The sequence below is a fragment of the Haliotis rubra genome, unplaced genomic scaffold, assembly GCF_003918875.1.
Source record: "Haliotis rubra isolate DU_JTF1 unplaced genomic scaffold, ASM391887v1 Scf464, whole genome shotgun sequence".
Lineage (NCBI taxonomy): Eukaryota > Metazoa > Mollusca > Gastropoda > Lepetellida > Haliotidae > Haliotis > Haliotis rubra.
The window spans coordinates 480,830-547,915 of record NW_025767151.1 but is presented as its reverse complement, the minus strand read 5'-3'; the positions used below and the strand labels follow the sequence as shown (position 1 = coordinate 547,915).

The window sequence follows — 67,086 nt, the reverse complement described above, 5'->3', positions numbered from 1 at the left end:
ATTGTAGTAGACTTTTAGTTTACCTGACCAATAAAGGGAATAAAATATTGCAGTGTCTTCATTATGTTGCCTTTCCAGATGCTGTGCATGAGAACTTTGAGAGAGAGTATGGTTTTATGCTGCTTTTAGCAATATTCCAGCATATCATGGCGGGGGACACCAGAAATGGTCTTCACACATTGTACTCATGTGGGGAATTGAACCCGGGTCTTCAGCGTGATGAGCGGACACTTTAACCACAAGGCTACCCCACCACCCCATGAAAACTTTGAAGTCTTATAGGGAGGAGCCTAGCACAGTTGGTAAATTGTTTGCTTGTCAGACTGAAGACCCGTGTTTGATTCTAAACATGGGTGCAGTGTGCTTTATTCCCCTACCTGATATTGATGGGATATTGCTAAAAGTGGTGTGTAACCATATAAATCGCTGAAAGGAAAGTAGACATGCATTGATGGCGGTGCTAGCTTGGTGGCTTCAAGTCCCAGAACATACTCAAACAACTCTTACCCTCTGGGTCAGAATAGACCCTCGTGAAGGGGCTTGTAAGTGCCAACTTGGGGATCACATAAGATTCAATATTATTATGCTAATATTTGTATAGTACCAATATCCAGGTCAGCTGCTTAAAGGGGCTTCGTTTTTCCCTCGTCACTGGATAACAATCTCAAACGCACATGGTATTTATCAATCTCAACTCCCTGGGGTTGATACAACTCTTGCAGCCACTAGGTGGGCCGAGTTAATATGGCTTTCCCATCCTTAGGAGCTAATGTCATGGCTGATGATGCAAAATCGTCCGCCTATCGACCGCTGGTTAGTTGGGCTCAGACTTTATCATCTTGTTGTATCCCAGGTGTTAGATCTAATGGCTGTGGAGTAAACAAACAAACGCCTATTTGTGTTCTAGATGAAGTTCTGGATCTTGTTGATTACACAGGAAATATGAAATTGGCGCAATGATAACAATGTATCATTTTCTTCTTTAACTAAAAAAATCCCCACATTTATTCAAGACTTCGTATGCACATCAAAATTGATTTCCTCTTTCCATACCTAATTCTCACGTCAAAACTGGCTTCAGTAAAACTGATGTTTATAAGCATGTAATCGACACAATCTAATGTTCACAAGTTTTCACGACATAGTATACATTCTTGAAATAACGTAAACAATTTTTGCATCTCTTCTAACTGCTTAATTAAATATAGAAACAGTGTCAGTGAGTATACAATGGGTGCTTGGCCGTGGAGGAATGCATTCTGAACGATCAATGAAACGAAGTACTGGATACCCCTTGTTTGTTTGTTTTACACAGCCCTCAGCAATATTCCATCTATATGGCGACGGTCTGTAAATAATCGAGTCTGGACCAGACAATAATGTGATCAAAAGCATGAGATACTACGCAATTGGGATGCGATGACATGTGTCAACCAAGTCAGCAAGCTTGACCAGCAAACCCCGTTAGTCAAACGTATATACTAGACAAAATAAGTTAGGGATATTGGTATTTTTATGATTGATATTTTATCAGTGTGAATGAATAAAAATATCATTATTCATGATTTCAAAATTTACATATATCCCTAACTATGATGGTAAATAGTTTGGCAACACCCATATTTTGATAAATGACACATACGGGATTTATTGTACCTGGATGGAGACTTGGCATGCTTGGTTTTTGTATCTTACACGAAGGAAATGACAATAAAATGAGACAAGAGACAACATTTACTAGCGTGATGGTGTTTATTTAGAGCAAAACAATGTCAGTGAAAAACAACACTTTACATGTTTGGAATCGATGTGAAGGAAAAATTTACGTTAGAAAGGAAAAAAGAGAGATGGTGCAAGAAACAAACAGTTGAATGTCTCTAGCACTGTTTTAGTGTGCAGGAAGCAATCAGTATTCAGTGTATCCTCCTCTGTGTTTGATGACAGATGAACACATATTGGTCATTTACCGAACCAAATTTTTAAGAAATTGCATTGGCAAATTGTTCCATTCATGGACTATGGCGTTTCTGAGCTGATTCAAGCTGTCAACAGGATTGTCACGTCTGATAATAATGCGGCCAATCTCATCCCAAACATGTTCTATGGGGTTTAGGTCTGGACTGACACTGGGCCATTCCAAACATTCAATTCCAAGTTGATTTTTGGCGTCCTGTACAATACCTGCGCGGTGAGGACGTGCATTGTCGTCATGGAGGATGAAGTGTCTGTTTGGATTGACATGAATGAATGGCTTAATTGTATTGTTAATGACGTCATTGAGGTACTTTTGACCTGTCATTGATCCCTGAACAACTTTGATGTCAACTTTATGGTCATACGTGAAGCCAGCCCAAACCATTACAGATCCCCCACCACCAGCAACAGTTGGCAGAACACATCTCGGGTTCAATCTGTCCCCAACAGTCCTTCTGACGCGCAAGCAACCATCAGCAACGTGAAGATTGAATCGGGATTCGTCCGTCCATATGATACGACGCCACCTTTGCAGGTTCCAACGACGTCGTTGACGGGCCCAGTCCAAACGAGCTTGTTTGTGGTGAAGGAGTAAACGAGGATCCTTGAGGGGTCGTCATGCCTTCAAACCACCGGAAACGAGACGTTTGTTCACCGTTTCCAGAGAAATGTTTCCACCAATCACTTGTTCCCATTGTTGACGGAGTTGATTTGCTGACTTGAAGGGAATTCTTCGAGCCAAGTCCAGTAGATAACGATCTTCCCTGACAGTGGTCTTCCTTGGACGACCAGATCTGGGTCTATCCTCAACATCACCAGTGTTTCTGTACTTTGAAAGTAGTCTGCTCACCACACTGTAATGGAGGTTAACAGCAACTCCAATTTGACGTAAGGACATACCAGCATGGCGCATGCCAACAATTTGGAAATCTCCTGCATGACCTCTGCCGTCTGTTTGTGAAGCTGTTTGAAGGTGCTGGGTCTCGTTGTACAAAGCGATCTTAGTGCTACGACTGTCGCAAGCCTATGTTGTGTATGGGAGTTACAACTATCGCAGTGCTAAGACAGCTTTGTGCAATTGGGCCCTGATTGCTGACTCTAAGCGAACCACAGCTCCATTATGGCTGACTGACTGACTGAGTTTAGTTTTACGCCGCTTTTAGCAATATTCCAGCAATATCACGGCGGGGGACACCAGAAATGGGCTTAACACATTGTGCCCATGTGGGGAATCGAACCCGGGTCTTCGGCGTGACGAGCCAACGCTTTAACCACTAGGCTACCCCACCGCCCCGCTCCATTATGGGCTAGGTGAGCATAAATTTCACTCAAGTTAAAGTCAGTTTGTTCATGTTCATTCAAATGAAACTGTAGAATATTCATTGCAGGTATTACCCAATCAGGATGCAACATGTTACGTTTTGACGTCAACCAGGGGTGTCCTACTTCCGTTAATGTAAAACTATCATCGTGTATACTACTCACACTTTGCTAAGGGTCATGAAAATTCGCAACTTTACTTAAACATAGATTCATATTTTGAAATCGTATCCATTTAAAACTGGATAAATAATAATATGGTAACCCCTCTTTAGTCAAACAGTCACTTTAATCTGACCTTATGCACTTGATACAAGAGTAACCATAAAAATGTTTTTCATGGCACCAATCAACCATTTTGCAAATCATGGAACGAGTCACTGACAAGTACACAACACCTGTCAATAGCAGGTATGGGATCCACAAGATGAAATGACACACGCTTACAATAAGCTTAGATATTTAAATCCAATTTGACCCCACGTCATAGTTTCCTGTTGAATCCATGATTTGATCCTTAGGAAAGTGTGAATAGTATATAAAACTGTATGCTTGTACTTGTACTGCATGCTGGTATTGGGGACAGTATAGACTTACGGTATTGGGTGCTCTGATAGTGTATCGATAATGATATACCAAGGTTGAATGTAAACCAAAATTACTAATTTAGCCAGAGGTTTCATAAAACAGATCCACAACTATTGTCGACTGCTCTGGAAAATGTGTTTACCAAAGTCGATAATTCGATTGTAGATGTAAGCATGATTTTTTAAAATGAAAGTATGTTCGTCGTAGATGAAACATCATCTAATTAGAGCATAACTTCTTGGAGTGGACATTTCTGGTGTCCCTGGCCGTGATATTGCTGGAATATTGCTAAAAGCGGCGTAAAACCATACTCACTCACTCTTGGAGTGGTAGTTAGTTGTGATGAACACAGCTTTTCTTGTTATATAATATCAGCGTAGATGCTAACACTGTTATCAAGTGAGTAATACAAAGTATAGTATGTAAAGTATTTATATACACGAGCAATGTTCTGTTTATACAGGCTGATAATGTTGATGATAAGACAAAATATTATGGATGTCAACTTCTTCTTTATTGTATACACAACGTTTCTGGGCTATTCCTTGCCCCTTCGTCAGGTGAATAATTCATCAGGTTACTATAGACTGGAAACAGTCGAAGATCAAGGGAAAGTACTTAATTTAAGATAGGATACGTTTAAACATTTGATGTTGTGGTTCAAGATCCAGACGTTGGGAATGGTGCATGAAAACCCACAGATGTAAAATGTATCAGTTGTCTGATCGCTGGTGTGGTGTTATAACCTCTGAACCTTGTAGGACTGTGTTGTCAAGTCCAAGATGTGGTGTGAAAACGGCTAAATAGGTCATTGAATCATTACACCCAGATCCTTCTGGAAGTTAACTGACTAGAAGTCCAGTTATGTAGTAAGTTACCCCCTGTGGTCTAGAAGCCCCCAAAATGGTGAAAATGTGGTGCAGTTCTGGTGACAGAATGAGATGTGATTTTTCACAATCAGGTATGATTAAGCTTTGATTTAAAGCCGGTTGTATGTAATCAGCTACCGTGCGTGACTGGTCTGGCTTCTAGACCACTGCCTCCGGAAGACGTTGCACCTCACGCTGGTAGTAATCAGGAGAATCAACATGTTCTGTTAGTTCAGCAAGCTAAACGTCGTGTTCCTACCAGGGCATACACTGACTTGGTAGGAGCACGACGTTTAGCATGCTGAACTACATGTTCTAACAAAGAACTGAGTGGTGGGTGACCTTGTAGTCAAACAAGCTGTTGATCATCATGAAGAAAAAGGTTTGTTTACCGACTTGGGTACAGTGGAGTGATTTCTGGTGTACACCTCTGTCATCTTTTCGAAATGCTCTCAAATCAATGATCTTGCTGGAATTTTGTAAAAAGCAGCATTAAGCCCAATTCGATAATGTTCCCCACTAAAACGCTGAAAGCCCATTTCTGTGATCTTGCAGGAATGTTGCTGACTTGAGCTGAAACCCCAATACCTGAAAGCAGAAATCTACTTACACTTCAATCCAATGATCTTGCCAGAATACTGCTGAAAGCATTTACTTCAATTAACTAACAAAGAACAAAAGACAATGTAAACTGGTATAAATATTTAATAACAGAATCATATATACATATAAAAGTCTTGTAAGAAAATTACATACAACGTCAAGACGCTTTATGGCAAACGTAATATAGCCAGGAGCACAAGGTCCATAAGCTGAGGAACAAAACGATAACAATATGACCATGCGATGCAAGCACTAAAACAGGTTGCCACCTCTCTGAAACATGTACAGACAGGCGAGACTATACCAACATTACCATACTAATATCCAGACAACTTATTGCTCTGAAATCACGACTTGAAAACAACAACATTCCGTACTCAAAATGGAAAGGGGAATATTTTAAAACATGAATAAAATATGGTGCACTTGTGAAAGCTTGTGAGCATCAAACTTGGGATTGGAGTAACAGCTGTTTTATGTTATGCTACCATAGTTAACAAGAATATAATAGATGTACTTTGTTGAGAGATAAAAGGTCAACTCCCATTAAGTTGGTTAACAAGTTGAGAGCTGAAAGTTTCTACTTATCCTGTGTGCCACTTATCCGACAACTTTCACCAGTTACTATAACTTACATCTACCACCGGGCAGTTTTCAGATCAATTTCCTTTGTCAATACAAATATTGATTGAGGAAATGTAATACTTATTTGTATTTTGCAATTACACGATTTTAGCTATGTGGTTTTGGATCGAGATAACAGGGGATACAATGAGCACAAAACAGAAAACCCATATCTTTTCTAGTTATCTGATTTCTCTACAAGATCTGACTGTATATGAGATCCGAGTAGTGTAAACGACTCATTTGAACCCTCTCCAGCCTCCTTGTACATGGTTGTACTATACTACCCAATACAACTGAAGGACCACCTGATTCCGACGTCATACACTAGTTATCAACCATGACAGATTGACTGAAGTGATATGCAAGGCCATAACTGAGTAGTTCATCTAACTTTAACAGGTTATATTTAGGAGATAAACATCATGTGTTGACGAATTTCCGGGTGTTATTGAGTATTTGAAGCACAGGAATTCATTTGGAACCGACGGCGTCAGCCAGAGGTTTCAAATGAAATATTCCCGTGCTTCAAATACTCAATAACACCCGGAAATTTGTCAACACATGATGTTTATCGACATTGTAAACACAAAAGTAAACCGAAAGGTCCCCACACGTTTTTTGTGTCTGCTCTCATTGACATCGAGTACGGGTAACAGCAGTGAAATGTCATCAGTCAGCCGTTTCGGCTGTCTCCCATGGTAGCATCTGGAACTGCTCATTTGTGACGTCATTCGGACTTTAGGTCACAATATGATTTTAATGACGTCATCACAGCTGACGACGTAACAATACAATGGTGTGAACGATGTTTGTATGTATTAATACGCAGAGAATTTCCGGGAATCAAATACCATTTGATCACGTTTTTCAACCAATCAGATAAAAGAACACAGTGACTTTTGGTTTACAATCAGGATTACACTTTCTCAGTTAAGTACAGATTCTAGTACTGTCGTTGGGTTGAGTCCCATCCTGGATTCGAACCCACACTCTCAAAGTCAGACTCCTAATAGCTAGCATACAAAACCTCATGCAGTAGTTATCTCAAGACAAGCCTCTTAAATTAAACATCATATGTACATATGGCCAACTATGACAGTCATTGTGGCCATAGTAATTACCAGTAATGCCATCTGTAGAGTACCAGAGAGACTTTACATGCTGAAATAACAATGAATAAATAGGATTCAGTCGAATTAATTCAATTAGTTTCCATGGTTTCACCATCAAAGTAATCACCAGCACACAAAGTCAGCCATCTAACCCACTCTGCCACCTCAGCCTCTATTAACCCCAAAAATATTCAATGGCTGGTTCTTAAATAATCCCAGAAGCAGGAACCAACATATATTGACTGGTAAACATCAACAGAAAGACCATGTTCAGCACAAAAAACACCACTTTCAGACAATAATCATCATCTTGCCATGAAATAATGATGAATACAGCATCATCTCCTCTCATGAGTAATATGTCTCCATACAGAGGATAATGTTATTATTCCTGTAACAGGACCATCAGTCTCGAACTGTTCAACTAGGGCATTTCCAACACTGTCCTCAGCGAAAGGTTCAACATGGACAATTTGTTTATAGTTAGGTTAAAAATATCATGTTTCAAAATAGTTACAAGCAATTCTTGTATAACAAGGGTTGGTTCCCACGGTAAAACATCAAATACAAATATATCATGTTTATCACTGTATTCCAATGGATTAGGATATTGTGTACATGACTGAGATTGATGGTGAAGTCAAACATGCGACTGACACCCAAGTTGTTATAAAAAGTGTTCCCTTCACTCTCCAGATCCAGTATGCACATGGTCACTTCCTGAAGGAGGAAGTTTCACAGAAAGACAGACTTTCCACATTAACAGGGTTTCAGTGTATGCAGGGTCTAGATCTGTAAATATGTAATTTCTTTTTATGAGTCATACAACCAGATCTGTAACAAAATATATTACAAATATATCACAGTACAATGTGCCTAACATCACATCTCCCTTGGTATTGATGATCATTAAATCAGGGGAACTTGAACATACAAAGCTGTCTCTACTGTCACTAACTTTTCTGATTATATGCATATTAAAAACACTCCCACCTGTCACTGTTGCAACTTTATCAGATCATGAACTGTCTGACCGGATATTTCTTTGTCATAAAAAAACCTGACCATTTGAATTCAAAACATGATTTTTTAAACAAAAGGTATTGTATTCCTCTGTTACATGAACTCAAGAATACATTCATAGGATGCGACTATGGAATCATACACTACATCAACGATGTATTCAGCAACGTCATTACGTCATGACTTAAGTCCAAAATTGTCAAACCATCTACATCATACCAAATAAAACAAGCACAGGATCATATATACTTTGGGACAAATCTTTGCGCACACTATTTCATATAAATGTCCCCTAAAAATTAATGTTCCCCAACATTTTTTGTACATTATTTAATGGCTAGCACAATCAAAGCCACAGATCATCCCAATAAACATAACCATCAAACAACAAACATCTGTTAAATATGCAAATGAGGTTTCTTAGCAAGTACTTCACTAAGCTCCGTACACTGATACCTACTAGCTCGGTACACCACTGTACAAGGAGATCTGAGAAGAGGCTTCGCTTCTGTTTCAACATGGTGAACACACAACATCAGTTGGCACCACAGAATATATTGTGCGTTCACTCCAGCATTGTACTTGTTTTCTAAACAAGTACGGTGAATGTAATTACACGTTAAACATTGATTATTTTAAGAATATAATTATTTGATACAGAGATTATTCAACTGTTTCTGCATCATTAATGTAACGTGTTACAAATACTAAAATGATAAAACAAGCCCTTGCCAATATCACAAGCCATGTATTAGCATCTACTGTGTAAACTATTCATACTATGTGTTGGAACTAGGCCAGCAGGTGGTGTCTCACACAACACACAATAGGGCTGTACCAGTCCATATACACTGCCTGGTACCTGCCATTAACAGGTCTTTACAATTACATCTGTCAATTTCATTAATCATGTTCAGTTAATGATAAACACAGGAATAATGCATGCTTTCTCTTAAAAATATCCCACAACCATGTATTGCGGGAAATAACCATTTTGTATATTGTTACTGCCATTGTACAATATCTTCTGTAGCTTCCTGAGGCAGGGGAGGTAACTGTGAGAGTCTGGTTTCCACCCTTGCTGAAGGTGGGTGGAATTTCCTTGCTCTGCCATCAAGCCACAAGTGGTTATTTAGAGATCTGCTCTCCTATTGACCAATCAGTTTCCAAAGTCAAGACTATCTCATTGTTAATCAAGATGACTATTGCACTTTACTTCACAGAGAGCACCACATCACTTGAGCACCCTGATAAAAAACATGAAAAGGTTTGGAAAATACCTGTTGATGCACAATTGCTAGTACACATGCCAGACACTGCACTGGAATATTGTTTAGGAACCAAATGTTGATTTCACTACATGATTTTGATTGGACTATGGACAGACTTATTAGTCTAGCCAAACTATAGCTCTCAAATACCAGCATGGGTTACAGGATTTTAAACGTGAGTTACCTCCCTTGCCTAGGGAAGATGTATCTGATGTGATTAACCAGCCAGAGATACCCGCCCCAGACCTCATGCACAATTTACTAACACAAATAGGTGTATGTTTTGATGATGATTTGAACAGGTTGTCCACAGTGCTGGTTGCATATATCTTCTATCATATAATACAGAAAAGTATTACATGGAATACTGTGTAATTCTAACATTGGCCATCTCAACATCACTGCTGCATGATGGAAGTACTGCTGCCAGTTGGTGTGTCAGCCATTTCTAGTGTACATGAACAACTGTGTATTGAATCATTGGTGTATTGGTTGTTTTGTGTTACACGTTTGTGTACTGGATGTGTATGTATGTGGTGGTTTTGTGTATTGGATGTACATATAATGTATGCTTGCAGTGATGAATGCATGCATGTGTCTGTCCGTATTGATGGATGAATATGTGTCTGTCTGTAGTGATGGATGAATGTATGTGTCTGTCTGTAGTGATGGATGAATGTATGTGTCTGTCTGTAGTGATGGATGAATGTATGTGTCTGTCTGTAGTGATGGATGAATGTATGTGTCTGTAGTGATGGATGAATGTATGTGTCTGTCTGTAGTGATGGATGAATGTATGTGTCTGTCTGTAGCGATGGATGAATGTATGTGTCTGTAGTGATGGATGAATGTATGTGTCTGTCTGTAGTGATGGATGAATGTATGTGTCCGTCTGTAGCGATGGATGAATGTATGTGTCTGTTCATCCTTCCAGATACAGCTCCTCCAGCAGATCGTCAATCAGCTTCAGCCTCTCATTAGCCTCCTGCATCTCGCTGTACGTCCGTATGAAGTTGGTGATGTAGAAGCGCACCTCATCGATGATGTCGATGGTGTCCGTCTCGTGGCGCTCCTGGAGGTTGGCTGCATCCTCCTTCACTAGTTTGATGAAGTCGTCCTGGGCAATCACCTGGGAGACACAAGGGTGGAGCATTATCATACCTTGCCTTGTGGAAGGTATAGGTCTCTTTTACACTAGCTACATTGGGTTGGGAATGATAGTCTAGTTCTTAGAGTGGCCACCATATAGTGATGGTCTCAGCTGTCAATGGCTGCAACTTCTAAATGGCTTTGGGGCGGTGGGGTAGCCTAATGGTTAAAGCGTTGGCTCGTCACGCCGAAGACCCGGGTTCGAATCCCCACATGGGCACAATGTGTGAAGCCCATTTCTGGTGTCCCCCGCCGTGATGTTGCTGGAACATTGCTAAAAGCGGCGTAAAACCAAACTCAGTCAGTCAGTCTAAATGGTTTTACTCTGTATACTTTCTAAAAATGTGCACCTTATGATACAATAACATGCCAGATTGATAAATACTAAAATATAATTATTTAACATTTCTGTTATTACTTCACGTCAATTAAGTACAAATATACGCATTGTAAATGAATTGTTTGTACTTTATATACATATTCTGTTATCTGGAACCAGAAGTCTGTTAAGGGGTCTGACATAAGTTTGAAGTCCAGTTATGAAACACATACGATAGAAATTGCTTGGCTAGCTAATCAAATGAAGCTAACTCATTTGCAATTTATTTGCTGATTTGCAGCAGCATAATAACAGTTTTTGAAAATGTAACAGTACCATCACACAAATATGAAATAATGATTTATCATTTCTTGTGAAAAGATTCTTTCAGTTCAATCGGAAATTTCTTTGTTTGTAGTTTAACACAACACACAGCAGTATTCCAGGTATATGGCATCGGTCTGTGAATAGTCAGGTGTGGACAAGACATTCCAGTGATTGACTCACAACAGATACGATGTATCAACTAAGTCAGTGAACCTGACCACCCGATCACCTCTAACAACAAGCATTGGTTGTTGAACGACATTGGTTGCTGAACACCAAACACAGGGGAGTCCAAAAATGATCAAAAACCCCAATTTTTAGTTTTGCCAGTTCACTTTTGGAAGACCACAGGTACAACTTGTCACTGAATTCAGTATCACACAAAACCCATTTCTAGCTCATAATTATGACTATGTAAATTAGGAAGTACTTGATAGTTGTCATAACCAGTAACCAACTTTGGATGTGTGATCAGGGTGTGGTTGCAAGGAGACTTGTAAGACATTTTGCAGAAATTCTGCTAAAATACACACAATGAGCAATTGTCTGGTCAAATATGAAATATTTCAAAACACAAAACCATGGCAGTGTGTGGTCCTGTGAGTAGAGCTCAGGTCACAATCAGTTGAAGTTAAGCAACGTTGGTCGCGGACAGTCCTCAGATGGGTGACCGTGTTTGGCAGCTTGACTGCTGAAAGTTTCTAAGACTTCAGTCCTGCCCCACAACGAAGCACATGTGACACATGTGGTCTCACCTTAGGCAAGTGAGTTTGTTCAAAATTGCCTCTGTCCACCCAGCAGTAAAATTAGGTACCTGGTATGATACGATGGTAGTCTGAATTTGAACCTTGAGCGCCTGACAGGCAACCGGTTGTATTCTCCACATGGAGTGTTCTGTACTCGTTGGCCAGGGGTAATATGCCAGCTCTTTGAGCATGCATTGTGCATGGACAAACGCTCAATATAAATGGACTATTATTATTATTATTATTATAAACACAAAAACACTCAAAATCCAACTGAACTCACCTCTTCTAAATTTTCTGCTATAAACTCTGCACACTCATTTTCTAGCTTCCGTAAACTGAAGAGCCTGGAGGTCCTGAGAATTGTGATTATGTTGTTGATGTCGATGTAATCGCTCATGCAGTTGGCACAGAGTCTCTTCAGCCCGGGTAACATGTAGAGATCAGCTACACACAGGATTTCGTACACGTTCTCCGCTGACAGCTGGAACAGGGAGGGAGGGACTATTCAGGATACCACAGATACACTTTACCACGAGACACTTAACACAGCTACTGAGACATGAAGATGGTGAAACATTAAGAAATATGTGTTGTATCAAATGTCATTGAAGGAGTTGTAGCTGTAGAAGTATTAGTCATGACGTAGTTCTAGCAGCTGTGTAGTGTCTCTACTGGTACATAATTACATTGACCTCATGCCTGGCGTTTACCTCACAGACATCCTGGTACACGTACTGCACCACTCGGTCGAACACTTCCGGCGTGATGTCGTGCAATGTCACTACTGGTATGTCAGTGTTCCCATGGAGAGTTGTCTCCCCAAAGTGATCCTCTATCAGGGCCTTGAAGTAGTCGCTGCGTCCACTCAGAAACACCTGCATCACATACATCACATTAAATCATGGGACTTAATATCTTTAAAATACACAACTCAAGGTTACCATGGTTACTGGGGACCTCCTCTACCCTTTTCCTCCTCCATGTTAAGAAAGCTACCCACCTTGTGACACATAAACATCAGACCCTCCACTGAGAAGCAGACGTCAGGGTAGATCTGGGAAAGGTCAGGGTCAAACGGCAGCTCTCCTACAACCTACAGACAAAATGTAGCTTTGATTTATTTCGGCAAACATTGTATTGTGAGTGTGAGTGAGTGGGAGGATATTTATTGAATTCGGGAATTTAAACTGTTGTCTGCTGTAGACTTGGAGCAGGTGTGGATCAGTCCCTGTATGCGTACCAGTTTGTTGAGTTGCACCGGTAGAGCCCTGTCCCCCAGAATGCCGAGGTCCATCTGGAGTTCCATGGAGTCCAGGGACGGCTCGATCACCAGCGACGTCACCTTCAGGCCGGGCTTCATGGACACTGGAAGTACATACAGCACAATGTCATACACTCAACAACCAACATGGAGAAAGGAGAAGTTCACAAACATTGCAATAAATCCTCTCTTACAACTGCAAGTCACAGACGTCATGTATAAAAGGAGATGGGTCCAACTCAGCAAAACAAATGTAAAGACTGTACTGATACAAACTGACAGACACTGCTAAACTGTATTTTTCTGCTCAGTACTACTGCCACCTTACATTCCTGCCATGGGACAAGTAACACATCACATGATCACATTGTCTAACTACATACTGATCCGCAACAGTCATGAATCACAATACATATCAGAGAGAGTCATTGCCACAAGCTTGTCAGTCTAAAACCTGTACGATCTAAATAAACAACAAGCTATTTTACATAAACACTTGCTGTGGACTACTGTGACCAATGTTGTCTGCCCCTGCATAAAGTACTGTGAATCAAATATCACATGTATAATTACGAAAGTTTGAAATATTACAGCCATGGTAAGATCTTTAATGTTTAACTATATATCATGCAAAGCAATCAGTCAGGGCATTATAGATGTAATGACAGACATTGACAAAATGGTCATGCATACTCACAAAATGATGCATCTTTCTCCATCCTGTCTTCAATCTGTTCAATGAGGCAGTTTAGGTGACACTGTTTGGCTACCATCACACACTCGTGTATCATGTCGACATGGGCCTGTAGTCGACCTGCAGACAACAACACGTACCATGAAACACATGAAGGGTGGCTGGGATTTCTTACCTTAACTATCAAGGACACATGGAACATCCTTAACACTCAGGATTTTGGGGACCAAATATGCAAGCAGGCACACATTTCTACATGCATCAAAGTGACTCGGTATTCTCTGTTGATGAAAACAGACAAAAATGGCTACTGCGCTGTCATCAAGTAGCACCAGGGATGAGTGAGTGAGTGCTTTTTGGTTTTATGCCGCTTTATTCCCAATATTAGCAATATTCAAGCACCAGACAATATCACCAGCAATATTACAGCACCAGACACTAGCAATATCACAGCACCAGACACCAGCAATATCACAGCACCAGACACCAGCAATATCACAGCACCAGACACCAGTAATGGGCTTCACACATTGCACCCAGGTAGGGAATCAAACACGGGTCTTCGGCGTGACGAGCGAACGCTTTAACCATTAGGCTAGCTCACCACGAATCAAGTAACACTAAATAACAAGGCAACTGTAGCAGTCATCAGAGGTGTCAGTGCCCTTTTCCTTTTATTTAAAGGATTGCAGCAAAGTTCAAGAGGGGAAGAAACAGCCTTGAGGATGTTCAAACACTGGGAACAAATTGATAAATATGTATGACTGATGATTGATCACTCAACAGAGAGTTGAGAACATTCTGATGAATGACAAAGGGAACAGTAGGCTGGGTTGCCATAGTTGTGAATCCTGATCAGAAACACTTCAGGTTAATCACCTCCAGTAAGAACTTACATTGCTTTGAAGGTGACTTAACTGATTTTCTTCAGTGATTTCTTCTGTGGGTGAATCTTAGGTTCATCATTATCAGCCACAGAATGAAAAACAGATGACATCAAATGTTTCCTCATGAGGAGAAGGCAAAATCTTTTCATTCTCCTGGTAAGGTGATGGCTTTTGCTTTTTTGAATTCCAAAGAAATCCTACTCATGTTCAAAAAGTGTGTTGTTCAACCAGGAAAATGCACCCTTGTAAAAGGCGATTGTCACCATGGCTGCAATACATTGCTGTGAGTAAAACTCAAAGAGCTCCATATTGAATGGTTTTGGTACTGACAGATTTCCACGTCAGCTAAACTTGAAGAAAGAGTGTATGGCAAGCAATATGAAAATGATGATGAAGTTGCTTCTGGTGTAGAGGACTTCTTAAAGTTACACCTCCTTGAACAGCCTTCCACCCCAGCGTGATCTAGGCACTCCAACATGGTTGACAGTGTCACAGACTCACAAATGTACACCAATTGTTTATATACCATATCCAGCAGTTAACATGATTGTGATGACAACTTGAAATTATTTCATTTTATATGTGAATTGAAATCTGAACCATTACAGCATGTTCTGGGATAAGTTCTGGTCAAGAGGAAGCCCAAACAGGAGAAGACCACCTATAATACAGCAGTGGTTCCTTACCGAGTATTTCTTTACAAACAAACCATTGTAATCTTACCATAATAGATGTAGTCCAGGACAGCTCCAAATGCAGCAGGGGACACCTGCAATGCAATGCAAGTAATATCAGACAGTGGTCCATAGAAGTATCCCTCAGTTGTAGACAACATCATAGTATATAGTACATAGCCCTGTAGGTCTCAGTGAGTGGGTGAAGCAGGGCAGGATGGAGTACCTTGTGTAGAGTGGAGTGGAGGGAGGGAGCAGTTGAGAGTGGAGTGGAGTGGAGCGGAATTTGGTGTAGTTTTGAGTAGTTTGCTGGAGTGGAGAGGAGAGTACCTTGGTAGAGAGGAGTGGAGTGAATTATATTGAGATATCTCAGAGGATCTTTTCTCACCAAGATAGTCAGCATGGTCATCTGCTGTATTTAGCAACATACTGGCATAATCACTGAGGGGGCAATGGGCTTCACACATTGTACTCATGAGTGGAATCAAACCTAGGTCTTTGGTGGGACGAGCAACCAAATTAACCATGTTAACCACTAAGCTTCTCGAAGCTTGTTTAAATCAAGCTACTCGAAGCTGGCACAATCTTAATTGTGCAATTTTATTTCTTTCATCATAAAACCCATACTTCTATGATCCTAGTGATTTACTGACACATGAGTAGACACTATTCACATTATTCTGATTGTCAAATATAACTCAGAATGATAAGACTGAATAAATAATCAATTATGAAATATACATAAATACATTTATATTTGTGCCCCACTATCACAAACCCTGCCTCACATTATCTTTCTATAGCCACGTATCTACAAATGACGAAAATAGCTACGTGTGTTCCGGTCTTTCGTTACTAAAAATGCACCATAACCATACTCTACAATATGTAAAAAACATTCATGCTCCCTGTGGGGTCGGTGGGGTAGCCTTGAGGTTAAAGTGTTTGTTTGTCATGCCGAAGACCTGGGTTTGATTCCCCACATGGGTACAATGTGTGAAGACCATGTCTGGTGTCACTGTCGTGATATTCCTGAAATATTGCTAAAAGTGGCGTAAAACTAAACTCACTCACTCATTCTCCCTGTGGTCCGAATAAGTAAATAAGTAAGTAAGTAGGTAGGTAGGTAAGATACGAACGAACCAACGAACGAACCAACGAACGAACCGAACGAATGTATAACTGATCAGTCTGAGATTCAGACTGGAATACAAACCAGGCTATGCTTCAGCTCCACTTCTTGACGATCTCGCCATCGTGTTTTGAACAACTCGGCAAAGTAGCTACATCGAACACTGAGTATACATCGATGTACAGGAAACTTCACACCGTCCACCACAAACACCACATCATGGTAGGCAGCCCCCTCTCGAATCCTGCAGCACACAACCAGTCAATCAATCAATCTTTATTTCATACTGAAAGGCCACAGGCCTGTAGTACATTGTTTAATCATGTGCGGGTAGTAGAACATTCTTTCGGAGAATAAAAGCTTTATGGATATATATGGACAATCTTTCTATATGTGTTTTACTGGAATTATTCATCAATGATATAAACTTATGCATTTCAGGATGTACATAATAATATTTCTTTATTTATCTATTTCTTAACGCTAAGTATGCTGGGCAAACACATAAAAAGTGAAACTCATCTTCGACCTCGTGTAAGTTGCACATTTGGCAGATTCTCCTTTCTTTCTCAATACCTTGGTATCTCCCAGTTTCAACATATAAATCATGCTGAGCAGCGGAATCTCGCTAATGAAGATTTATATTTCCTTATGGTCAAGACTGAAAGATAATGTTCTGCATATATGGAATCTTTTATCATTTTGTAGTAAAACATTTATTAGATAATGAGAGACTAGTTAACCAATTTTGAAGGAATATATCTTTAAGTCTTTGTTTAACTGTACAGACAAAGTGAGAATGAGATTCTACAAATTGTTCATGCCAGGCATTGCCGAAGCCGATAGATGATAATAACTGTTTTATGTCTGTTACCCAATTACGTTTCCCATGGCTATCATATAGTATCATCATTTCATAACATTTTCTTGGCAATCTGTGTGAGGGCATTGTTAATAATTTCAACCAATATCTAATAATTTTTACATTTGATTCTATGTACAATGGATATCTTCCACATTCTCCGTAGACCATACAAGTTGACGTGGCTGTTTTACCAGAAATTTCTTGCATGCATACAAATTGACTTTTTCTATGACATCAAAAGTTTTAAAACCCCCATACTTCTGCACCATATAACAAAATTGGGTATATTTTGGCATCAAATATTTTGAAAAAAAGACTTGTAAGACAAGTCACCTAAAATATGTATATATTTTATTATACCTATTAATATTTTCTTTGCTTGTATAGCTGCCTGTGATGTGTGTACTGCCCATGAAAGATGATTGGTAAAATGCACTTCTAAGTATTTATACTGAAGTGGTTGTTTCCAGTCTATTTCCCTTGAAGAACCATTTTTCATTATTGGTTAGCTTACCTCCATTTTAAAACAACTATCTTTGTTTTAGCCTGGTTTACAGTTAGTTTCCATTTATCACAATAATTCTCTAGTTCAATAATTTCTCTTTGTAGGCCTTTAATTGTGCTGGGAAACAATATGATGTCATCGGCAAATAGTAACAGGAATATTTGCATTATATCTGGATGTAATTGGATACCGTTTGAACAGTTTTCTTGGATTTGGGTTGCTAGTTCATTTATGAAAAATGTAAATAGAAAAGGGCTTAATATACAGCCTTGTCTGACTCCAAATTGGCTCGGAAATGTATCTGATAATTCATTATTACTCCTTACACAAATTTTCACATTTGCATATATGCTCCGCAGTAATTTTCCCATTTTGCGACTGACACCATGCATGGGTTGTTAGGGATGTCCTCTGTAGGCTGGGTAGTCAACTTTTCCCAAGATGGGTATATATATTCTAGAAAGTTTAAATCTTACTGTCCAATTAAAAAAAATGAGGTATTGAGTGAATATCTAACTTACATGACTATTGCAACATAAAGGGAACACATTGGCCTGAACCCGTGAAGGGTTAGAATGAGCCTTCAGTAACCCATGCTTGTCGTAAGAGGCGACTAACAGGATTGGGTGGTCAGGCTCGCTGGCACATGTCATCTGTTCCCAATTGCGCAGATCGATGCTCATGCTGTTGATCACTGGATTGCCTGGTCCAGACTCGATTATTTACAGACTGCCTCCATATAGCTGGAATATTGCTGAGTGTGGCGTAAAACTAAACTCACTCACTTTAAATCAAAGGAAAAGGGCATTGACACCTCTGATGACTGTTACAGTTGCCTTGTTATTTAGTGTTACTTGATGCGTGGTGAGCTAGCCTAATGGTTAAAGTGATTGCTCGTCACGCTGAGTGCGGCGTAAAACTAAACTCACTCACTCACTCACTCATTGGCCTGAAATCATATACACTGAATACTCTGTAAGTCATCAGCAAGTCATCACATGTCGTTGGATACTGACTGAGGTCTGGCAACAAAGAGTCCTGTTTTGGTAGACTGCAGCACTCCAGGTGATCGTGAAGGACAGTTCAGGAGGAGGTACAGATGGATACTTACTTTCGTAGACATTCCTCGTACATATCTCGCCGTATAGTTCTGGAGGAGGTACAGATGGATACTTTCTTTCGTAGACATTCCTCGTACATATCTCGCCGTATAGTTCAGGAGGAGGTACAGATGGATACTTACTTTCGTAGACATTCCTCGTACATGTCTCGCCGTATAGTTCAGGAGGAGGTACAGATGGATACTTACTTTCGTAGACATTCCTCGTACATATCTCGCCGTATAGTTCTGGAGGAGGTACAGATGGATACTTACTTATTATATATCTGAGACATTCCTCGCATATCATATCTCACGTGATAGTTCAGGAGGAGGTACAGATGGATACTTACTTTGAGACATTCCTCGCATATCTCACAGATATAGTTCAGGAGGAGGTACAGATGGATACTTACTTTTTTCTCGTGAGACATTCCTCGCATATATCATCACGCCCGATAGTTCAGGAGGAGGTACAGATGGATACTTTACTTTCTCAGAGACATTCCTCGTACATATCTCGCACAGATAGTTCAGGAGGAGGTACAGATGGATACTTACTGTGAGACATTCCTCGCATATCCTCACCAGATAGTTCTGGAGGAGGTACAGATGGATACTTACTGTGAGACATTCCTCGCATATATCTCACCAGATAGTTCAGGAGGAGGTACAGATGGATACTTACTGTCAGAGACATTCCTCGCATATATCTCACAGATAGTTCTGAGGAGGTACAGATGGATACTTACTTTCGTGAGACATTCCTCGCATATCTCACCAGATAGTTCAGGAGGAGGTACAGATGGATACTTACTGTAGACATTCCTCGCATATATCTCACGTATATAGTTCTGGAGGAGGTACAGATGGATACTTACTTTCGTAGACATTCCTCGTACATATCTCGCCGTATAGTTCAGGAGGAGGTACAGATGGATACTTACTTTCGTAGACATTCCTCGTACATATCTCGCCGTATAGTTCAGGAGGAGGTACAGATGGATACTTACTTTCAGAGACATTCCTCGCATATATCTCACGATAGTTCAGGAGGAGGTACAGATGGATACTTACTGTGAGACATTCCTCGCATATATATCTCACAGATAGTTCTGGAGGAGGTACAGATGGATACTTACTTTCAGTAGACATTCCTCGCATATATCTCACAGATAGTTCAGGAGGAGGTACAGATGGATACTTACTTTCTCAGAGACATTCCTCGCATATATCTCACAGATAGTTCAGGAGGAGGTACAGATGGATACTTACTTTCAGACATTCCTCGCACATATCTCACCGTGATAGTTCAGGAGGAGGTACAGATGGATACTTACTTTCAGAGACATTCCTCGCATATATCTCACAGATAGTTCAGGAGGAGGTACAGATGGATACTTACTTTCAGAGACATTCCTCATTACATATCTCACAGATAGTTCAGGAGGAGGTACAGATGGATACTTACTGTAGACATTCCTCGCATTATCTCACCAGTATAGTTCAGGAGGAGGTACAGATGGATACTTATTTTAAATCAGACATTCCTCGCATTATATATATCTCACAGATAGTTCTGGAGGAGGTACAGATGGATACTTACTTTCGTAGACATTCCTCGCATATCCTCAGTATAGTTCTGGAGGAGGTACAGATGGATACTTTACTGTGAGACATTCCTCGCATACATATCTCGCCCAGTATAGTTCTGGAGGAGGTACAGATGGATACTTACTTTCAGAGACATTCCTCGCATATCCTCACGTGATAGATCAGGAGGAGGTACAGATGGATACTTACTTTTACTGTGAGACATTCCTCGCATATATCTCACAGATAGATCAGGAGGAGGTACAGATGGATACTTACTTTCTCAGTAGACATTCCTCGCACATATCTCACAGATAGTTCTGAGGAGGTACAGATGGATACTTACTGTGACATTCCTCGCGTACATATCTCACCCATGATAGTTCTGGAGGAGGTACAGATGGATACTTACTTTGTGAGACATTCCTGCATTACATATCTCACCAGATAGATCAGGAGGAGGTACAGATGGATATTTACTGTAGACATTCCTCATTACATATCTCACCCAGATAGTTCAGGAGGAGGTACAGATGGATACTTACTTCTGAGACATTCCTCGCATATATCTCACAGATAGATCAGGAGGAGGTACAGATGGATACTTACTTTCGTAGACATTCCTCGTACATATCTCGCCGTATAGTTCTGGAGGAGGTACAGATGGATATTTACTGTCGTAGACATTCCTCGTATATATCTCGCCGTGTATAGTTCAGGAGGAGGTACAGATGGATACTTACTTTCGTAGACATTCCTCGTACATATCTCGCCGTATAGTTCTGGAGGAGATGACTCTGAACTTCTTGAGGATGGACCTGATCTCATCAGTCAGGGCGTCATAAAGACAACGCTCTCCATCAAATGTGTTAGCTTCACACTTGGCACCTGTAAACCGATACAACATTAGCTTGTATATAAAAGTACATACTCTACACGTGAAGCATAAAGTTGTGTCATTCTGTATCCAACTAATAATGTCAATGCTACAACAAAAGGCAATGATCAGATGCATTACCCAAACATATCTAAAAGTAGCACCATACAATGACATGCGTAATATATCAGAAAAGTAGCAGTGTGCATGTTCCACATGGGAAACTATAGACGCAGGGAAGTCTCAGTTGACAAAATCACCTGTAGTGGTTAGAACACCTACCCGCCGAGAGGAAAGTCGCGGGTTCGATGCCCGGCCACGTCATACCAAAAGATGTTAAAATATGGCACATTTTGGTCCTTGCCTGGTGCTCGGCATTAATGGGTATAACAAGGACTTGAGTATCAGACTTGGTATCAGTATTGTCTGTACGTCACATGTTATGACTGCCTAGGGTGGCTGAGCCATTTGATGCAAATATGTAGAACCGCAGCAATTCCAGGATTGCAAAAGATATACAGTGTATATGAGCAGATAACAGTGTATGAAATAAGGACTGTCCGACTGCCCAAGACGGGCTAGATTTCTGACGGATGTTCTAAATTTACACCTAGTCAGCCCGGTGGTCTGGTAAAATTGTTAGATAACATGTTCCATACATCTGAGTAAATTCACTATATCTTAATATCTATTTTTCAAATTGAGCATTACATTTAGACTTGACAATTACTGGTTAAACTATCATATCACAAGCTCAAAGCTCTGCATTGACATATATTATCACTAAAACAGTAACTAAACAATAACTAAAAATGCCAACTGTTGTGATTTTAACTTCTAAACTTTAAAGGTTTGTGCAGTGACAATGTCACCTGAGGTTGAAAATGTCCCTCGGTATGTAAAGGTATGTAAAGGTATTCCAAGTATTATGGTGTCATCTGCCATTGTTGTACCATACCAGATGTAGGCAGACTGCATCATTCATTCGCATGCCTTAATACAGATTTTGCTGACAAGTTCTAAAAGTGCTTAACTATATCAATTTGCTATCTTCCAGCACCAAAGTGGGTCTGGGAAATTTTCAAAATTAATTACATGTTTTTATGACAAATCTATTTTGCAATTAAACCGTTTGTAATGAGTACTCTCAGTAATTTAATAATCTGTTACCACACCTAGTTGCAAAATGACATATGGAAAATGCCAAAGGTCCTTGTTAGTTTGGCCAGTTTTTATGTACTGGAGAAAATTTTAAGAGATGTTGATTTAAATGCTACACAAGCAGTTACCTGAAAAGAAATACATACATTCATACTAATATCAACAGCGATGTAAATCTGATTTTAAATTAACATTTGATGATGTCATAAGTGACTTATTCAGCTATAGCTAACAACCAATCAAATAATTTTAATCTCAATCTGTCCTTACTGTGAATAGTATACTAAGCAGGAAACGAAACAACAGTTTGGAATTTTCCTCTGCAGAAATGGATAACTGTAAAGTCATAAATGTTTTGATTGTATAGTTTTGACATTCCTTCCCAAACTCAGAATGGAACCCAGCAAATGGTCTCAAAAACGCAACCTGATCTCAGAGATGGTACGGTGTTCTCCATGTTTTTCGTGCAACTCATGCTGCACGTGCTGTTCACAAGGACCAGCCCTATAAAATGCACCCCCAAACCTGGTTGAAACATTCACATTACAACGTCAGCAGGATGCCGTGACTAACGACAGTTCAGAGGAACCACTGCACAAGCCGTTGCCAATCACTTTCAGGTCAACGTTCGGACCATCTACAGGCTGCAACAACGTTTCCGGGCCACCAACACCACAAATGATCGCCCCCGTACTGGCAGACCATGGGTGACCACAAGATGACAAGACCGCCATGTTGTGCAAAAGCATGTACAGAATCCCTTCATGCAGGCATCCGAAACAGCACGCCACACAGTGGGAACACACGGAAGTCCAATCAGTACTGATACAGTACGCTGGCGTCTTAACAGCGGGACCCTCCATTGCTGTAGACCTTACCGTGGACCTATCCTCACCCCTCGTCATCGGCGTGAACGTCTACAGTTTGCCCTACAACACCAAAACTGGCGATACAGGCAATGGAGAACTGTTCTGTTCACAGATGAGCGTCTGTACTGCGTATCAACTGCAGATGGCAGAACAAGAATATGGCGACGACGTGGACAGCTTTACTCAGACCAATGTGTTATGGAAAGAGACTCATGGGGAGGTGTAAGCATCATGGTATGGGGTGGAATAGGCCTGAACCAGAGAGTGGGTCCTGTGGTGTTCCAGAACCTTGGTCCAGTGAGAGGAGGTGGCATCACAGCAGTGCGCTACATCGACCAAGCTCTCAGACCCCACGTCATACCGAATTTCGCACGTCACCGGAACAACATTTTCCAGCATGATAACACCCGGGACCATACTGCCAGAGCTACACGGGACTTCCTACAGCAGAACGGTGTCAACATTATGCAGTGGCCAGCCTAGAGTCCTGATTTAAACCCAATTGAACATCGTTGGGATGAAATTCAGAAGAGACTGAATAATGTCATACCAAGGCCGAACACAGCCGATTTATTGCGCCAGAGTGTGGTTCCAGGTGCCAATGGCCTTCCTCAATCAATTGGTGCACTCCTACATAGACTCTGTTGCAGTTATTGCCGCTCGTTGTGGTCACACTAGATACTGAAGTCAAGAGTCTGAATGGACTGCAAACGTTCATGTAATGTCTTGAAATTGTGCTGAGTTATTCATTGATGTGTCAAGATATTGTACACAAAAAATGTGTTTGATCCGCTTATTATGTCTATTTCTGTAATGATTTGATTACAGTGCCTATCTCATTTTGAATTCGTACTGACGTTGTTTTTGCTGCTGAGTTACTGCGGCAATTTCTCATCTAACAATATCAACCACTGACATCTTATTTCATTGCATTAGCTAAAACACTAAAAATACTTTTGAAATAAATGAGTAAAATTTCACAATCATTAATTTCATATACCACAAGGAATTCAGTGCAAGAGTTTTGATGATATTACCAGTATTTCTAACAGAAGGTGATAGCTATTCATGATAAATTTGCAAAAGGTCAGGTCGATTTTTGCTATCAATATGGATCTTTATACTTTGTTGTTTAGGTTAAAACAAGGAATCATGTCATCCATTATTATCTACCAATACATGTAAAGTTTGAGAGGTTTTGCTGTTCAGTCTTATCCCCTATCTCATACAATACTGGCCTGGTGTAAATACAAGAACCTAAGACAGCGGTTGAGTGGTGATCATGTGAAGTTTGTTTTGAATTTACTTCCGTGTTTGTCTTCAAGTGTCTCTACAAACATTCATTCAGTGGCATGTGACATTATTATTAGTCTGTAACATATAGAGTCGGCCTTGGGTAACCCAGATTGTTGACATTATTGAAGTGATATCGGGACACATCGTTGTTTGTGGCAATACATCAATGTATAGTCTACCTATATCATACAAATATAGGGATACAGTCAAAATAAATTTTGTATTGATGCATCGTATCACTTGAGAGGTGATGAAGATCTCGATACTGTCCATGAATTGTTTCGCCCTGACTAAACCTATATATACTCATGGAAACAAATAAGGAACACATGAAAATGTTCCTCTATATATTTCCATAATTTCACTAAGCCTATATATACTCATGGAAACAAATAAGGGAACACATGAAAATGTTCCTCTATTTATTTCCAGAATTTCACTAAGCCTATATATACTCATGGAAACAAATAAGGGAACACATGAAAATGTTCCTCTATTTATTTCCAGAATTTCACTCACAGTGCAATACATACATTATGAAGAAACCTGGAAAAGAATAAAGGAACACTTGTACTTTCATGTGTTACCTGATTTGTTTCCATGAGTGTAGGTCTAGGTTAGTGGGATGGTGGTTAAACTGTCGCTTGTCTTGTCACCGCCGAAGACCCAGGTTTGATTCCCCAAATGGGTACAATGTGTGAAGCTCATTTCTGGTGTCCTCTGCCATGATATAGCTGTAATATTGCTAAGAGCAGCGTAAAACTTAACTCACTCACTCACTCTAGAATAGTACAACCATATGCCATAACCTTGAACAAGAAATAAAGTTAAATTTCACCGCATCTAAACATTAACAAACAAGGCTAACTACAAAATGTAAATTACCCCAATACAATACAATGCAGCTCAAGTCAAAGGAACCTCTTTAACATCAGATAATTTAGCTACGCTGATGCTTATATCAGCATAAAACTCATCTTAACTGATGTCAAGATAATAGAGTGCTCAATCTGCACCATCATCAGGCTTATTAATAATATATAGTTAGAGTAATTATCCACAAAAGCTAGCTTTACACTTGATGACTCAGTCACTCATGGGCAGTCAAGAATGAATTCATTCATGTTGTCTGGCCACCTGTTTCAGTGTGTACGAGCGTGTCCTGTTGCCATGGCGATATCCACTGAGGTATGGAAACTACAAGAAAGCTGACATGGAGAGTTATTTACTTGTATGTCATTAAAAATGAGACAACTACTCATGACAAAATGAAAAGACAGAACAGCCTTGACGCTCAAGCAAACCATCTCATTTGAAATTTTGTTTCCCTCTTTCAAAGACAAATACTAGACACAAAAGGTGTTGTAGTTCACCTTTATCATGATTCCAACTTGAGCTGATAAATATGACAATCTAAAATTTGATTGTAGCTTGGTACCACAGTCAACAATATTTCAACAATATGAAAGGCCAGAAAATTCAGTGATTGAAATCATGATCATCGATGTGACTGGGATACGGTGACATGAGTCCACCAAGTCAGCGAGCCTGACCACGTGATCCATTAAGTCGCCACTTACGACAAGCAGGAGGTTACTTTTGGACTAATGCTCAGTCTCTAAAATTATGTACTTGTGACAGTAACCGCCTCCGTGGTGTAGTGGTTAGAGCGTCCGCCCGGAGAGCGGAAGGTTCGGGGGTCGGTCCCCCACCGCGTCATACCAAAAGACGTTAAAATATGGTACTTGTTGGTCTCTGCCTGGCTCTCGGCATTAATGGGTACAACAAGGACTGGTCGGCTCGGAGTCAGTATAATGTGTCTGAGTGGGGTATTCATGCTTCACTGCGGCATGGTATCTCAGTGTGCTAGCATTATAAAACCAGCTTCAGTCTGGGCTAGTACAAGCAGCCGCACATACACATACACACGCATGCACGTCGTCATATGAGCGAAATATTCTCAAGCACGATGTAAAACCCAATTTCACCTCACCTCACTTGTGACAGTAACAACTCCATGTAAATTGAAATGAGTCCCAGTCTGATCTGAGATTCATGACCTAAAAAGAACCTATACTTGCTTCATTTTGGGCTATAGCACAACAGACAAGTCATCAATGTTATCTCAAATACCTAAATATCAAAACAGCTTTCTAGTTTCGAAACTCTAAATGATACATAAAGTCTTCGAACAGTGGGCAAACATGAAATCGTAACTGTGGATGTTTTCTTCGATTTGTCAAGAGACAACATTGCTTGTGTCCTAAACACAAATTCTCGGGATCATCCATGCCAGATTTCAGCTTCATGGACACTAAGGCTTCAGATGAAATGTATCGCAATTAATGTTAACAGACATATACGGAAGGACAGACAAAAGGCAACTGCTATGAACATAGATTCATACACGAAGCACTCTTAGATACAGGTACTGAAAGTAGAATCAGACACCTTGTTTCAACCAGCTGTACAATAACACACTCCAATAACAGCAGTCATATATTACTTTTGGCCCAGATAGGTACAATGTGTGAAGCCCATTTCTGGTGTTCCTGCCCTCATATTGCTGGGGGCGTAAAACCATACTCACTCACTCACTCACTATAACTTTCGACCACATAAACTTACCATGCTCTAACAAATACTGCACTACCTCCTTGTGGCCACACAGACACGCATAATACCTGCAACAGAAAACACAGAAATATACTACTTAGGGAACAACTAATATTATTATTGGACTTACAAGGACAAAGACTGACTGACTGACTGAGTTTGGTTTTACGCCCGCTTTTAGCAATATTCCAGCAACATCACGGCGGGGGACACCAGAAATGGGCTTCACACATTGTACCCATGTGGAGATTCGAACCTGGGTCTTTGGCGTGACGAGCCAACGCTTTAACCACTAGGCTACCCCACCGCCCCCAAGGACAAAGAGCACCACTCTGTGAACATGCTTGGGGGGGGAATCAGAACTTGAAAAGATTATTTCTTAATTATGAAACATACTAACTGATGAAAAGGAGCTAGGAACTCTTTCTAACTTACAAGTGATCTTGATCTAGACGGGATTGCATATTCTTAGCTTTAGGATGTGGGAGCCATGCCAAGTTACACTTGTCAGAGGTGTAAACAATGTATGTGATCTAGACTACCAGTTGTCCAACTTCTGTTGGATATAACCATGATTACTGTGATGGTGAGCTATATACATACAGTCATCTCTCGCCATAACGCGGGTCTTGGGGTCAATCGATGAACCACCCGTGTTATACACGGAATAAAGGCCAAGTAAAATCATATTTTCAACAACAAAAACTACAAAGAATTTTTATTCCATTATAAGAAGAATATAAATCTTAAGCTTTTTCAACAGGGGTAGTAAACATTATTACAGTAAATGTATCAGTGGTAACAGTGATATACAATTTAGTGTGACATGTTACCTTGGTTACAGCAAGCTATATATAGCAGTGTAACATGTTACCATGGTTACAGTGGGTACCACTCAAATTGCCCAAACTACAAAATGCCCCAGCAAATTTGGTCAAACTGCCACAGAATTTTGGTAAAAAATGCCCCAGGGGGGTAGTCAAAATATATGTCATAAAAGCATAGTTTTTGTCAACTTTGATATTATACTCTTCATAAAATGTTATTAGGAAGTAATATTTCTGATAAATATGTTCCATTAGCAAACTCATAAGAGCAAAAGCAATATTCCTGTATACAAAACACTGTAATACCAAGTATTGAGCATGTTATTAATACTTTCGGAAAGAATATTAGACATAATCATTTCAAATAAATTTGGGCATTTTGACTACCTGCTGGGTCAATTTGACCAAAAGTCCGGGTCAATTTGACCAAATTTGCTGGGGCATTGTGTAGCTGGGGCAATTCAACTGGTACCTGTTACAGTAAGCAATACATATCAGTGTAACATGTTACCATGGTTACAGCCAGCTACATATTCAGGTAACATATGTTTGTGAGATAATGTGAAGCACAAGTTACACATACAGTGGTGTGCTGTCCCATTTGTCTCGGGTGTTCAGCTCAACCTCTCGTTCTTCCACTAGGAACCTGAAACCAAATCAAACCTTATTCCACAGTGGTAATCACATAAACATTATATTTATCACTGGGAATGTACCAGCTGTGTTGAGCAGAGTATATTTATGGTAAAAGGCAGTAAATGTGGTTATAACTGTTCAATACTATGCATGATGCTGCACTCAGCAGTGTTCCAGCTATATGGCGGCAGTCTGTAAATAATTGAGACTGGACCAGACAATCCAGTGATCAACAGCATGAGCATCGAACTACGCAACTAGGACTGACTGACTGAGTTTGGTTTTACGCCCGCTTTTAGCAATATTCCAGCAACATCACGGCGGGGGACACCAGAAATGGGCTTCACACATTGTACCCATGTGGGGATTCGAACCCGGGCCTTCGCCGTGACGAACGCAACTAGGAAACGATGTCATGTGATCACCCTATCCCGTTAGGTGCCCATTATCACAAGCATGGGCTGCTGAAGACCTATTCTAACCTGTATCTTCACGGGTTGCTATGTAAGAAAGTTCTGATGAGATCTACTCATGACACAGCTAACATCATCCTCGATAATGCTGGGTTTATTATTTGCATTCTGTTGTCCCTGGACTTGAATCTGGTTCAATTATATGATGCTAAAACTCCAACCAAAATACACTGATCCTTGATGACTGAGTGAGTGAGTTATATCACGGCAGGGGACACCAGAAATGGGCTTCACATATGGCAATCATGTGGGGAATTGAACCCGAGGTTTTGGCATGACGAGCGAACGCTTTAACCACTGGGGTACCCCATAATCCCCCTTGATGACTGAAACAAGAGGAGATATCACTAAAACTCTTATATACTCTCCACAAAATAAAAAAAGAAGAAACGTTACACATTAAAATTTATACAATTATATTTTTTGCTATCAGTCATGTTGACAAAAAGTGGATGTTGGCAACAAAACAATTGTATAGTGCACAACTCTTAAGTCTTTCGTCCCTCAGAAAAAACAGCTCCCTTCACTATAGACGTCACCAGAAAGAACCCACGCCCTCAGTTACGAGTGTGCCCTCCCATAGCGTCTATCGCTGCCTGACATCGATGTCCCATGGAAGCAATGAGGTTGCAAACAGTAAGCCATGGAATGTTCCTCCATTCCTCTTGGAGCGCCTGAAGGAGTTCCTGGTGACTCTGGGGTTGGGGCGACGTTGACGTACCCCCTCGGCCAAGAACATCCCAAAGATGCTCAATGGGAGATAGGTCCAGTGATCTGGCAGGCCATGGCAAGATGATGACATTGTTAGCATGCAGGAAGTCCATAGAAACATGTGCCTAGAAGTCTGGTGTTGTCTTGCTGGAATACGCCGCCATGACGTCTTAGAAATAGCACGATGTGGGTTCCCAGGAATGTGCACCAACCCTGTCCTGAAGTTATGGTTTAACCCTACCCACACCACGACACTCCCACCTCCAAAGCGATCAGCCTCCTGCACACAGTTGCTTTGACAACGTACATTACATCGACGACACATGCTCTGCCATCAGCTCTCCTCAAAAGAAATCTGGTCTCACCGGTGAACAAGATGGTTCTCCACCATTGCATTGGTCTAACTCGATATCTCGTGCACCATTGAAGACGTTCTCTGCGGTGGTGTTGTGTCAGGACGTTATGTCTTGCCAGGCGTCTGGGGCGGATTCCGTGTTCCCGAAGACGGTTAAGGACAGTTTGACTGGAGATGTTCCTCAAACCAGGGATGCTTGCTGCTGTTGTGGTGGCTGAATGAAACCGATCACGGAGGTGTTGAACCCGGATATATCGATCTTGAGCAGGGGTGGTAACACTTGGTCTATCGCAAACACTTCCTGTGGCTGTGAGTTGCATCCATAACCTGTTTATGGTTGCCTTGAACTGCCTTGCAACCTCAGCTTGACTGGACATGGAATGCAATCTTCCAATAGCGTTGTTACGTTGAGCGTTGGATAATCTTGGCATTATTTCACACTTCAGTATTCACAGACGACATCTTTCGTTGAGTCGAGAACCCCTGTGTTTTATAGCCAATGTTCAAATCTCAATACATGCACAACACAAACATCCCGTGCATCATAAGTTTTGCTTTGTTTGGCCGACATGTTTTTAACCTTTTACGTTCTCTCCATTGTCCTTGTCTGACGTCGGTTCATTTTGAGTTACAAAACAGTTTCCTCTAATCTGCTTCTACAGATATTTAATCAAGAAAATGTATTATATACACTCATTTTAGTAAATCAAATTTTAGAATATGTAACGTTTTTGGGGGGGGAGAGTATACAAAAGGACTTCCTGCAACTTGTCTTTGTAGTCAAGAAAAAAAATAAAACTGCTAAAAATAACCTTACAATCTCCAACTTCATATGATGATATCTGAAGCTCAGATAAAGCATCTTGACTTGCTCTTAACAAGCTGGATAAATTCTGTTGTTACTGATGAGAGAGACTGTGAATGTGGCTCTCCAGATAAACTGGGTATTCACATAAATTATGCAAAAGAAAACCCCACAATCACAATTACTTTTCATTGACATGCTTGTAAAACACAAGCTAATTCACCAAAACTTGGCAGGTTAAAAGCCAGTTTAGTATTTTGACATGTGTACCGACTATTTCTATACTCCACTGCAGTGGATTCTTATATGCTTCTTGTTTGTCATCAGGTCAAGGTCAGTATTTGGAATTCTAGTCATGTGTTAATTCTACAAATGAGTTAATTCACTCTGCTGTATGACATTCTTCTTGACATTGACATTTTAGCTTTCAAACAAAACATTGATAAAAAAATAACCAGTTGTTAAAAATTAAAAAAGTGAAAAAGAATGGACTACTGAATCAATTAAAAATTGCATAATTAGATTGAAAACATGGGAGTTAACTCCCAGTGAGCAATTATGATATTACAATGGCACATTATACACTGTGTAATCATGTTTACAGAGGATAGAATCTACATTAAGATTGGCTTATTACAAAATTAACATATGGTTCTACCATAATCATGATGATGAGTCTTGTACAATGTATATTGACTGAAACAGCTTCCAAGGACTGTTTAGACAATTGTAGGCAATGTTTATGCTGAAATGAGAGCCATTGGGACTTAGTTCATAATTTATGGCAATGGGGGTGTGTGTGTGTGTGTGTGTGTGTGTGTGTTTGGGTGATGATGATTTTTATGGAGAAGCACAAACAATGTGAGTGACCCCCTAAAATTTATGTACAAAGTAAGTGACCCCCCTGCATGTCATGTACAAAATCAATGAACCCCCCTCCCCTTCCCATATGTTTTTAGCATAACTTCTGAATATTTTTGTGTACAAAATTGCTGACCCCCCTAGTACATGTGTACAAATTTGATGATCCCCCTACCTCCCCAGAACAAAATGGGTGACCCCCCCTTAAAATCATCAACACCCCACAATTATGAACGGTCCCTTAGTAAATTATTGACAAGGGGGGACACATGATGACAACAGTTATTTAATAGTTTCTGTCTCCTGACATCACTTAAACTAATCTTATTTGAAAATATGGACTGTGGCATGAAGTTTGGGACTTTGTACAGGGTGCTAATTAACAGCTCAGTGATTACTCCAGAAGATGGTCCGAGGGCAGTTTTTGAACCTGACACAATGCAGGTTATATTGTATCTAAGGGTACTGTAACATTTTCAGAGAGTTAAAAATGAGTTAACAACAAATTATCTTACATGTTCTTCAGCAGCATTTTTTAATATTGCGAAGAGCAATAATGGTGTATTACTGTTTGACAATGGTACAAGAATCTGTATTGAAATGTAGCACTCACATACAAAATATGCTGTTTTCCATTATTGAATTATTTCACACACTTTTGAATTTGCAGCTTTACTATAGCAGTGATTTGTCTCCCAGGTTGTTCTATTACAATGGGCAAACCTGATGTTTTGTTTCAACATGTCTGTCATTTGGTGGAAATTTTACCAGGTAGTTTGTTTGGGAGATACCCTAGTGTAAATTCCCATATCTTGACTGACACAGAGAAATAGTGTTGAAACATTAATATGGCACAGCAAGAAATCCAACAGGTCCATAATTGTGTAAGACCTGCCTCACTTTGGGCTTTCCTCCCACATACAGTTGCATTAAATCACTCACTCATTGAAGGGGCCCTCTCAATGTCATATACCTAGTCAGGGTTCTACCTCGACTCACAAACATTGGGGTCCCAGAGACCCCCAATCATTAGTTTTAACGGTCCCTACAGACACTATGAGGGTCTCGTGAAGTAACAACTGTACGTTTTGATAACTTCCTTAGAGCCTGGAATGAATCATTGATCATGTGGACTGATGGATGAAATGATGCACATGACTGCTCTGAACGAAACAAGCAAACACTTAGCAAAGTAAGAGATGTGTTGTGGGTACAATGAATAATATTTCATGAATAATTTCCTCTGGATGCTGTGAATTGTTTTTCTGCATCCATTCTCTACATATGTGCATGCTAGACACACATTTGTGCATTGTGTAAAACTTTTATATTTAGCTGTCCGTAGATTCAAATACCAAAGCAGCAGCCCCCAAGGACCTGAGAGTTCCTTTGGTATAAAACACTCCACAGTTGACACTTGAATGTTTAACATAAAACTTGTAAATCAATTTTGGAAGAACAAGTTAAGCAGACACCAGATGTCGGTTCCCCTGTATTGGGTCTGAATATATATGTTGTGATTCATGGAATTACCTTTGATTCCAAAACTCCGAAGAGTTGTTTCAGCTGAGACACATGACATAAGATCTCCATAAGTAATTAGCTCAACCAGACAAATACAGTTCTATATTTAATCCACTGCCATGCTTTGTGTGTGACTTATCATGCTTATGACTAAATCTGTGTTCCACATAACATAGATTTACGACAAGTACCACGGAACTCGCTTTGTGCAATGGGACCATATGGTCTATGTTTTCAATCTAATATTCCAGACCAGAGGCCCATTCTGACAAACTGGGAGCGCTGGGGCTGAGAAGACAAATGGATTACTGTGATGAAATTATCAGGCATGTTTGGATTCAGGGAATGACACTTGCTACTGGAATGAGCGAGTGATAAGTTTGGTTTTGCATTGCTTTAAGACATTTTTCAGCAGTATCACTGCGGGGACACTGGAAATAGGCTTCACACATTGTATCCATGTGGGAATCAAACTCGGGTCATCTCTGTGATGAGTGAACACACTACCCACCATGCTACACCACTGCATCTCTCGTTATTGGAAGCTATTCTTGTTATTGGAAGCTATATGGTAAACTTTATTGATAAACTCAAAAACAGTGAGCTGGAATCAAATTACAAAAAATAAATAAAAACTAACGTTTAAAATGGATAAGGGACCGTGCATAATTTATGGCTAGGAAGGGGGGTGATGATAATTTTAAGGGGGGTCACCCTTTTTGTTCTGGGGAGGTGGGGGTCATCAAATTTGTACACATGTACTAGGGGGTGGTGGTGGTCAGCAATTTTGTACACAAATATATATTCAAAAATTATGCTAAGAAAATATGGTAAGGGGAAGGGGGGTCATTGATTTTGTACATGAGATGCAGGGGGGTCATTTACTTTGTACATACATTTTGGAGGGGGTCACTCACATATTGTACGTGCTTCTCCATAAAAATCATCATCACCTAAGTCAGAAACCGAAACTTAGCTATCAGTGTCGCAGGTATCAGTTGTATTTTGGGGAATGAGCGTCATAACCAGATAATGCAACCTGTATGTTGCATGACATTGTAAATAATTCAAATTTTGTCAATGGATTCGAATTCAAGATTTCATAATATTTCACTAAATATTGCAGATGATTAAGGATAAAAGTTCATGCATTGGTGTTGTAAAGCAAAACGTTATCACGAGGAAGTTGAATAAAACGTACAATGTGCAGAGCTAACTGTACATCATATGAACTGACACTGACAGTGGTTCAATGATAAGGCCAAGAGCAACGAGCTCCGCTAAACATCATAGAAATAATGAAATGTCAACATACTTCACTTTTTGCAAATCCCCAACTCGACAGCTGTCGTAAAGTGCTACGATGTCCATCCTTCGGATTACAGGCAGCAACAGGGACTGTCTCAAAGGGTGGAAAGCGCAATTTGTGAAACTAAACAGGTCCCAAGATCCGAGTAAATACGCTGACCTCTGACCAATGTTGTCAAACAGTCGCCACAGACACAGACAAAAATAGGTCTTTGAAATGTAAACATAAATTCATTAGTTTATTAATTTTATTATTTTTTTCGTTTTCTGTGAGGCATGCATGAGTACCTTGGTTCTTCTGCATCCCTCATTTGATCGAAATGATGATGTCGCTTATATCAACTACAGCGCTGTAGTTCTAAAAATAGGGTATCACGTGTGGTATGTTTTCATTGCGATTTGCACAAGCTCCATACAGCGCATTTGGTACTTTAAGTTGTGTGATTGGAACGTGTGACAATTAAACAACATAGTGTAGAGTTCACAAGTGTTAATTGGTCGAAGTTCACCTGTATCAAGGTATATTATATCATGTGCCTTTATGGAAGCATTTAGCGGAGAGAGTGTCACCAATACCTCCTATTTTTAATGCTGATCACTCTTTTTTAATGTCAGGTACCTCTAATGGGATTACATAGACCGACTGATGATTGCCACTTGCAATGTTACTGGACTTTGATCTTAAGGCTCACTTAGAGCGAGAACTTTGAATAAAGTTTTGATTTTTTTGGTGTACTGCTTCACACAAAAACTGGCTGCAAATATTACCTGAAATTGAAACTAATGTATACTTTGACGTTTCCAGAATATTAATGGAGTAAAATTAAAGTAGTAAAATCTAGAGAACATTTAAAGGTCAATGCTAGCATTTCAATCTTAGGTTAATGTGTCTTGCAGTACAATAAATAGTCACAGTTCACTATGATATAGGGTCATGACTAGACAGTCGAAGCCAATTTCGGCATGTGGGAACAGGTTCCATTACCTTTTACATCGAATAAGGTGTCTGAATTTAAGGTAGCATTTTAAGGTCCATAGATAATATTATATAATGTTATCAACAACTTTTGTATCAAAGGTCAACTTCAGATAGAAAACAAATTTCAACTGTTTTCAATAAATTTGATTTACTACCGTAATAAATTAGGCATTTGTAGCCTTTAAAGAGGGGCTTATTTTTAAATCTCCTCGCTCATATTTTCTTGTAGAGAGAGCAGACATTTTCAACATGCCTGAGGCTATGCCTCGGTGGGCCAGGACAAGTCTGGGTGCAGGAGCTGGCTGTGTTCTTCTGATGTCCATGTACCTCATGTTCAACACTCGCAGGAAGAAATCCAGGACGAACATTGTTGTCTTTAGTCGCTATCCGACACCTGGTGCCACAAAGACGAGGTTGGTGCCTGAACTGGGGCCAAGTGGGGCAGCTAGAGCCCAGCGGTATATGGTAAGTGTTGTTCTACCCAGTGGATTAGAGTGAGAGAGTGAGTGAGTTTAGTTTTATGCCGCTTTTAGCAATATTCCAGTAATATGACAGCAGGGGACACCAGAAATAGGCGTAACACATTGTACCCATGTAAGGAATCGAACCCCAGTCTACCGCATTACACATGAATGCTTTAAACACTGGGCTACACCACCTTTCCCCAGTGGATTAGAGAAGAACTCACCTGCTACAAAGTGGTTATCACATGAGTGTGTTTTGTTTTGTTTTGTTTTGTTATTTAATTCTGAACATTATTCCAGCTCTGTGGCAGTGTATTTTGGGGTAGTAAATAACATAAATAAGGAATGAAGATTGTATTTCATTAGAGTTGGCTACATTAAAGAGACAGTGATCTAGAGCAATCCCCTGAAACTAGTGGTTGCTTTTGTTATTGTTTTGTCCTGTGGGTACCTGGATGATATCCCCGAATTTTGGAATAAGCGCAATTGATAGTATTAAGGGCATATCCTTGCCTTAATCCACAATTTTTAAAAAGTTTTGTCTTGGAATTATTTGTGCAATATAGTCATCTATGTGACCCCTTAATATTTCAGTTATTTTACAAACTTGCAGCAAATATTTGATCTAGTTTATGATTATAACAGTTCCAAACATTTTGAAGTTGATTTCCCAGTGACTGAGAGTGTCAGGATTGAAAGTAAAAGGAAATCAATGTACATCTTTATGATCCTAGCATAATGTATCTGTTATTATATTTTCTGCACTTTAAAATTTTATATTTTGAGCTGAAAATCTGTAGTTGTAGGTATTCTTACTTTATAATTGCTTACTTACAAAAGCTGAAAATGCTGAAAAATAAATCTTTTCTAGCAATAACATCTTCTACAATGATAATGGTCATCAAATCACCAATTTCCGGTGGAGTTGATTATTGTGATTTGATCCCTCTGATTGACCAATCAGAATGTGGCAGAGGTACAGATAAGCTGCGTATCTGCGTAAATTACGCAAATATTTATGTGAAAACTCAATTCCTATTATGTCTGTTGCGTACAAGTACGCTTAAATTTTTGTAAATACTCAATAAATTTACTCTTACATGTGACACACAAAACTGTCAAATCTTAGCTCTGGTGTTACTGAGGTGAGATATAATAACTGAGGTATATTGAGAGGTTTTATTTCAGATCATGAATGTGGCAACTTGCAGTCTTTCTTATGGTTTCTCAAATTACAGATCAAACATAAATAACAAACACCGTAAACCAACATTTAAACTTTATCATAGTTTTATAATTAATGGATAATGGAAAAATCCCCAAATGAGCTTGAGTCAGGTGGGTACAATTTATTTGGTTACTCAAAGGAAAATTAGGATACCCAATTGAAATGAACACAAGTGAGTCAACACTCAATGACTTAAAAAGTTATCTGTAGCTCTGATGTGGTATTTCCCAAATTCATGGCATAATGTTGATGGAAGCATAATGAATACACAGAAGTAATTGCTAGATGTCCTTTAAGTTCACACTTTGCCTTTCATGAAAGAATGTTAAGTTATTTAATGGAAGGTTTGTTATTAAACACTATTCATTGTATCAAATACCCTGTTTGTATGTGCTACTTTTAGTGCACATCACTAAGGCTCAAGGGTTTAACTGATGTGGATGTTTTCTTGTGTTTATAACATATTTTTTTAAGAAAACCCCAGCACAAGTTGGGTGTACTGGGTGATTGCCTTTTGTAGTAATGCGAATAAATTTTTCCTGAACAAACATTTCCTGATCTAGTCTTGAACAAAATGAAGAAAGTCCCTTGGCTCCTTTTTATTATATTTTTAGGGTATAATTTGGGAACCATTTTTCTGTTAATTATGTTCATTTCAGAAACTGATCCTGCCGCTGAACACCTTTCATTATTACAGAAGTAATGGACTTCAGTGAAAGCTGTGGAATATTTATCAACCAATCTATTTCAGAGCGAACACCTCTTTAGTGAACTGACAAAGCTCCAGTCAAATGGGGACTTGCCAGCACCCCATGTCACGGTCTCTTACAGTGGAGCCACGGAGCCTCAGATGGACCGATGGTTGGGGCGTAGATTTGCCAAGATGGATGTCTCGTGGTCTCCCCAACTGCCGGGCCTGTGCCTTGGCGAGAAGCTTGCGTACGCTTTCCGTGAGAGCTTCTCACAGAACCACACTTACACGATTGTTATTGGTAGGTTCCTTGAGAATGTTTGGATGGAGGTAGTTCAGTGATCAATAGCGAGTCCACCCTCGCTGTGTTTAGTACCAGCGTTAGAATCCAAGACTGTCACGGATTATGATAAACCTGCTGTTAAAATTATTTCCGATATTGTTGGAGGCTGCTGAAAGTGATGCATGTAGGGAATGTTACCGCTTTTGTAAAACTGACCAACAATGAGGCTGTCAAGCATTGGCGGATCCAGATGCACCCCCTCTTTTTGTCCTGAAAGTTTATTAAATGACCATTGAAACTCTTGTGAAAACGGGGTGATGGGGTAGCCTAGTGATTAAAGCGTTTGCTCGTCACGCCGAAGGCCCGGGTTCGATTCCCCACATGGGCACAATGTGTGAAGCCCATTTCTGGTGTCCCCCGCCGTGATATTGCTGGAACACTGTTAAAGCGGCGTAGAACCAAACTCACTCACTGTGCACCCCCTTTCTCAAAAAGCTGCATCCGCCCCCTGGTCAAGCCAAGATCATAACAGGAAATAGACTGAGATTTGCTAAGGGATGCAACAATAGCTATATGCATGAAGAGTTCTGGTGTCCAGGCAACAACAGAAAGTGGCATGAGATGTTTTTGATATTTAGGGAGTGACATTCCTGGAATCACCACTGACATCCTGAACGAAGCCATGACACTCCTGCAGTCTCCAAGCACTGATGCCGTTCTGGGGAAGGCTGAAGATGGGGGATACTACCTCATAGGAATGCGAGATAGCTGCAGGGGAATTGTTGGTAGGTATAAAATCAGACGATGTTTATTTCTGCGAACATGCAAGGCTGAAGATGGAGTATACTACCTCATGGAATTCCGAGATAGCTGCAGGGGACTTGTTGGTAGGTAGAAAATCAGGGGGGATGTTTATTTCTGAGGACATGCAAGGCTGAAGATAGGTTTATCATTTACAGAAGAAATACTGTGTCTTGTTTTGGGGTTAAAAGGTATGTTTAAAGCACTTTAAGTTGTGATTGGGAAAGGTGAACATGAGTATTCTCTTGGGGAATGAGTGAGAGAGTATTCGGGATATTCGGGATATTCAGACAAACAAGTCATACATATGTTTCATGTTGGCTTCAGTCATAGTTTGCAGTTTTGATACATATACACCCCTAGAGGGGCGGTGGGGGTAGCCAAGTGGTTAAAGCGTTCACACATCATGCTGAAGACCCAGGTTCGATTCCCCACATGGGTACAACTGTGAAGCCCATTTCTGGTGTCCTCCGCTGTGATATTGCTGGAATATTGATAAAAGCAGCGTGAAACCAAACTCACTCACTCACTCACTCACTTAGAGTCACAGCAGCTGCACAACCTGCTTTTCAACTATACTACAGGTGTGTAGGTTGATATACCTAGAGAACAAAGGCTAGGATTGTTACATATCTTCACAGATGACTTGTTCAAGGGCATCAAGTGGGGTAGCGAGGAAGTGTTTCAGCAACAGGCCGTAGCGTGCCGTCGCCTCAACCTGAAGCTACACCTACTCCCAGTAACCCTCAATGATGTGGTGAGTTGTTTTCTAAACAATATGGGGGCGGTGGGGTAGCAGAGTGGTTAAAGCGTTTGCTTGTGACGAACAAAACCTGGGTTTGATTCCCCATATAGGTACAGTGCTGGAATATTGGTAAATGTGGCATAAAATCATACTCACTGTGTGTTTTACACCATTCAAAGCAATATTCCAGCAATATCATAACAGGGGACACCAGAAATGGGTGTCACACTCTGTACAATGCAATCAAGTGTGATGAAGAATACTTAAGCCACTGGGCTGCCCCACCACCTGCCCCCTGTTGACGAAGGGGATGAGCTTATTCATGAGTGATTTACATGTGTGGACATTTTCAGGATTACCCTGAAGATTTACCGGTTCTGGAGGCCCATGTTGGAGTGCCAAGTTCGGAACTGAAACATCCACATTGGAGCGTCGTCATCCCCACATATAATGAGGCTGATAACATAGCTCGCACTCTCAGGGATTTGTTGAAGGTAATATTCTCTTTGTTTGATCGGCATTCTAGAAGTTGGTGAGTCAACAAATGAAACATACAACTTTATGGATGACAACTTCTGGTTTATTTGCGTTGAGCGACGTTTTGATGTAGATTCTTACATCGTTATCAAGCTAAAAGTGAGTACAACCAAATGGTGAGGAGCATATATGCATGGTATGTTGTGACAAGCAGCAGTTTAACATTAACAACAGCATGTAATAGAAATAACAAGTGGTACATAATAGTTGTTATACTGTACTGACACTTTGTTATATGCAGAGTTATAACCAGACTAATTGACACTTGATTGACACTTTGTTTTAACCAGGTAAAAAGCAGATTATTTTATTCCATGGTTAAGGGACAATAGAACTCTTGATAAGACAAATATCAGGAATTATCTTTGATAATTAATATATCACTTTTCAGTCATTAGTTTCTTTCAGAGGAAACTTGATTGCTGTCACCAGTTGGTGAAAGGCTAGAAGCTGTGTTCAGAGTAATATATAGATATAGCGTGTTAACAGAGCTAAAATTAGTAAAAATGTTAAAGTTAGAGTTAAAAGGCACTATGTCACACCACACTTCCCTAAAAATCCATAATGTATTTCTCTCAATAATACTAACTGTCATCCCTCAGGCAAGCTACCATGTAATTTATTCCAAAAGAAATTACGTATTTAGATTACAATATTAAATTAGAAAGTTCAAATTAATTGATGCAATGTTGCATTAAATCGGCTCTTACTTCCTCTACTGGCTGAACATTGTTTCAAATTAACCCCATACAGTTATGTCCGTTGGAGCACTCTTTACGGATATCCTACACACAACTTGATTGAAACCAGTTTGGTAAACACCAACAACACTGCGTGTGACAGTTTTCTGTGTACGGAGCAATCGTTTACATTCCATGGCTGTTCGCCTCGAAATTGTCAAAATTGTGTGACATTGTGCCTTGGGCAAAGTCCTTTCACTGCTTGGGAATAAGGCAGTTCTTATTCTCAATTAACGAATAAATGAAAGGTCAAAATAAATGTGTCTGAACATTTATTACGGCCAAACAGAAAGAATAAACCAAAACAAGGAAAAATCCCAGACACTGCTCATTCTTCAAAAGTGTGAATGTCAACCAACCCTCTATTATAAATGTCTTCCCGAGAATGGAAGCTATTTCTTCCATTGTGTAGTAATTATGAACTTCTGGCTTGAGTTTTATGGACATCTTTGTCCCTCTGCAATAATATCTTTTCTAATGACATCGTTGACCTGTTTAACGCTGTTGTCAGCTACTGACCACGAAATGCACAAGACTTTCAAGACCACATGCACAATGCATAGTGATGGGTGTATTCGGACACACTGACCCAAGCGAAAAACAAACATATCTGTTTCCTACTGCTCATTGCTGTTTTAGATGATCTTTGTGTGAAATGTGAATCCATAAAAGTATGTGCATGCTGCAAATTGTATCAGCAGAACAAATGAAACTACTGATGTATGTGATGGTAAATTCATGTATCTAGGTATTAGTTTGATGATGGTAACTGTATATATATAGGTGTTTATGTATATTGTCTGGGACATACATAACTGCATATATTTTATTATCATGCATTTGCTTTCAATATATAAACCATTGAGATTGAAATAGAACAAGTGTGTCGTGTTAACCAAATTATTGTATATTGATAGATGACTGTAGTGAATCTATAACATTATATAGACTAGTGCAGTTTTGACCTTTCCACAATTCCTGAGCCACCTCTTGATGGCCAAAATTTAAAGACTACCTCAAGTAGTGAAAAGAGCATCTGCTTGAAAGCCGGATTACAATCCCTGACTTTGTCAAAGTGAGTGAGTGAGTTTAGTTTTACGCCGCTATTCCAGCTATATGGCTGCGGTTTGTAAATAATCAAGTCTGGACCAGACAATCCAGTGATCAACAGCATGAGCATCAGTATACACAATTGGGATACGATGAGATGTGTCAACCAAGTCAGCGAGCCTGACCACTCGATCCGTTAGTCGCCTCTCACAACAAACATGGGTTACTGAAGATCAATTCTAACCCAGAACTTGACAAGATTGACTTTCTCAAAGCAAAAGATGTGAAAACATTATGCGAAAACCCCGATTAATGACCGAAGTAAAGGGAGATTAGCCACCTGTAGTATTTTATCTGTAGTTCCACTACAGTGGTAAATGACAGGCTTAATTCTCTCCCATGTTGTGCAGTTCCTCATGTGTATATTTATTTCAGAGGGTGAACTGTACGGACAATATTGCCGAAATTGTTGTGTCAGATGGAGGAAGTTCGGATGACACAGTTAAGATCTGTCAGGAATTTGCAAGGTCATCTCCTGTAAAGGTCAAGGTTGTTTCAAGTAAACCTGGTAAGTGTATCAAATTGAAATCACATTTAAACTTATTTGGATTTATTTATTTTATCAAATTCAATTTTATTCATTTGAATATTTAATGTAGGATAATGTTATGAAATGAGTTATGTTTCGTCCACAACTGTTCGAACATGTATGTTTATGGTTCATCGTTTGTTCTCCCATGAAGTCACTTTAATTACATATACAGTCAAATACCATTGTCATACGTCAGTGTGTAGAACTCAAGGGTTGTGTTGAAGTAAGAGCTTATTCCTTATTTAGTCATCCTGGTTGGCACATGTCATATTGTATCCCAATTGCATAGATCGATGCTCATGCTGACTGACTGACTGACTGACTCAAAATCAAGTGATTGAATATTCATATTGATTCAGCAGAAGTATATGCCATATTTTGTCTTCTTAGATGTACTGAAACATAATGGACTTGTTGATCACTTGATCCTGGTGTTGATCACGTGATTCTGATCATTTGATTCTGATGTTGATCACGTGATCCTGATGTTGATCACGTGATCCTAGTGTTGATCACTTGATCCTGATGTTGATCACTAGATCCTGGTGTTGATCATGTGATCCTGGTGTTGATCACGTGATCCTAGTGTTGATCACGTGATCCTAGTGTTGATCGCTTGATCCTGATGTTGATCACATGATCCTAGTGTTGATCGCTTGATCCTGATGTTGATCACATGATCCTAGTGTTGATCACTTGATCCTGGTGTTGATCACGTGATTCTGATCATTTGATTCTGATGTTGATCACGTGATCCTGATGTTGATCACGTGATCCTAGTGTTGATCACTTGATCCTGATGTTGATCACTAGATCCTGGTGTTGATCATGTGATCCTGGTGTTGATCACGTGATCCTGGTGTTGATCACTTGATCCTGATGTTGATCACATGATCCTGGTGTTGATCACATGATCCTGGTGTTGATCACTTGATCCTGGTGTTGATTACGTGATCCTGGTGTTGATCACGTGATCCTAGTGTTGATCGCGTGATCCTAGTGTTGATCGCTTGATCCTGATGTTGATCACATGATCCTGGTGTTGATCACGTGATCCTGGTGTTGATCTTGGTGATCCGACGATCATGTGATCACCATTGTTGATCACTTGATCCTGATGTTGATCACATGATCCTGGTGTTGATCACGTGATCCTGGTGTTGATCACGTGATCCTGGTGTTGATCACGTGATCCTAGTGTTGATCATGTGATCCTGGTGTTGATCTCTTTATCCTGATGTTGATCATGTGATCCTGGTGTTGATCACGTGATCCTGGAACTGATCACTTGATCTTCGTGTTGATCATGGTATTCTGGTGTGGATCATGTGATCCTGGAGTTGATCACGTGATCCTGATGTTGATCACATGATCCGGGTGTTGATCACTTGATCCTGGTGTTGATCACGTGATCCTGGTGTTGATCACTTGATCCTGGAACTGATCACTTGATCTTCGTGTTGATCATGGTATTCTGGTGTGGATCATGTGATCCTGGAGTTGATCACGTGATCCTGATGTTGATCACATGATCCGGGTGTTGATCACTTGATCCTGGTGTTGATCACGTGATCCTGGTGTTGATCACTTGATCCTGGTGTTGATCACGTGATCCTGGTGTTGATCACTTGATCCTGGTGTTGACCATTTGATCCTGATGTTGATCACGTGATCCTGATGTTGATCACGTTATCCTGGTGTTGATCACCTGATCATGGGCCTAGATTTTCGAAGCTCTTTTAGCGCTAAGAGAGCCTAAAATATCTAGGCCCGGAACTGAACACTTGATCATGGAGTTGATTACTTGATCCTCTTGATATTGGGATTGATTACTTGAATCTGGTGTCAATCCTGGAGTTGATCTGAAATTGATCACTGAATCTCGGTATTGTTCTGTGGTCTTGGTCCTCATCGTTTGATCTTGGTGCTGACCTTGCTGATGACTTAATTCTATTTACAATAACAAAAAAACATCTGCTCCTTAAAGAAATAGTTAACATTTGAAGACTTTTGAATCCCCAAGCTGCCTTGGTGAAATGATTAATCGTTAACTACATTATGTTGTTTGTGAAACGTGAAAAATGAAACGTTGATGCAACAACACGTGACAAACTCAGTGTTCATGAAATTAAATTTACCATAATTTTCCCCAAATGTTTAATCAACACAGTTATGTTTTAAAGAATACAAACGATATTTGTTTAAATTCATTTCCTGTTACATCTTACACCATGTTTTTGATTACTTCAAATTACCTCCTTTTAATTAAGTAAACATGTGGTCTTCCACAGTAGGACAGTAGCCTATTTGGGCCAGAACTAGGGCAAGCGACATTCGGCTCAGATGAACTGACACCGAAGCACAGTTTCCCTGACATGATTAACTTTGTAACAAATGTCATATCAGGATTTAAATAAAACTAAAAACACCCAACTAACTACATATTGTAAATTTTAAGACATTGAGGCATATACCACACGTAAAAGTGAATTGTTTTAAGAATTAGATTGGCATATATTTCTTTTCAGTTGCCAATAAGTCTCATACACTTTTCTGAAAGCAATTACAAATAGTACCGCGGAAAGGTTGCCATTGAAATATTCCAGGTTTGCAGGTGCAGTTTTGTAATAGCTAGTAGAGTTTTGTAATTGTAGATGAAGACAATAACATATTCTGACATCCAGGTAACACTTTGAGTGAAATTAAAAAACAGGAACCAGTCTGAACCAGTTTCATTTGACTGTAAACTGACTGTCAAATACACCAGAACCAATTTCAACTGACTGTAAACTGACTGTCAAATACACCAGAACCAATTTCAACTGACTGTAAAGTGACTGTCAGATACACCAGAACCAATTTCAACTGACTGTAAACTGACTGTCAAATACACCAGAACCAATTTCAACTGACTGTAAAGTGACTGTCAAATACACCAGAACCAATTTCAACTGACTGTAAACTGACTGTCAAATACACCAGAACCAATTTCAACTGACTGTAAAGTGACTGTCAGATACACCAGTGAACCAATTTCAACTGACTGTAACCTGAGTCTGACTGTCAGACACCAGAACCAATTTCAACTGACTGACTAAAAGTGACTGTCCAATACACCAGAACCAATTTCAACTGACTGTAAAGTGACTGTCAGATACACCAGAACCAATTTCAACTGACTGTAACCAACTGTCTCACCAGAACCAATGTCAACTGACTGTAAAGTGACTGTCAGATACACCAGAACCAATTTCAACTGACTGTAAAGTGACTGTCAAATACACCAGAACCAATTTCAACTGACTGTAAAGTGACTGTCAAATACACCAGAACCAATTTCAACTGACTGTAAAGTGACTGTCTAATACACCAGAACCAATTTCAACTGACTGTAAAGTGACTGTCAAATACACCAGAACCAATTTCAACTGACTGTAAAGTGACTGTCAAATACACAGAACCAATGTCAACTGACTGTAACTGACTGTAAAGTGACTGTCAAATACACCAGAACCAATTTCAACTGACTGTAAACTGACTGTCAAATACACCAGAACCAATTTCAACTGACTGTAAACTGACTGTCAAATACACCAGAACCAATTTCAACTGACTGTAAACTGACTGTCAAATACACCAGAACCAATTTCAACTGACTGTAAACTGACTGTCAAATACACCAGAACCAATTTCAACTGACTGTAAACTGACTGTCAAATACACCAGAACCAATTTCAACTGACTGTAAACTGACTGTCAAATACACCAGAACCAATTTCAACTCACTGTAAAGTGACTGTCAAATACACCAGAACCAATTCAACTCACTGTAACCTGACTGTCTAATACACACCAGAACCAATTTCAACTGACTGTAAAGGTGACTGTCAAATACACCAGAACCAATTTCAACTGACTGTAACCTGACTGTCAAATACACCAGAACCAATTTCAACTGACTGTAAAGTGACTGTCAAATACACCAGAACCAATTTCAACTGACTGTAAAGTGACTGTCAGATACACCAGAACCAATTTCAACTGACTGTAAAGTGACTGTCAAATACACCAGAACCAATTTCAACTGACTGTAAAGTGACTGTCAAATACACCAGAACCAATTTCAACTCACTGTAAAGTGACTGTCAAATACACAGAACCAATGTCAACTGACTGTAAAGTGACTGTCTAATACACCAGAACCAATTTCAACTGACTGTAAAGTGACTAACACCAGAACTTTCAACTCACTGTACACCAGAACCAATGTCAACTGACTGTAACCTGACTGTCTACTGTCAACTCACTGTAACCTGACTGTCAAATACACCAGAACCAATTTCAACTCACTGTAAAGTGACTGTCAAATACACAAGAACCAATTTCAACTGACTGTAAAGTGACTGTCAGATACACCAGAACCAATTTCAACTGACTGTAACCTGACTGTCAAATGACTGTCACAGAGAACCAATGTCAACTGACTGTAAACTGACTGTCAAATACACCAGAACCAATTTCAACTGACTGTAAACTGACTGTCAAATACACCAGAAGCAATTTCAACTGACTGTAAACTGACTGTCAAATACACCAGAAGCAATTTCAACTGACTGTAAACTGACTGTCAAATACACCATGGAAGTATACAAAAAACCACAAGAGATGGATCCCTGAAGTATAATGTATTGATGAGATCAAAACCTCAATGAAATCAACAAAATGACAGTCCTACAGTATAATTTTGGCATGACAGTAGCCTAACTATACATTAGGCATATTGTATGTAGCGTTCACTTGTAACGCCAAAGACCCGAGTTTGAATCCCAACATGCGTACAATATGTGAAGCCCATTTCAGGTGTCCCCTGCTGTGATATTCCTTGAATAACTAAACCAAACTCACTCACTCCTTATATATATCAGTGGTTTCATGGTGTTCCAGGCCGGGGGATTCAGCAGCATACTGGAGTGATGGAGTCCAGCGGTTCCATGATTCTGTTCCTACACGCGGACACCCTGCTGCCCCGAGACTTTGATGTCCTCAGTAGTGAGGCCCTGGCCACACCAGGAAATGTGGCCTCGGCTTTCACACTGGACTTTGATGGTTTACACCGGAATACAGGTAGGAGTGAATTAATATTTTACATACCGGTATATCAGCAATATCTGTAAAAATACACATAGGAGGGATATCTTAATGAGTGAGTGAGTGAGTTTAGTTTAACCCGAACTCAGCAATATTCCAGCTATTTGGCGGTGGTCTGTAAATAATCGAGTCTGGACCAGACAATCCAGTGATCAACAGCGTGAGCATCGATCTACGCAATTGGGAACCGGTGACATGTGTCAACCAAGTCAGTGAGCCTGACCAGCCCGTCGCCGTGAGAGGCCTCTTAATGGAGCTCTTCATGTGTACGACAAGCATGGGCTTCTGAAGATACATTAACCCGGACCTTCATGGGTCGGATGTCTTAATGGATGACACCTGTGACATGTGTTGTGTTTGACATTACATTGCTTTAGCAATACTAGTTTGATTTTGGGTGGAACCCCATTGAATCTTTGTCCTACACTGTATCAGAGTGAAACGCCTGTTGCCTTCTATAGAAAGATGTATCTTGAGTATTATGGAAGTCCATATGCTGCACACTATGTCTGTTGTGATTAAGATGGCATTAATCATTCACTATATCTGGGGAATTGCTACTTGCTCCAGTCCCTAAAAACAAAGTATAATTAGATCTATTTCAAGCGTATATGTCATATGACATATGTCAGAATGAAATTTGTGATGGCTGTGAGAAGATAGATGTTTATGAAAGGTGCAAACTAATTGTGAAGATTTTATTGCCTCTTCATCTCTGGGTAATGGTGAGCTGTGAGAAGATAAGTGTTTACAAATGGGGTAAACTAAATATTAGGATTTTATGACTGATGCATCTATGTGAAAGGGTTATCTGTGAGAAAATCTTGCTTGATTTTATCTTGTTTTTTCTTTGATTTATTTTATTTTTATTTCATACAGTCTGAGTGAAGTAAAAGATTTTTAAACAAAAGCAAAAGTGTTTTTATCATGAAAGACCATGCCGATGTCATGTAACTGTGAATATCTCCTAGTGGAGTGATGGAATCTGAGTGTAGTCTGAGGTTGATTGCCTTCTTGTTATCGCACCAGTTGTTGGTCCATGCAGGTGTGAACATCACCTGTCAGGAAGATAAATTTGCAGTTGTCCAATACAGGTGATTTTTTCCCCAGGGGACATAACTCTTTGCAGCTTAAAGTTTCCCCCCTTCAAACTTTGGTGGAGCAGTTTAAATGTTTGGTGTGGGTTTATAAAATGTTTTGGGACATTCACTACCTCACATCTAAACTGTGATTGTGAAGCGTGCTTGGAGGGCTTTCAGATATTTTAGCTTTGGTCTAGTGTTCAGTTTCAGAGTAAATACATGTAATAATGTATTACATTTGCAGCTTGCACTATGTGTATTATAAGATATTGCCGTGAATTATTTGTTTTATCATCATGATAACCACACAATGCAAATTTACTTCAGGAAATCACGTGGCTTGCCGGTGCTAGACTGGATGACATATTACAGGCTCAAGATTGTACAGCTGTTTGCGAATCGTTTTAATCGCATCACTGGTAAGTGGCAGTGAAGACTGTTCTTGCAGTGCTAACTTGTGCGTGTGTTCTAGTCATGCCAATTTGTACATGACATCATGCATACACATTGGGCAAATATGAAAAACAACAACACAATTTTGTTGATCTTTTTAAAACTTTGAAGCAGCCATAAAGTTTTCATTCATATGCCTTCTCCACATCACTGAAGAGACTGTCCCCTTCAGCAGGTTGACATGGAAGGGACGTCAGCTTGTGATGTCCTGCCACAATCTAATACTGTAAATTGTTAGAGAGTTTTGAAATGTTTCAGGTGTATCACACAGGTGTAGCATCTCACTGATCAACTGATACAACACATGTCAGAGCTATTTTCATCCGGTGCATGGTTTTGAGTGTACAATCGATGCCAGTTTGGGGACACAGGACACAACAAAATGACATTGATTGAATCAGTACGCTAAAGATGATTGGTGTAACATAAAAAGAATCAATAACTTATGATAGATACTGAATCAAGGATCAGTATTGTGAATCGTTGTGAATTATAGGGCAGTGAATCAATAGACATTTGTAGATACTGAATCTGTATACAATGATATATACTGAATCAATAGATGATTTTAGATACTGAATCAATGGAAAATGATAAGATACTGAAACAGTAGACAATGATAGATACTGAATTAATGGACAATGATAGATATTGAATCAATAGACAATTTGAGACACTGAATCAATAGGCAATGATAGATACTGAATCAGTAGGCAATGATAGATAGGGTTTCAATAGACAATATTAGATACTGAATCAGTAGACAATGATAGATACTGAATCAGTAGACAATGTTAGATATTGAATCAATAGATAATGATAGATACTGAGTCAATAGGCCATGATTAACACTGAATCAGTACACAATGATAGATCCTGAATTTATATGTGTTGATACACACTGAATCAACAGACAATGACAAATGCGAAAGGAAATACATATTATGAATGAAAGAATATTATTTTAACATAGTTATTATGATAACATCATAGCAAAAGTATCATTTTGGTCAATGTATAAGGCTTCAAAGATTACTTGATTATGTCTACAAGTATATAATAAAATGTTTGGCATAAACCCAAATGTAGAACAACACAGTGTTAGCTCTCCAACTGAAGGGTCTTGGTGTAAGTATGGAGGTTACTGCTAGTTTCACAAAGCACTACAATTGTATCACATGTATGGTCACAAGATGCCAGTGAGCACACCATCTTTGATCAGTTTCATCAGTGATTGGCCCGAGACGTGTCTGATGTGGCATTTAAGACGGGATTAAGGAAAACTAATCAAGTCTATATATAGAAAACTAATGAGTTTTTTGTAATCACCTCCATATAGTCTCCAGCCTTATCATTTTCATGGTACTCGTAATCTGATATTTCTTAGATCCGTTTAGATCGGTCAACTAGTTAGAGACTCTGAAACTTACTTTCCGGCTTTATTGTGGCTGTGATTTCGTTAGTTAATCTGTTGTGGCTCAATAGATCTCATAGGCTCAAAGAAAGTAATTATATAGGATATTATATAATGGATTTTACCATAAAAAACGGTAAACTACCAGCAGAGTATTAGCAAAACAGAGTGGGGTTGTGTGGTACAGTAGTTCCAGCTTGTAACCCGAGGGAAGTTGGGTAGCCTAGTGGTTAAAGCGTTCATTCGCCATGTCGATGACCCAGGTTTGATTCCCCACATGGGTACCATGTGTTAAACCCATTTCTGGTGTCTGCCACCATGATATTGTTGGAATATAAAATCGGTGTAAAACCATACTCACACACTCACTCACTCACTCACTCACTCACTGTAAGCCGATAGTTCTGATCCTGAAATCTTCTCCAGTACTGTTTGCATTCAGAGTCTCATACAGTAATTAATCCACTATACAAATATAGCTGAAAAAACTTAATGGTTGTAAATTCAGGCTGTGGTTGACAAAACGCGATAATAAAAATGGATTTACAATCTCTGTCACAAGTTCTGTGTCTTTGTAAGATTTGGGTTTGAATTGGTCATAAGAGATGACTTACATGATGAGGTGCTCAGGCTAGCCGACTTGGTTGGTTTGTGTCAATATACTTACTCACTCACTCACTCACTCACTCACTCACTCACTCACTCACTCACTCACTCACTCACTCACTCACTCACTCACTCACTCACTCACTCACTCACTCACTCACTCAGTTTGAGGGATATACATTTAGGCTCTCACAATTCATTCTGTGATTCACTGCACCTCCCTTCATGAAGTTAATTCATTATTGGCAATCACTAGAATCAATTATTCATGAATGTTTTTGAAAGAATGTCTTAACTTGAACTTTTTAGTGTTTTTTTCAAGGCAAGTTATGCAAAATCAATATATCCAAGCTAGGCAGATAATAGTCAACTCTTGTTTGTATTATATTTGACAGTAAGGTGGTCCTGCACGTCATTGTCATGATAAGGTAACACAATCAACATGGTCAAGACTTGACAAACAATTAGTTGTGTTATTGTTCACAGAATTTAATCAACTGACTGACTGACTGATTTTGGTTTTACGCCGCTTTTAGCAATATTCCAGCAACATCACGGCGGGGGACACCAGAAATGGGCTTCACACATTGTACCTATGTGGGGATTCGAACCCGGGTCTTCGGTGTGACGAGCAAACGCTTTAACCACTAGGCTACCCCACCGCCCCGAATTTAATCAATACACCAGCTGCTATGATGTTATTGTATACATGAGCCAATATTTGCGATATTTATCATATTCACCTCATAGTGGATCTGTAGCAGCCCTGATATATACGGCAGCTTAGTAAAACCCCAAAACTTCATTACAAGAGATTCTGTGTTTTAGTACCATGATTGATTGTGTTTGATCTCGACTGTTATTGTATTTTTAATTTCATCATTATGAATACAGGTTTCATTTGGAAAGCCAATTTTTTGATTGATGATTAATATTTCCTAATTCTGTAGGGTTAGATAGATTAACCAAATGCCAACACTACAAGAACACCGCAAACAAATCTTACTAATTACAAATATTAATATAAATATGATACACTTTATTGCAATTTGAAATAGAAGTTTTTGGTTTCATTATCTTGTTTACTAAATGTGGACAAATATTTAATGAAAGTTCTTGAAAAGCGAACTATGAAAGAAATACTGTTTCCAGAGGTAAGAGCATTTTATTGTCACTTCCCAGGACATTGTAGTCATGACATTTTGAATGTAGATTATGTTATTTTCACAAATATTTTTGTCAAGCAGGTTAAACACTACAAACTGGCATTCAGCCAACTAGTGTGATGAATATGATAGTGGTATTATGACATAAGTTTGTATCAGAAAAATCATTGACACCGTAGTATCTCTGTAGTATTACTGGAGATGAAGACAGCTGTCAGGGAAATCAAGACACTATGTTCAAGTACTGTCCTGTTCCAATAAGACAGTGAGAAATGTGCTTAATGAGACCATTATACGAGACAAAACACTGGACATAATGATCAGTCTTCACATGTTTCTTTTTGCTTTGAGACATATTCATGTGATAGGTTCACTTTAGGGGTAAGTAAATGTAATGTAGCAGCTTTGTAGACTTATTTCTTGAGGCTGTGCTTAATCACAGTGCCAGACCAAAATCAAATTTGAAAAACGGAAATAGCATAAAACAGATGATAGGCTATATTGTCACCAAAATGAAAAATTCTCCCCGGGGGTTAAACCAGTTTCAAGTGTTTGTTGTTCTGTGGAGTTTCAACGATATGGCCGGCGCCAGTCTGCCTGATTTTTTAATGGCATGGTCATGTTTTTTGTCTGCTCATCCATTTGATTACCATGTCCACAACGCAGGCCAAGAATTAGTAGCAACACAGAAGATTCCCCAGTTGTCCTCCCCGGGGAGGTTTCCCCAACAGGCATTCATTGTGCAGGATAGCTCTGATGGCAGCAGGAATTTTATGGTACCCTCTGAGGTTTGCTCTGATGTTGATCTGCTACAATGATGTCTGTACTCTTGTATGTCACTAAAATACTAACTGCAGCCTATATGTGTCGTTAGTTTGTAAGTTTCTTATAAGCCATGAGGTCAGTTGGATCTCAAAATGACTTGGAAGTATTTTTGAAACAAAAACAATAACTTATATCTTCTGGTCTTGTATAGGCCATACATAATTCAGGCTTCCTCCACACTATGCTAACACACTGCCTTCATGAATAGCTAAATATTGTTCAAAATGTGTTAAACCATTCATCTCTCGCACTTTCTTGTGTGTTGGAAGCATGGAAATGTTATCTCCCTTCTGCATTGGATGGAACTCCAAGAACATCTGCAACATATATATCCCTAAAAGGCAATAATAATGATTTATAAATCACAGTGATGTCATCATATTGTTGTCCAGTCAGGTTGAATGTGTTACTGTATTTTAATATTTTAATATGTACATAGGCTAGTGATATTGAAATAGAGATTGTGAATAATCTTGCCAGCGAAAATGTTTGCATTTGAACACAATGTACAGAAAGAGGTTTGCCGAATCATGACTAAATCAAACAAATGTTTTTCTTTATATTTCAGAATCTGCAGAATCTGTAATCAATCACTTAAAAATAATAATTTGACCACCATACAATATCTCGACCAAATGCAGAGTCGACTACTGACTATATTAGAAAAGCTTGATTGTTCATTATGCAATTATTCATTGTTGTATCCATCCAGACTGTATTACGTGCCATGTAATATCAATAACTACTAATAAAACATCAACTGCCCTCAGACACCAAACCACCAGTAATCCATACAAATTTATTCATTTAACAACTTTCTTCTCTCATCATATCTAATGAAAATCTGATCTCTTGACATCGACAAATCAGTTCAGGAACCTAAAACCTCATAATTTCCGGACCAAATGAAAAACCTTTCAATTTTTTTCACGGAAACTCCTATCTCGCCTCGTAATGCCAGCCAGATTCCTTATGGAACAGTCTGGAAGCCGAGTCTTGTATGTTTATCAAAGGAGATATGAGAGATGTAGGGATGAAAGAGGTAACACAAGAAAGTATGATCCTTGTCTAGACAGCTGGACATAATAATGTAATGTTTTATGGCCAGGAATTAATTAATCCTCCTACGTTGGCTATATCTTGTGTTCTTGTGCTTTGCATGGCTGTAGAGGATCCTCACGGTGACCAGGCCCTGATGATGACAAGGAAGATGTATGACCGTGTCGGAGGATTTGACCCTGTCTTCCTGATGGAAGACTACATGCTTGTGAGTGGTGGGCACGGTGGGGGTATATTAGAAGCTTTGTTGTAATATGGCAAAGCCCAGTAAAGTGAGTGAGTGAGTGAGTTTAGTTTTACGCCACACCCACCAATATTCCAGCTATATGGCGGTGGTCTGTAAATAATCGAGTCTTGACCAGACAATCCAGTGATCAACATCATGAGCATCTTGACCAGACAATCCAGTGATCAACATCATTGAGTCATCGAGCCTGACCACCCAATCCCGGTGTGGTTGCTGGTTCTAACCCAACCCGACACCTCTTATGACAAGCATTGGTTGCTGGTTCTAACCCAATCCCGTTAGTCACCTCTTATGACAAGCATTGGTTGCTGGTTCTAACCCAATCCCGTTAGTCACCTCTTATGACAAGCATTGGTTGCTGGTTCTAACCCAATCTTCGTTAGTCAGCTCTGTGAAGCAATATGTTGGAATGTTTTCACTCAGATGCTGACACCCTAAATTTAGCTTCTAGTTTTATAAAATGAGAAAAATAAGCTGACAGGGTAAGATGGCTGACTTTGTGTGTTGGTGATGTCATGCCTGGCTCTGTGTTGGTTTGAATCATGGATGAGGCTCAACCTCAAAAACTACTAGAATCTGTTGTTTACTGAGAAAGCGTAATCCCAAGTAATTCATGTAAGTTGTAATTGTATGGTTTCTGGTTACATTAATAAGGATATTTATAAAGTGCTAGTTTCACTTCGCTGAGGGGCAAGTTCAAGTTCCTAAAGAACTATTTTCACATATGCATATTGTACTGTAGGAACTAGGGATGAACATTTGACCCTGCTATTTGACTGGTTGCAAGACTTGGATGGAAATTAGCACTAGCCCACTAGCCCTGACGTATGATAAGCTAGTGGTCTCCTGGGGTCTCGTTGAACTTCACACATTTGAGGGGGTATATGTTATCCCCCTTGGGTCAGTAGAGGTTCTTGGCTAATTTCTATCCATGTGAGTGGCACAGAATTGGATTGAGTTGTCTTGTTTGGTGGTTTGGTGTGTTACATGTCATCATACCAACACTACACTTGACATAGCTCATCCATCACAAGTTTGCCCTGACTTGATCTTTAACAGGGTATGTGTGTGTGTGTGTGAGAGAGAGAGAGAGAGTGAGTGAGTGTGTATTGTAGCTGGAATATTTACACAAACACATAACCACAGAACAAACATTACAACACACAGCCTGTTGATGTATAAAACCTGTTTTGCTGTGGTGACATAATGTGTTACTGTCATGGTTGTATTGCTGTCATGGTTGTATTGCTGTCATGGGTTGTATGCTGTCATGGGTTGTATTGCTGTCATGGGTTGTATTGCTGTCATGGGTTGTATTGCTGGTTGTATTGCTGTCATGGGTTGTATTGCTGTCATGGGTTGTATTGCTGGTCATGGTTATTGCTGTCATGGGTTGTATTGCTGTCATGGGTTGTATTGCTGTCATGGGTTGTATTGCTGTCATGGGTTGTATTGCTGTCATGGGTTGTATTGCTGTCATGGTTGGTATTGCTGTCATGGGTTGTATTGCTGGCATGGGTATTGCTGTTGTCTGTCATGGGTTGTATTGCTGTCATGGGTTGTATTGCTGTCATGGGTTGTATTGCTGTCATGGTTGTATTGCTGTCATGGGTTGTATTGCTGTCATGGTTGGTATTGCAGTCATGGGTTGTATTGCTGGTTGTATCGTTGTCATGGTTGTATTGCTGTCATGGGTTGTATTGCTGTCATGATTTGTGTTACTGTCATGGGTTGTATTGCTGTGATGGTTTGTATTGCTGTCATGGGTTGTATTGCTGGTTGTATTGCTGTCATGGTTGTATTGCTGTCATGGGTTGTATTGCTGGTTGTATTGCTGTCATGGTTTGTGTTGGTGTCATGGTTTGTGTTACTACGATGATTTGTTTTGGTGTCATAGTTTGTGTTACTACAATGTCTTGTGTCACTGTGATGCATTTGCATGTTACTATGATGAATAGTGTTACTGTTGTGTTTTATTGTGTCATGGTTAATATTTCTGTGTGTCCCCTGCTTTGTGATGTTGCTGGAATATTGCTAAAGCGGCGTTAAACCAAACACAGTCAGTCAGTGTTGTATTTTGTGTTATGGTGATAACTTGTTGTGTTACTGTGTTTGCTTGTTTTGTTGTGATGATTTGTGTTACTGTGATGGCTTGTGTTACTGTGATGGCTTGCGGGGCTGTTGTGATGACTTGGCATGTTACTGTGATCGTTGGTTCTGTTCCTGTGATGGCTTGTGTTATTGTGATGGCTTGTGTTACTGTGATGGCTTGTGTTATTGTGAAGGCTTGTGTTCCTGTGATGGCTTGTGTTATTGTGAAGGCTTGTGTTCCTGTGATGGCTTGTGTTCCTGTGATGGCTGGTGTTCCTGTGATGGCTGGTGTTCCTGTGATGGCTGGTGTTACTGTGATGGCTTGTGTTCCTGTGGGTTGGATGGCTGGTGTTATTGCTGTCATGGCTTAGTGTTACTGTGAGGGCTGGTGGTCCTGTGATGGCTTGTGTTACTGTGAGGGCTTGTGTTCCTGTGATGGCTTGTGTTATTGTGAAGGCTTGTGTCTACTGTGATGGCTTGTGTATTGTGATGGCTTGTGTTGCTGTGATGGCTGGTGTTATTGTGATGGCTTGTGTGTATTGTGAGGGCTTGTGTATCCTGTGATGGCTTGTGTTATTGCGATGGTTTGTGTTATTGCATTCATGACTTTGTATTGCTGTGATGGCTTGTGTTGCTGTCATGGGTTGTATTGCTTATGTTTGCTGTGTGATGGCTTGTGTTACTGTGATGGCATGTGTTACTGTGATGGCATGTGTTATTGTGATGGCTTTGTGTTATTGTGATGGCTTGTGTTATTGGCCTGTGATGACTTGTGTTATTGTGATGATGGCTTGTGTTATTGTAATGGCTTATGTTCCTGTGATGGCTTGTGTTATTGTAATGGCTTATGTTACTGTGATGGCATGTGTTACTGTGATGGCATGTGTTACTGTGATGGCATGTGTTTACTGTGATGATGGCATGTGTTATTGTGATGACTTGTGTTACTGTGATGGCTTGTGTTATTGTAATGGCTTATGTTCCTGTGATGGCTTGTGTTATTGTGATGGCTTATGTTCCTGTGATGGCTTGTGTTATTGTAATGGCTTGTGTTACTGTGATGGCTTGTGTTACTGTGATGGCATGTGTTACTGTGATGGCATGTGTTTCCTGTGATGGCTTGTGTTACTGTGATGGCATGTGTTACTGTGATGGCTTGTGTTCCTGTGATGGCTTGTGTTATTTTGATGGCTGGTGTTACTGTGATGGCTTGTGTTATTGTAATGGCTGGTGTTGGCATGTGTTACTGTGATGGCTGGTGTTCCTGTGATGGCTTGTGTTACTGTGATGGCTTGTGTTACTGTGATGGCTTGTGTTACTGTGATGGCTTGTGTTATTGTTGATGGCTTGTGTTCCTGTGATGGCTTGTGTTCCTGTGATGGCTGAGTGTTATTGTGATGGCTTGTGTTCCTGTGATGGCTTGTTATTGTGATGGCTGGTGTTGGCTGTGATGGCTTGTGTTCCTGTGATGGCTGGTGTTCCTGTGATGGCTTGTGTTCCTGTGATGGCTGGTGTTATTGTGATGGCTTGTGTTACTGTGATGGCTTGTGTTATTGTGATGGCTTGTGTTACTGTGATGGCTTGTGTTCCTGTGATGGCTTGTGTTCCTGTGATGGCTTGTGTTACTGTGATGGCTTGTGTTCCTGTTATGGCTTGTGTTCCTGTGATGGCTTGTTTTCCTATGATGGCTTGTGTTACTGTGAGGGCTTGTGTTACTGTGATGGCTTGTGGGGCTATTTTGGTGACTTGGCATGTTACTGTGTTGGTTGGTTCTGTTCCTGTGATAACTTGTGTTTATGATGGCCTTTTGTGTTGCAATGACTTGATGTGTTTAGTCATGGTTTGTTGTTTGTTTGTGCAGGTTAGGAAGCTACACAAGATGGGCCATGTTGTTACACTGCCACAGTCAGTCATCACGTCATCACGCAGATTTGAAACCAAAGGTGTCTTCAAGGTGAGAGAGGCTTCTGAAAAATGATTAAAGAGATATTTAAACCTGTTGTTGCCTTCACTGAGAACATTTGGGAGCTGTATTTCTGTGTATTTGCAGACGATGTTAATAAACAGATCGGTGATCATGCTGTACACTCTGGGTGTGGAACCAAACACTCTGGCACAGCTTTACTATGGGAGGAAGTTGAAGAAGGAGTGATGGAACTGCTGGTACTGGTCATATGTTACAGGTGTAGGTCCGACAGACAGAGTGAAGGTAGCATAGACGGGGTTTAGAGAGTTGAGGGAAAATGGGTGGGACGGAGAGAGTCGAGGGAAAATGGGTGGGATGGAGAGAGTCGAGGGAAAATGGGTGGGACGGAGAGAGTCAAGGGAAAATGGGTGGGACGGAGAGAGTCGAGGGAAAATGGGTGGGACGGAGAGAGTTGAGGGAAAATGGGTGGGTCAGAGAGTAGGTAGTATGGATCGGTGACTGGGAGTGAAGGTAGCATAGTCAGTCTGGAGAAAGTTAATGGGAAGATGAGACTTCAGTTAGGATAGATGGGATGGAGAGAGTTGAGGGAAGAAGGATGGGTTGGAGACCATCAAGAGAATGAGGGTTCTGAAAGAACCATAGGAGGGTCTCGAAATCTGTCCTCAGAATACGCTAGCATAATCGTATGACAGGTCTTCAAGAAGAACTTGACTCTGTGTTTGAATGATAACAGACCTATGTGGAAATTCAGTGTCATAGGGAGGGCTTGGATGAAAAGATGTGCACCCCATGTCTGACTGTCTTCACTCTGTCTCACTCAGTTCCTGTGTCTATAACTGTCACAGGCTGTGGAGTGTATCAGGAGAAACAACGTGTATTTGATGTAATGAATATAGTATATTGTTTCCATATATGAGCTCTTTCAGGGACATGTGTTGAGCTCGACACTACAGCTGGTCTCAGGTGCAGATTATCTGCTTTTTGTTGTACAAATTGTCATATGGTGTCATATATATATTGACGATGTCATTTACACAGTGATGTCATGGAAGAGGTGATGTCATCTAGACTGGGATGTCATGGTGGATGATGTCATTCCCACTGTAACCCATGAAGGTCCGGGTTAGAAAATTGATCTTCAGTAACCCATGCTTGTCGTAAGAGGCGACTAACAGGATCCATTGGTCAGGCTCGTTGACTTAGTTGAAACATGTCATCGTATCCGTTGCGTAGATTGATGCTCATGTTGTTGATCACTGGATTGTCTGGTCCAGACTCGATTATTTACAGACTGCTACCATATATAGCTGGAATATTGCTGAGTGCTGCATTAACAACAAACCAACCATTCCCACTGTGATGCTGTCGGATAAACCAGGTTTACTGCCTTAGCCTTTTGATTAATCAATCTGGTGAGGATTTCAATTTTATACTTAAGATAGTGGTACGTATGCAAACACTTACAATTTAAGCTTAGGGCTGCGGTATTTATATGTCATGGTTTCTGTTTGTGCAAGCACTTTAAATTAGGTATAGAGAGCGTATGTAAGTGCAAGCAATTTAATTAGGTTTAGAGAGTGTATGTTTGTGTGAGCACTTTTAATTAGGTTTAGAGAGTGGATATTTGTGCAAGCACTATTAATTAGGTTTAGAGAATGTATGTTTGTGCAAGCACTTTTAATTAGGTTTAAAGAGTAGATGTTTGTGGAAGCACTTTAAACTAGTTGTAGAGAGTGTATGTTTGTGCAAGCACTTTAAATTAGGTGTAGAGGGTGTAAGTGCAAGTACTTTTAATTAGGTTTAGAGAGCATATGTTTGTGCAAGTAGTTTTAATTAGGTTTAGTGAGTGGGTGTTTGTGCAAGCAGTTTAAATTAGGTGTAGAGGGTGTGTGTAAGTGCAAGCATTTTTGATAAGGTTTAGAGAGTGGATGTTTGTGCAAGCATTTTAAATTAGGTGTAGAGGGTGTAAGAGCAAGCACTTTTAATTAGATTTAGAAAGTGATGTTTGTGCAAGCATTTTAAATTAGGCTTAGAGGGTGTATTTCAATCTTAGGCGTTGGATATTTATGTGAACATTCCCATAGGTGTTTGATTTTTACACAGCAGTGTGGAATGGGTATACAATTGCTCAGTAATATCTATTGAAAACGTTTATAGTTTAAACTAAGTCGATTCTCTAGGTGTTGATGTCTGAAAGCAAACTTAACTCATTGTGTTTTCTTTAAAGCATCCCACTTAATCAATTGCCTGGGGTGTTTATTATGGCAAATACAGTTTGAGAATTTAACTTCTTCACTGTTCAGGGCAGTTGTGTAGCCTAGTGGTTAAAGAATTTACTTGTCACACCGAAGATCAGGGTTCGATTCCCCACATGGGTACAATGTATGAAGCCTATTTCTGGTGTCCCCTGCCATGATATTGCTGGAATATTGTTAAAAGTGCCGGAAAAAGGGATCGAAACCCAGGTCTTTGGCGTGACGAGTGAACGCTTTAACCACTAGGCTATCCCACTGCTTCCTTGACAAATTAAATGTTTGCATATTCAATCAATTTTAGTGAATTTTTTAAAATTATGATTAAACATGATTTGAATGACAATAGGAGATAGATATTTGTAAAATCATCAGTTGATAGTGAAAATGTAAAAGTCAGTACATCACTTGAAAGTGAAATGGTTAATAAGATAAATAAGTGACAGAAAGCCAGGTCAAATCTCAGTTAATCTTAACCATCTGATGGTTATTATGAATATTATCATTGATGAATGACTGCTTGACATGCTGTCTGCACACACTGTTGTTACCGTTGTTATGGTGATCCTCATGACAGATGAATGAGTTATTTAGTATTTACTCACTGTTGTTGCCATGGTTACAGGGATATTGATTGAAGAATGTGTGAGTACTTGTTATTACTGCAAAAATGGTTATTGCCATGCTTATATATAAATATGATTGATGAATGAGTACTTGTTATTACTGCAATCATAGTTATTGCCATGCTTTTATATAAATATGATTGATGAATGGGTACTTGTTATTACTGAAATCATAGTTATTGCTATGCTTTTATATAAATATGATTGATGAATGGGTACTTGTTATTACTGCAATCATAGTTATTGCTATGCTTTTATATAAATATGATTGATGAATGGGTACTTGTTATTACTGAAATCATAGTTATTGCCATGCTTTTATATAAATATGATTGATGAATGGGTACTTGTTATTACTGCAATCATAGTTATTGCCATGCTTTTATATAAATAATTGATAATGGGTACTTGATTGATGAATGCTTTTATATAAATATGATTGATGAATGGGTACTTGTTATTACTGCAATCATAGTTATTGCCATGCTTTTATATAAATATGATTGATGAATGGGTACTTGTTATTACTGCAATCATAGTTATTGCAATGCTTTTATATAAATATGACATTCAACCTAGATAACATGAGTCATAAATTACTGATTCTATTCATGGATTAAATACTTGTAAATCGCTTTGAAATGAAAATGCATGTATGTTTGTAACCTCAAAATAAAGTTGGGTTTGGCACATTGGTGCATGTGGCATCAAGGCATGTTTCAGGAAACTATACCAAGCCGCAGTACCGTATATGACTAAAAGGCTACTGATCTTCATTATGTAGAATTATGTGTGTTATACTTAATGTATATTTATGTCCATATACTTATATAGTCCACAATAAGAGGCAATACGTTTTTTAAGTTCAGCATTATTCAGATTACACCAACAGTTCTCCCTAGTGTGAATTAGGACTTTTAACATTTGTTGTAAGATACGCACAAGTAATTAACATGTCCATCGCAAAGTCCAGTCAGTGTGGACATAATGTCGTATGAAGGATGTCAGACTATAATATGTGTAGTCATTGTAAAAAGCATTTCTGTGATTTGTTCTGAAGAAGAATAATTTTTGCCAAAGAAATAGATAGCATATGATGTGTATCGAGTTGTATAGTTGCAGATAAGGCCAAAATGTTATGAAGTTGGTTTATGGTGCAGACCACCCAAAATACCTCAGAAAACTCACAGAATTGTGTCTTATTGTTTTGTGATTTGATGAAATGTTAAAACCATGAGATTTTGTTACTGTTGTTCATGAGAAATGGTAAATGGTAAACTTGTGAAAATCAATATTCCAGCTATAAAACCCAACAATTATCTTTTGTATTGTTAGAAATCAGACAGACAGACAGAAGTTTATTTGTATAAGTGGCCCTGAGGCAAATAGTACATGTGTAAAATGTTAACAGGTAATTTCTGTGCAACCTGCAAAATTGCGAATTATAGGGACATTGATAAATCAGTAGATACCTATTAACAATTTAAATTGTTTCTCAACTTAAATATGTGGTACAACACAAGGACTACCTTAAACAATAAGACAGACAGACAGACAGACAGAGTCAACATTTTCTGTCTGAAGTAGCATTCAGAATTTATGTCTTGATGGCTGGTTGTAGAAAAAGTAAGGCATATATTTTAGAAATCAGGTTTTTCTTTCATTAGAGCAGTACTTATCCAGGAGTTAAATTTAAAAAAAGAAATCAACCTCCCACATTGAGCTTGAAAATGAAAGGCCCAGGTCTTGCCGTTTCTCCATTAGTCAAAAAAATAAAGAAATCAACTTCCGACATAGACCTTTCAGCCCAAAGTTTTGTAAGACAGCCAGTGAAAAAGAAAAGGCTAAAGTCATCCCCATTCTTCATAAGTATGGGAATAGCTTAAATTATTGAACCACAATACGTCAGTACAAGATTATTCAATCAATGTAGAAGTAATATTGAACTTCAGATGTCAGGTCTACCATATACAAGAAGTCAGGATGAAAAAGGTGTTTGTGGAAAAAATGGGGTAAAAAAAGCCGAATGAGATGTTCCTAATTTAGAAAGAAAGCTATTTATTCCCAGTATTGGTTCAAAGTTATCACAGAGGTCTTATCTGCTCTTATTGATGTTTTGTGTTTGGGGTCTGAAGTAGATGGCATGGCACTGACGTCCAGCCGCCACCATGAGGATTTAGAATGACATTGGTCTCAATTCCCACTGCGTAGGAATCAGGATGTGTCACAAGCTGTTTTTTTTTATCAAAGATGGAAATCTAATTTGAGTTTTACATCAAACTGTCGTTGAAAACGTTAAAAAAATTAATGTTAATCCAGTCACCTAATGATCCTCCGTTGTGAGCTGACCTGAAGAAGCTGGTCAGAGAGTTTGAAAACAAATGAATAAAACTGTTTGTCTGATCTTAAAACCCACTTTTTGTTTTGTGTGTTTCTGCATATACATTCTACCATCATGTGCAATAGTCCAATGCGGATTGTCAGAAATTTGCAGTTTTTACAAAATTTCTTTGATCCAGTTGAAGGAAAATAATTGGCAACCTCTCTTGACATTGAAGCATAACAGTAATGTTAAAAATGCTGCTTTGATGCAGTATTCTGCCATTCTGTCACCATGTCAGTCTGTAATTTGGTGTGGGATGTAATTATGATGCAGTTCACTATGGTGTTTCAACATCTGCATTTAATCATTTTATATTTGATGAATTGATATTCAGTAATTCTTAAATCCATGCATCACACAGCATCACTCAGTTTTCATCCCAATTTTGTTTTCCAACAAAGTAAAATTTTTACAATTTATGAGGAGTGGCCGCCAACACCATGAGAGGACAAATTCATCTGCATACAGTCCAACACTGTTGTGTCAAACTTTGATGTGTCAAATGTAGGTTGTCTGTAAAAGATTGTTTCTTTTTTTAGACATTTGTCAGTTGTGCCTAAGCATGGGTAATCTGAAATATTTGGACAGGTCAACAGTGGTGTTTGACAGGATGTGGAATGAAATGTATTGGGGAAACACTACTGAAGGATGCATAATTATAACAATGGGAAATATAAAGTATGCATATTTTCAAAGATCAGAGAACCAGGATGGTCTGTTACCATGGTTGAACTGACTCAGGATGAAGGTCTGTTACCATGGTTGAACCAATACAACATGATGTTCTGTTACCATGGTTGAATCAATACAAAAAGATGGTATGTTACCATGGTTGAACCAATCCATCAAGACGGTCTGTTACCATGGTTGAACCAGTACAAGACGATGTTCTGTGACCATGGTTGAATCAATACAACAAGATGGTATGTTACCATGGTTGAACTGACTCGGGATGAAGGTCTGTTACCATGGTTGAACCATTTCAGCAAGATGGTATGTTACCATGGTTGAACCAGTACAAGATGGCCTGTTACCATGGTTGAACCAAAACACCAAGGTGGACTGTTACCATGGTTGAAGCATACATCAAGATGGTCTGTTGCCATGGTTTCAATCGATGCTGCAAGATGGTGTGTGGTCATCGTTTATCTTATACAGTAAAATATATTGCCTTGTCTCATTCACGCCATGGTACGGCTGACTTACAGACAATATTCTAACCCAAACGAACAAACTGTCTTCAAACAATATATCCCGACAGTCTCTCTCCATGGTTGATCGTCTACAGTATGATCACTGCACTGTAATAATTGCATTTTTAATAACCAAACTCAGCGACAGTTTGTTGTATAACGCCGCATTCAGCAATATTCCAGCTACGTGACAGCAACCTGTAAATAACCGAGACTGGACCCGACAATCCAGTAATCAACATCATGAGCATCGATCTACGCAATTGGGAACCGATGACATGTCAACCAGGTCAGCGAGCCTGACCACCCGATCCCGTTAGTCACCTCTTACGACCAGCATGGGTTGACCAACTCTAACCCGGATCGTCACAGGTAGACAGCATAGATCCAATAGCAGTATTGAAGCATCAGCTAGTTGAATCCTTCACAGTGGAAGAGGGCACATTAAGTCTTTATAAACTACTGCGAAACCCTCACTCCATCCCCGTGACTACCGTTACTTCCTATTTTCTACGTTGTTGTTGCCTTTGATTGTTTCAAAGTTTCAGGTGATTAAAATTGTGTCGGAAATCTCCTTGATATCTTTTTTTGTCAGAGATCCCTTTGAACCAAACAAATATAGACAATGGTAAAAGAAAACCAGTGAAGGATTATAACAGAATTGATCATGATTCACCTGATACTTGAATCAATACAAGATACTAAAATGTGAATAATATTTTTACCTGCAAGTAGTATAGCGGTGGAGAACAGTTTGTATTGCTCCATTTGTTATTAGCTTTGCTGTTGTCACTTTGGATAAAAGTAATACTTCGTATGTTTTACGAGTCGTTAGTCGTTTTTATGGATCATATGCAACACAAAAATCTTTCTTCATTTATTTACTAAAAGCAAAGAAGAAAAATAACAAAATAAGTTACCACTTTATTGGTGGCCCATTAACAAGGGTGATGTATGTATGGATACAGAACTTCCTTACTGCAATGAGTCCAACGTGTGTTTTTAGATACTAACACTGTTATCGAGGAGGTCTGCCTCGGCTCAAGATATAATAGGGGCGGTGGGGTAGCCTACTGGTCAAGAGCCTAGCGCTCCCCACGACGAAGACCCGGGTTCGATTCCCCACATGGGTACCATGTGTGAAGCCCATTTCTGGTGTCCCCCGCCGTGATATTGCTGGAATATTGCTAAAGCGGCGTAAAGGTAAACTCATTCACTCACTCAAGATAAAATAACACTTTCTTTAACAGTATTGGAACTGAATCTGGAAGTGCTTCATCAAGTTGTATCCTCCTTGGTCCGTATGTTACACACTGTGAGTAAGACCGCGTCAGAAAATACCTTCACGGTACCACATGCTTACTGTGTCAAAATGTTATGGGTCGCTGTGAATACCTTCACTCACCCGGTATTGTCAAAAACAATTTTCACCTCACTAACAAAACTCAGAGGCGGCGCTTAAGCCATGTTGGTTGCGTTTTCTGATACCATCCTCGGCTTCTAACCCCTCAATAAGGGTCCATGGCCTAGATTTTCTAGCTCTC

At 39.6% G+C, this 67,086-nt stretch overlaps 2 protein-coding genes across 2 annotated transcripts; one reads left to right on the top strand and one right to left on the bottom strand.

Annotated features, from left to right (window-relative positions):
• Positions 1-10,222: 10,222 nt before the first annotated feature.
• LOC124290415 (ankyrin repeat and BTB/POZ domain-containing protein 1-like) lies at positions 10,223-35,135 on the bottom strand. Its single transcript, XM_046727117.1, has 12 exons — positions 34,968-35,135; positions 28,871-28,933; positions 27,473-27,528; positions 21,385-21,529; positions 16,664-16,823; positions 15,497-15,542; positions 13,890-14,006; positions 13,172-13,296; positions 12,932-13,024; positions 12,642-12,806; positions 12,212-12,412; positions 10,223-10,516 (listed from the first exon to the last, which is right to left on the bottom strand). Exons 1-12 carry the CDS (start codon positions 35,021-35,023, stop codon positions 10,310-10,312), a joined length of 1,434 nt encoding a protein of 477 aa, XP_046583073.1. The 5' UTR covers positions 35,024-35,135; the 3' UTR covers positions 10,223-10,309.
• Positions 35,136-35,510: 375 nt separating this feature from the next.
• On the top strand, positions 35,511-59,452 carry LOC124290392. Its single transcript, XM_046727097.1, has 13 exons — positions 35,511-35,575; positions 36,169-36,404; positions 38,383-38,623; positions 39,244-39,390; positions 40,048-40,163; positions 40,505-40,645; positions 42,914-43,046; positions 48,015-48,194; positions 49,264-49,312; positions 49,628-49,719; positions 54,934-55,031; positions 59,023-59,115; positions 59,212-59,452. Exons 1-13 carry the CDS (start codon positions 35,569-35,571, stop codon positions 59,311-59,313), a joined length of 1,635 nt encoding a protein of 544 aa, XP_046583053.1. The 5' UTR covers positions 35,511-35,568; the 3' UTR covers positions 59,314-59,452.
• The last annotated feature ends 7,634 nt before the right edge of the window (positions 59,453-67,086 follow it).

What these genes read in the sequence shown, in the direction of transcription:
- LOC124290392 (XM_046727097.1), top strand. An exon ending in CTAGAGCCCAGCGGTATATG is followed by an intron (nt 36,405 to 38,382) that starts GTAAGTGTTGTT and finishes AATCTATTTCAG; the next exon opens with AGCGAACACCTCTTTAGTGA. An exon ending in TAGCTGCAGGGGAATTGTTG is followed by an intron (nt 39,391 to 40,047) that starts GTAGGTATAAAA and finishes ATATCTTCACAG; the next exon opens with ATGACTTGTTCAAGGGCATC.
- LOC124290415 (XM_046727117.1), bottom strand. Translation starts at nt 35,023, where the DNA reads ATGGACATCGTAGCACTTTACGACAGCTGTCGAGTTGGGGATTTGCAA. An exon ending in CCTGGACTACATCTATTATG is followed by an intron (nt 14,007 to 15,496) that starts GTAAGATTACAA and finishes TGTTGTCTGCAG; the next exon opens with GTCGACTACAGGCCCATGTC. An exon ending in TGATGTTTATGTGTCACAAG is followed by an intron (nt 12,807 to 12,931) that starts GTGGGTAGCTTT and finishes TATGTGATGCAG; the next exon opens with GTGTTTCTGAGTGGACGCAG.